Genomic DNA, 71,706 nt, shown 5'->3' on the forward strand with positions numbered 1-71,706 from the left:
AACGTGAACGTTATAGACATGTCGGCGGAAACCGTTAACCAATACTGAGTCACCACGGCGCACCGTCCGGCTTTAAATTAGCGTCGATCGTCCGGAGAAATTGCAGGCACAATTGTCCACAGATGTTCTGATCGTATCGCTGTTAAGACGTGCAATTGTACTCGATCTTCGTCACGCTCGGCCCAAAATATCGCACCAATTCTTTCGGTGGTCGAAGATTGCCGAAACTGTCGAAATATACGACTCGATCTTCCCTTTTCGCGTACGCTATCCAATGAGTACCGGGACCCGCTGCGTCGTCCAAATTCACGATACCGCTCTCGTTTCGACGTACACCGCCGATCGGTAACGAATCACGCATGAAGACACCTCTGAAGAACGGTACGCGCAAACGCCTTGCCAGTCGATTCAATTGTACGTTAGTCGTAATACCCGCGGGCATATTTAACGTCTTTTTGACGTTTTTTTTTTATTTTCGACGCTACTCCTCGCCCGCGTTTGTGCGGGCCGAGATACAGCCCTCGTCCGTATTTGTACGGAGCGAGATAAAGTCCGCGACCTTCCACGGCGCGATTGTGACGTTGCATCTCTTCCAGCTGACGCCGCGCGGCTTTGTTATCGTTCACGGCCTTTACGACTCCCGCCGCTCCGCCGGCCAGAGAACCGAAAACTCCCAACAACGGTAGAATCGGCAATACGCCGCCTCGTTTCGCTGTCGGAAGTATCCGTTTTTTTGTCAGATTTTCGCGAAGCCGGGCTTATTATAAATTAAACCATGCGACGGCGATCCGTTCATCAGCGTCGAAATGCCGATCAACAAATTTGGATTGTTCGAGCACAGCGGAGACGCGATGAACGCTATTTTGTACCATCGATGGAGCGGATTAATGAGAAATTTCGTGCGCAATAACGCTCTGTGTCGCGCCGCCACGGACTTTGACGCAAAGTCGCGCAAGATTCGTCGCGTAGCGCAACCTGAGACTGACGGTGACGCGGTTAACAAACTGTACGTTGATCAATTCTTTAAAATGTTGAACAATCAATGAAAAGAATCAGACGAGAAACTGACTGCGTTCGAGAAGGATCTGCAAGCGTTACGGACTGCGATAAACAAGCTTCGCCATTCGACTACCGTTGAATCGGACGCGACAACGAACAACAACAACAATGGACAAACGGTTCAGCAGAAACGACTATCGAAAGGCGTCGAGTGAAGAGAAGCAACGGTTCATTAACGACGGCGAGGAACGGCAACGAACGATTCGAGAACGGTTGTCGGACGGCTGTCAAGCGGTTCGAGAACGCTTGTCAGACGGTTGTCAAACGGTTCAAAAACAGCTTAAAAACGATTACGAGCGGTTTAGAAACAGCTGCGAACTACGCGGAGACAGGAAAGGCTACAAACGGCTAGAGAACGTCGACGACGACGACGACGATGAGTGGTAAAAAGCAGTTAACTGACGACGACGACAACGAGCGACAACGAACGATTCACGAATGGTTCAGAAGCGGTTACGAATGGTTCAGAAGCGGTTACGAACTGTTCAGAAGCGGTTGCGAACTGTTTGGAAACTGCTACGAACGATGCACTAGAAGTAGAAACGGTGACAACGAAACATGAGACCGTTAAAATCGACCGATGCGGATAAAAATATCGAAAAGCGACGACTCGTCGAGGAACTGCACGCTTCGGCGAGAAGAAATTTTCCCCGAAAACACGTCATAGTGCAAGGGTACGACGACCTGTGGCAGGCTGACATCGTCGAGATGCGTCCGTACTCGCGTTTCAACGGAGGCTACTACTACATACTCACCGTCATCGATGTGTTGAGCAAGTACGCGTGGTCTGTGCCGCTCAAGGGTAAAGGCGGCAGCGAGACAGCCGACGCTATCGCTGAGATAATTCGACGCAGCGGGAGGTGCCCTAGTAATCTGCAAACCGACATGGGGAAGGAATTTTACAACACCGACATGCAACGTCTCGTGAGAAAACACGACATCAATCATTATTCCACGTATTCGGTGTTGAAAGCGTCGGTCGTCGAGCGATTCAATCGTACGTTAAAGAACAACATGTGGAAGATGTTTACGCTCAACGGAAATTACAAGCGGGTCGACGCGACTCGTGTCGGATTACAACGCGCGCAAGCATCGAACCATCGGCATGCGACCCGTCGACGTTACCCCCGCGAAAGCCGAAAGACTCTTGGCTACGGTGTACAGCGCGTAATACAGAACAATTTTCGAGAAGGGCTACACACCGAATTGGACCACCGAGGTGTTTGAGATCGTTAAAGTGCAGCGTATAAAAAAATATGAAATACACATGTGTAATATCTTTATTACTATTCTTTCCAATACTGAAATATAATACTCACAATACGTTACGTTATACTACATTCATACATTCGTACATTCATACGTTATACGACATACATACGTTATAGGTACTACTACTACATTATATATTACGTTACATACATATACTATACATACGTTATACTATACATACGTTATACAATACATATGTTATACAATACATATGTTATACAATACACACGTTACAAAAGTATTCGATAATGTCTCCACGGTAACGTATCGGTCGAATTAAGTATAATGTATCGCTTGTCGTCGTACGGACTCAGAGCAATTTTTGTTTCGGATACGGTGTACATCTCATGTTTTTTGGGACCTTATGCAAGCCTGCTGTCGCTTCATTTCAATTTTGTCTCGCAGACATCTCGTGTAATCGTCGAACGTTATCGACCTGGCTACGACGTTGCTCTTGACACCTTTCGCTTTTTTACAGTCTTTCTTACCATCCACTCGCAAGGCATACATTTTCGCCCTGAGTCCGACGAATTCGGTCATGATCGCACCGTTATTCTCGTCCTTCATCAAGCCCGGCACTTTTTTGTTCTCGAGCGTTATACCGTACGCGTTGTCGATCGCGTAATCGCTCGTGTCGAATCTAGCGATATCGCGTTTCACGTTCTCGTACACATCCTCGCACTCGATGTAGTATATCAGACTGTCCGTATCGGTATACATAATTCTACACTTGTCGCGATACAGGGGAGACATGTACTCGTGATAAAATTTGTACAAACAGACTTTTGATATGTCGAGAATGCACATGCCGACGTAAATAGGTTTGTCAAATTTAACCTCGAGTTTTCGCAGTTTGACGGCTATCAGATTTTCTGAAAAAAACGCTGCTGCTGTGAAAATTTGGTTTCGAGATCAATGCCTCCGCGCCGTATCTACCGTTCCACTTTGTCACTAATTTTACATCGACGTGATTTTGAACGTTCTCCATCGTTTTCCCGAAAACCGCGTTGTTCATCAATTTATACAGATTTTTCTCGAAATCGTTTTTGGCCAGTGTTCTAAATTTTGTATTGAGTTTGATGTAATTGCAAAGCCATGGAGATTGAGCGAATTGCAATACGCGATGAATTTTTGTGACGCGAAGACCGTGAGGGCCAAAGCACATGACATGGCGTAGCGATCTACGACAATCGTAGTCGTGGACGTAAGTAACGCACAAGCTTTGGCGTAGTGCGTTATGTCGTATGGCGAGTGATGGCGAGTACGAGCAAGCTGCCAAAACCAAAGGTGAGTACTATCCTGATAATTTTTAAATAAATTAAAAGTAATCGTCAAATTTAGTTGTTAAAAGTAAAATTTTTACTAATTAGGCTGTAACAACCTAATTATGCTGTAATGATCTATTTTGTGCTTATATGTTAAATGACGAACAATGGTAATTTTAGGTTCAGCAATTTTTCTTTATATAAGAATGCTTTAAAGAACGCTTTTTTTCTTCGCTTGCTCCTTGCTAATTTATGAATTTTTTTTAAATTATTGTTTAAATAAAATTGTACATGGTAAATGGTAATTTTTAGGTTAGCGGCATTTACGGATCAACGCCCGATGTACTGACGATACTCGACGTCGCGCTGCTACCCTTACCAGAATCGTTATTGCCTATACGCGCGCTGGAAGAACGATACACCATTACCATTGCAGCACGCCGCATTGCTGCGGAAACGTGCGGATGCTCAAAAGAGAAAGAGAGGGAGGCGAAGAGGCGAAAAGGAAGAGAAAAAAGGAAAATTACGCTTGGCGAAGCGCTAAACGCTAAGAGTTCTTCGCCTTCGTTGCGGCTCCTCTCATCTCACGTGCCGCGGTTCGTCAGAGTGACTTTGATCGAATTCCGATTAGCTTGATCAACGGCAACTTGCAGGAATAACAGTGCGTTTAATCATTTTCTGCAGGAGGCTAAGGATTCGCAAAACGATATCAGCCATTCTACGTATCAGTTCCACATATTTTTATGGGCAGCCATTATTAGTTGGATTGGAATGGCTGTTGTAGTTAGTATAGCCGATGCTATCTGCTTTGATCTCCGTGGTTCGTATTGAGCACTGTTGCACAGATGACGTTATTATTAAACTACAGCTACTTCGATACGTTTACATATTTCAGGTCATGAAGGAAGGAACGATTACGGGAAACAGAAGATGTGGGGCAGCATCGGTTTCGGTATTTTTGGCATAAGCGCAGGCTACCTGATAGACCTTTCCAGCAAGGAGCAATACGACAAAGATTATACTTGTATATTTTATATTATGCTAGTGCCATGGTCGCTGACATAGTGGTGTCTGCAACATTGAAAAAGGTACAAAAGAAGCTCTCAAGTGTTATATAACTGAGACTAAGATAGCACACGGAAGTTTGATGCTTCTTGTTTATCGAGAGAATTCAAAATTGGCAGGTAATTGGGCAGTATCGTTACAGAAAAATCCAGAATGCTCTGTGGACGAGCTGTCGCTATTTCGAGAGCTATTAAGCGTTTTCAAAGAAGGAAGAGTGTTGGTATTTGCCTGGTGGTGCATAGGCGCCGGGATGTGTACAGAAGTCATTTGGAACTTTCTGTTCTGGTACAGCGAGGACCTGACAGTCAGCTCTCATGTCACGTGGAGTAAAACCCTGCAGGGTCTGATGACCGGTGTTCAATGTTTCCTTGGAGAATTGCCCTTCAACTTCGTATCGGGCAGCGTGCTGAAAAAACTCGGTCATGTTAACGTCATGAGTCTCGTGTTGCTGATTTATGCAATTAGGTGAGTAATTAGGTTTTTATACGTTCTATTTTCTACTCTCATTGTGTGTGAATGCATAGTTTATTTGTACGTTACTAAAAATAATGATTTAATCCGGCAGATTTATGGCATACAGCATTATATCGAATGCCTGGCTGTTTTTAATTCTCGAATTGCTTCACGAACCTTCGTTATTTTTAAACTTCTACTATGGGTGATTTTTACACGCCTGATTATTGCCAAAGATGGTGCACTTCATTGAGAGAGCAATATAATCGTGAAAAGAGAAGGCTAGAAAATCAGTGTAGAAGTGTAGAAGTATGTACTATGTCAGTGTAGCTATGTACTCACCGTAGCCCAGGTAGTCAGTCGTCTTGGGGATATCAATAATAAATATTCTTTTGTTTTGTATTGGATGAACTTCAGGACTACGGTGATAACAACTTCCGATAACATATTTATTATTGATATCCCCGGGACGACTGGCTATACCTGGGCTACGGTGAGTACATATATTCTGATAATTTCTATAAATAAATTAAGTGATATCTTTTTGTGCTTCTAGAAGTGAAAAACAAGATGAAAAATAAAAACTATTTCTTATTATTAGTACTTAATTGGATGTGTACATATAATTTGCTAATGCGTAAAAAAAAAAAAAAAAAAGATGACTTAATGCTTAAAGAACGCTTTTTTTCTTTGCTTGCTCCTTGCATGCTAATTTATAAATTTTTTTAGATTACTGTTTAAATAAAGTTGTATATGCATGGTAATGGTAATTTTTAGATTAGCGGCAATTTTTCTTTAATTTTATAAGGGTGGTTAAAGAATCATTTTTTATTGCTTTTTTCTTGTTAATTTATAAATTTTTTTTAGATTGCTATCATCATGTCAGATCACGATAATTATTGCAATAATTTTATTTATGATATCGGATGGTCTTCGGATGATCACACTGATCACACTCAAGATATCGGAAGTATTTCTGATGATTCTGAAAACGTTGTTATTGCAGAAAAAAGTGGCGATGAATTTCTTATAGAATTGTATAGAGAACGATCATTTTTGTACGATAAAAGAAATGCTAATTTTAAAAATACATTAATGAAACAAAATGCTTGGAACGAAATCTCTAAAACAATGATTGAAACAAATTGTGGTAATTTTTTTATTAAAATTAAATTTTAGTAAATTATTTTTAGTCATTACACATACTTTTATTAATTATTTTTAAACTTCTACTATAGGTGATTTTTACATGCCTGATTATTGCCAAAGAAGGTGCACTTCATTGAGAGAGCAATATAATCGTGAAAAGAAAAGACTAGAAAATCAGTGTAGAAGTGGAAGTGGTGCTCCAAATTTAACTTCTCGTCAATTTCCATTATATGCTCAATTAAAATTCTTGGACCAAGTCATCAAAAGACGAAAGTAATTTTATTCCTGTAAATATGTAATTAGTGTAATCCCTTTATGACATAACATTTTTTAAATATAATTGTTGTTTGTTTCAGAACTTATAGTAATGTAACCAAATGTCAACCAGATGCAACTTTTGTTAACAAAGGTCCATCAGGAAGCAAATCACATGTTCCAGACGACGTTAACGCTTTTTCTTCGTGTAATAAAGAAAGTCAAAACACAAAGCCCAAGGAAATTGTTGATGCTGAACATACTTATGGCAAAGGTGTAATATGTTCTCCAAGGCCAAGAAAAAGAAAACTGGATGAAACTAAGGAGTTAGAACATAATTTTTTTAATGTGGGCAACAGAATTGTGAATTCCATCAACAACCACAAAGTATCAGTAATATATCGAGCACCTTTCTGATCTACCGCTTGCTGCGTTATTAACCTCTGCATCATGCCCAGGCAAAACTGGAAAACAGTAAAAACTATGTAAAAATATGTGGAACTGATACATAGAATGGCTGATATCGTTTTGCGAATCCTTAGCCTCCTGCAGAAAATGATTAAACGCACTGTTATTCCTGCAGGTTGCCGTTGATCAAGCTAATCGGAATTCGATCAAAGTCACTCTGACGAACCGCGGCACGTGAGATGAGAGGAGCCGCAACGAAGGCGAAGAACTCTTAGCGTTTAGCGCTTCGCCAAGCGTAATTTTCCTTTTTTCTCTTCCTTTTTGCCTCTTCGCCTGCCTCTCTTTCTCTTTTGAGCATCCGCACGTTTCCGCAGCAATGCGGCGTGCTGCAATGGTAATGGTGTATCGTTCTTCCAGCGCGCGTATAGGCAATAACGATTCTGGTAAGGGTAGCAGCGCGACGTCGAGTATCGTCAGTACATCGGGCGTTGATCCGTAAATGCCGCTAACCTAAAAATTACCATTTACCATGTACAATTTTATTTAAACAATAATCTAAAAAAAATTCATAAATTAGCAAGGAGCAAGCGAAGAAAAAAAGCGTTCTTTAAAGCATTCTTATATAAAGAAAAATTGCTGTTAACCTAAAATTACCATTGTTCGTCATTTAACATATAAGCACAAAATAGATCATTACAGCATAATTAGGTTGTTACAGCCTAATTAGTAAAAATTTTACTTTTAACAACTAAATTTGACGATTACTTTTAATTTATTTAAAAATTATCAGGATAGTACTCACCTTTGGTTTTGGCAGCTTGCTCGTACTCGCCATCACTAGCGATACGACATAACGCACTACGCCAAAGCTTGTGCGTTACTTACGTCCACGACTACGATTGTCGTAGATCGCTACGCCATGTCATGTGCTTTGGCCCTGACGCGTGCATTGCTGTAGGTTGCGGTAGTGTGTGACATAACGCTTCTTATCGTACAGCGTGGCGAGAAGTTTGTCCTGCCGTATGCCGGGTGGTTTATCGCGTGTCGGACAGAACGGTAGGTCAGCGTGCGCGTCGTGTTTATTCTGCGGATACTCTAGATCGACTTCGAGAATGTAACCCGTGGGCGAATCCAAAACGATCGCGCTAAACTCGAAATTCGAGACGTCTTCGACCCATCGAAAGTCTGCATAAGGCAATGGTTGACACATTGCCCAGCCGTACAAGTTGTTTACGTCGAAATACATCAGGTATGACGATGGTTTCGATGTATCGTAAGATTGCATGTACCTGTTATTGGCCAGAGCGTATCTGCCGGAACATTGACTCAGACCACCGCGTATACCGTGTTCGATGAACATGACCATGTCAATGTCCGTGAGCAGTTCGAAATTGATACCCGTATGCTTCAACATAGCGTCCCACGTAAACCCCGGTAGAGTGTAATAATATGCCGAATCGAGTCCATAACTCGCGACGCAGCTATCGCGAAAATTTTCAAAGATATCGGCCAACAGCAAGACATCGATCTTTAGATACAGATCGCTGTAGTCACCGAGCGTTCGAATGGAGAACGGCTGCTAGACGTTGACGGCGTGCGCGTAATCGCTCTCGGATACGGTGTCACCCGTCAATGAACTGTAAAACGAGTCGCGCGATGGTAAACACGCATCCTCCAACTTTTTGACGCAGTCAATCAAGAGACACGGTAGTGTCTCGCGCCAAGTACACGCGGAGCGAGACCGACCGTGACTCTTTTACGCGACGCGACGAGTTGCGAGTACCCGAGATGTTGAGATCTCGATAACGAGTGAACGGATCAAGTTCTAAGTAGGCTTGATCGATAGCTTGGGGTCCAATTAGGGGGTTATAATTTTAATTCATCCAATTTTTATTATGTCTAAACATAATTTTTGTCCAATTTTTATTATGTCTAGACATAATTTTAATTCAGCGATGTACAAGGTGTTATTTCGAGGTATAATACTACCACTTTGTTTTTTTCGAGGTAACAACATAATACATATGTACTACTATGCGTGTACTTGGCGCATTTTTTTACCTTTTTTTTGAAAAAGGTAATTTTGTACGGATATCACGCCTTTTTGTAGTGTTACGCATCTTAATCTTAACAAAAAAAAATTACACCTTATAAAGAAATGTGTCTGAAGTTGTAAATATATATATATATACACATTGCCGGACATTGCTTTTATATATAATATGCATGTATATTACGTTGCTTGTATAAATTATTTCTTACCAACTTTTTCCAAAAATTATTTTTACGTCAGACAAAATTTTAATTCATCCAATTTTTATTATGTCTAAACATAATTTTTGTCCAATTTTTATTATGTCTAGACATAATTTTAATTCAGCGATTTTTATTATGTCATGACATAATTTTAATTCTGCCGCTAAGGAAATTTTAAGTCGATTTTTATGAATCAAGCTTGAATTCAATGTTTAGGTGTTCCAGGTTGCCGATGACGAGGTCCACATAGCGCGCTCTATAGTTTTCGGTGTCCAGGTGTATTAATACCTTGAATTTGATGGCCACGTGTTCCAAGTTGCCGATGACGAGGTCCACATAGTGCGCTTCGTAGTTTTCGGTGTCTACATGTATTAATACCTCGAATTCGATATCTACGTGTCCTACATTGGGTGCGTTCAGCCGATACTTTGCTAGCCTAGCAATCGTGAGCAGTCGCTCGTTTTCGCTCGTTTCTTCTTTTTTGACTTACTGGATTAAAAAAAGAAGAAACGAGCAAAAATGAGCAACTGCTCACGATTGCTAGGCTAGCGGAGTATCGGCTGAACGCACCCATTCAGATTTAAAGTTATTAATACACCTAGACACCAAAAACTATGAAGCGCATTATGTGGACCTCGTCATCAGCAACCTGGGACACCTAGACATCAATTTCAAGGTATTAATACACGTAGACACCGAAAACTACGGAGCGCAATATGTGGACCTCGTCATCGGCAACCTGGGACACGTAGACATCGCATTCAACATATTATTACACCTGGACACCGAAAACTACGAAGCGCACTATGTGGACCTCGTCATCGGCAACCTGGGACACGTAGACATCAAATTCAACGTACGATTACACCTGGACACCGGAAACTATGAAGCGCACTATCTGGATCCCGTCATCGGCAACCTGGGACTCGTGGACATCGAATTCAAGATATTAATACACGTAGACACCAAAAACTACGGAGCGCACTATGTGGACCTCGTCATCGGCAACCTGGGACACGTAGACATCGAATTCAACGTATTATTACACCTGGACACCGAAATCTATGAAGCGCATTATCTGGATCCCGTCATCGGCAACCTGAGACACGTGGACATCGAATTCAAGATATTAATACACGTAGACACCAAAAACTATGGAGCGCACTGTGTGGACCTCGTCATCGGCAACCTGGGACACGTAGACATCGCATTCAACGTATTATTACACCTGGACACCGAAAACTACGAAGCGCACTGTGTGGACCTCGTCATCGGCAACCTGGGACACGTGGACATCGAATTCAAGGTATTAATACACGTAGACACCGAAAACTACGGAGCGCACTATGTGGACCTCGTCATCGGCAACCTGGGACACGTAGACATCGCATTCAACATATTATTACACCTGGACACCGAAAACTACGAAGCGCACTGTGTGGACCTCGTCATCGGCAACCTGGGACACGTGGACATCGAATTCAACGTATTATTACACCTGGACACCGAAAACTATGAAGCGCACTGTGTGGACCTCGTCATCGGCAACCTGGGACACGTGGACATCGAATTCAAGGTATTAATACACGTAGACACCGAAAACTACGGAGCGCACTATGTGGACCTCGTCATCGGCAACCTGGGACACCTAGACATCGAATTCAACGTACGATTACACCTGGACACCGAAAACTACGAAGCGCACTGTGTGGACCTCGTCATCGGCAACCTGGGACACGTAGACATCGCATTCAACGTATTATTACACCTGGACACCGAAAACTACGAAGCGCACTGTGTGGACCTCGTCATCGGCAACCTGGGACACGTGGACATCGAATTCAAGGTATTAATACACGTAGACACCGAAAACTACGGAGCGCACTATGTGGACCTCGTCATCGGCAACCTGGGACACGTAGACATCGCATTCAACATATTATTACACCTGGACACCGAAAACTACGAAGCGCACTGTGTGGACCTCGTCATCGGCAACCTGGGACACGTGGACATCGAATTCAACGTATTATTACACCTGGACACCGAAATCTATGAAGCGCATTATCTGGATCCCGTCATCGGCAACCTGGGACACGTGGACATCGAATTCAAGATATTAATACACGTAGACACCAAAAACTACGGAGCGCACTATGTGGACCTCGTCATCGGCAACCTGGGACACGTAGACATCGAATTCAACGTATTATTACACCTGGACACCGAAAACTATAAAGCGCACTATCTGGAGACCTTGTCATCGGCAACCTGGGATACATAGACATCAAATTCAAGCTTGATTCATAAGAATCGACTTAAAAATTCCCTAGCGGCACTTTCTGCCAAGCATAGAGAACCTACTTTTCCGTTGACTCAATATTTATTATATATATACTTAATTTTTACTTAAATAGAAATCTTCCTCCTGACCGATAAGTTTATCGACCTAATTTTGAAATACGCGCGCGATATCGAAACTGGCGATACCTGCGCCGCCAGCGTCGAAAAAGTGAAAGTGACGTTTCTCTGATGACGTCATAATAGATCGCAGCGTTAGGAGGAGACGTATCTTAAAAATAAATTTTCACATTTGGACTTTGCGTCGCAATATCTCCGCTCGTAGGGCACGCGACGTGGCCAGTGTGGCTTACCGTTATCGCAAGTGGGATCTCAACAATGGTATAGTACTTGTCGCCCGATGCGAGCATGACGCCGTGATGCAAGGCCCGAACAACGAGAATCAATTCCTGACGATCAAGGCATTGAACGAGTGGGACTCGAAACTGGCTAATGGAGTCGAGTGGCGTCAAAAGCTGGACACGCAGCGCGGTGCGGTTTTGGCGAACGAATTGCGCAATAACGCCTGTAAACTTGCCAAATGGACGGTTCAGGCGCTACTAGCCGGTTCGGATCAGCTGAAATTCGGCTACGTGTCGCGAGCTATTGTGCGAGACTCGAGCAAGCACGTGATTCTTGGTACACAGCAGTACAAACCGAATGAGTTTGCGACGCAGATAAATCTGAACATGGATAATGCGTGGGGCATTCTAAGATGCATCATCGACATTTGCATGAAGCAGAAGGATGGCAAGTACTTGATAATGAAGGATCCAAACAAGCCTATGATTCGATTGTACGATATTCCTGACAATACCTTCGAGAGCGAGGGCGAGGAAGATGAGGACGACGATGAGCCAGTTAATGACGCGTTTCAAAGTTAATAGCCAGGACAGCTGAGTACATCCATCGTTAATCATTGGTTGACGCTTTTACAATTTTTGTGGAGGAGTATTATAAAGGAAATAAATGAGAAGATTTCAATATACGATACTTGATTTTATGGAACTTCATTACTCGGATACTCCTTGATGTAACTAATAGAAATTAAGATAATTAGGTTAATTAGGTATACACGTTACACAAGAATTTAATTGAGGGACCTATGTTTCAAGATATAACGATTTAGTATTTACTCAAGCTATTATACAACTTTATTATAATATACATAACAATACAACAAAAGAAAAATCTGAATTCTATCTCTTACAGCGGATTTTCATCGGTTTCATATGTATCTCGTAACTTTACATTTTTATCAAATTTTTAAAGAAGTATGTATTGCTATTATTAATGTCAGTTTAGTTATTAAAAATACTTTATTTAAATATATACATGTGTTTCAGCATATATACAGATAATATTTAATTAAGATAATATTTGATGCTACAATAATCTTAATCTTTTAATTTAGAATTTCAATCTTTACTTGGGGATCCAATTCCTTGATAACGTATCTTAATTTACGAATAGCGGCAGCTACCATCGAATCATCGATATCATAATGGAGAACCATTCTGACCAATCTTTCCGTGAGAGCCAGGCATCTGATTATGATCTTATCATCGTCATTGAAATCATTCACTTGATGGAGCCTCTTCATGAAAGTCTCGGCGGAAACTCCGCTGTCGGTATTCACGTTTATGAATATCATATTGGTGTGCGTGGTTTTCAGGTCTACGCTGAATATCTTGGTATCCAATTGATCGATCGCCTCCGCGATAATAAATGCTTTTCTGTGATCTTCTACCAGTCGTGGCACTGTCTGTTCCAGGGCGACGAGCCCGGCCGCAGCGATCACGCCGACCTGTCGCATAGCACCACCCAGCACCTTGCGCCTTCTCCTCGCGTTAGCGATAAAGCTCTCGCTTCCGCAGAGCACAGACCCCACGGGAGCGCCCAATCCTTTGCTCAAGCAAAAAGTGACCGAGTCGAACGGAGCGGCTAGATCCTTCGCCGAGATCTTCGACGCGGCCGAGGCATTCCACAGTCGTGCCCCGTCCAAATGCATCCTAAGATTGTGCTTCTTCGCCACCATCGCCAACTTCTCGACCCATGACTGAGGAACGGCTTTTCCGTTTATCGTATTCTCCACTATGACCAGCTTTGAGATCGGTTCGTGTAGTCGGTCCACGCGAATCGCACTCTCGAGGCTCTTCAGATCGAACGTACCGTCGTCGTAGTTAAACAGAGGACAAATGCTCGCACCGGCTATTTGCGCTGCACCACCCTGTTCATGAAGAAACACATGCGACTCGTTTCCACAGTAGATTTCGCTGCCACGCACATCACAATGATTCATAACTGAAAAGGAAGGAAAGAAAGCATAACATTTTCTTTAAATGCGTTTGAAAAAAATCGAGAAAATCGATCTTCACTTTTCTAACGTGACACAGACTCCATTCAGAATCCCGATAAATAGAGGTCAATTTTTTAATTAACGGTATTAAGAGATTCTTCCCCGTAACTTTCATAATTCGATCATTAAATGAATGAAAATAAATTTCGTCCTTTTTAATGAATTTTAAAGGTTAAGATGCGAGACGTATACCTACAGAGATCGTTTTTAGAATCTTACCAGCGATCAAGTTTCCCATTGTACCAGAGCTAACAAAAAGTGCATCTTCCTTTCCAAGCAAAGTCGCAGCCATTTTTTGTAATTCTAAAAAATTTAAATAAACAATCGTTTAGGCCTCAGCTAATAAATATAAGAGGGGATTGTTAAAATTGTAGGACACATTATCCAACAAGTCGTGATTTGGCAGAAAGATAATTTTTATAAGAAAATAAAATTGATTTTGAGAGAAAAACACGCCAAGTTTTTTGACAAGAAAAATTTATGTATTTTAATAAAATATTTTTATTTTTTGTACTGTTACCTCTGTAATTCTTTGCGATGCGATTAAATCTTTTAAAATACATATATAAACTTTGTATTTAAATACCTTGTATTCCCTTGTTGGGTTTAAATATTTTAATAAAATATTTGTATTTTGTACTGTTACCTCTGTGTAATTCTTCATGATTCAATTTTTTATTCTAATCGAAGAAAAGCAGTAGTAATATTATACCTCGAAAAAACCTAAGTAACAAGTGGCAGACGTAATCTTTGTATCTCGAAAAATATACTGAGAAAAAAAATTGTTAATCCCAAGAAATATTTAGTTCGATACGTTCAACTAAACATTTTAGTTAGTTAACTAAATATTAGTTGTTTCAACAATTTATTTCGTTTCTTTAATCAAGAATTAATTAATTCAACTAATGTTTAGTTAACTAACTAAAATGTTTAGTTGAACGTATCGGACTAAATATTTCTTGGGATTGACACATTTTTTTTCTCAGTGTATGTTCTCTGTAATTGGCGCTGTAATTTAAAAAGAGATATCATTTCTTTTTTGTAATTGTAATAATAGATCACTTGAAGCGCGACTCATTTTTTGATAAGGTAACGTAATTTTGTGATGAGATTTTTGGAGATACAAAGCTTACGTCCACCACTTGTTACTTAGGTTTTTTTGAGGTATAATACTACTACTTTGTTTTTTTTTTAGGTGAAGATACCACTGTTTAGGTTTTTTCGAGATTTTTCAAGATACAAAGATTTCGTCTACCACTTGTTACTTAGATTTTTTTAAGGTATAATACTACCACTGTTTTTTTTTTCGAGGTAACAACATATACACTACTATGCGTGTACTTGGCGCCTTTCTTTACCTTTTTTTTAAAAAAGTGTACTCGTACAGAAAGACACCTTTTCGCGTCAATAATTCGAAATCTTGGTCGGATAACGCGGAAAATTTTGAACGTATAATTTTTAACTTATCTTTATCGAGGAAGGATGCTAATTTTTCGAGACTTGTGCTAAGAAATTTGTACGAGTCGATGAATCTTAATTTGATGCAATTTTGGTAGTTTTTATCCTCAGTGCTTTTGACGTTTTTCGTAAATGGAATGTATTTTTCTTTCGTGATTGGAAGTAAGTCTACGCGTCCTTCGTAGGCTGTAGCTATTTCCTTGATAATAAAATGCGCGTCGTAACCCGATAAATTATGAAAAATTATTGGAATGTAATGCGAATCTGTGTAATTTAGATTACAGCTGAAATGCGCGGGACCTCTATAACGACCGGTCAAGTGACAGTGATCGCGTACGCGGACGTCGTCTGGCTCGAACGGTTTTTTGCACACGTGACAGTGCGTTGCGCTGTTAAATTTTTTCCACTCGTCTCGCGTAAAATCCGCCATGGGTATATTATCGGACAAGATGTTCTTTACGTCGTGTGCTAAACGTCTTAGTTCCTCGGCGAACCACGCGACGCAATTCGAAAATGTTGTTTACGACGAACATGTTCCAACAGGTTCGATGCGTTATCGGATCGATCATCGTCCCGATGACGTCATTTCTTCCTTTGTTTTTTACGTACTGCGTCGTAAAAAATAGCGCGAAATTGTTTAGTCTACGAGATGAGATAACACCCCCTTTTTCCTAGAAAAATGTTGTTTACGACGAACATGTCCCGACAGGTTCGATGCGTCATCAACAAAACACGCTCCCTACGCAGTGCGCTATCGACTTAGTCTTACCCATTGTACGCTGCCTAGCGGCGTCGTTGCGAACGAGGCCCCCGCGACCCGACGGACCCCGCGGCGCAACCGTGGACCTCCACGCGGCCCCCGCGGACCCCCGCGGACCCCCACGCAAACCCGCGGCGCGACCACAAATGCGAACGCGGACCCCCTCCCCCCGCGCGGACCAGCGGCGCGGACCAGCGGCGCGGGTGAGTCATCCCGGTGAGTCATCCAGGTGAGTCATCCCGGTGGTATGCCAAGGTCACCCCTTCCCTTCGTAATCCGATTCCCCTTGTGTAACCCGATACCCCCCCTCCCCTTCATCCCGCGAAATTCGATACTCCTGTGTAACCCGACATCCCCCCTCCCCCTCACCCCCCGCGAAATTTGATACCACTGTGTAACCCGACACCCCCCCTCCCTCTCACCCTTTATGTAACCCGACACACCCCCTCCCCCTCACCTCCGCGAAATCCGATACTTCTGTGTAACCCGACACCCCTCCCCCTCCCCCTCACCCCCGCGAAATCCGATACCCCCCTTCCTCACCCCCCGCGTAATCCGATACCCCCCTCCCTCACCCCCCTCTCGGAGCCACCGGATTGGAACCCGCCTAGTATAACTACTTATAAAATATAAAAAAGGCAACATTAACGGTTGATATATCGATTTATCACGATTATTCGCCATTTTGCTTTTAATTACCAAATAAGAAATTAATGTTCTTTTTACATGCTATTAAATAAGCGACATATAAACAAAAAAAGTGTATTACAAGCGAAGTTCGCATAATATACAATATTGACATTACCAGGTTATGTATAATATACATAGACCCATATTTTCAACTCTTTTTTTATCAATAAAAGCGCATATTCATTTCTGAAATGTTACGAGACACTACAGACGCGCGCTTTGCGCGCGCTATTTATCTTTAACATTATGCTATTACTATTACACTATTAACCCTTGATACACACAACTGTCAAAATATACAATGACAGCTGCAAATGAAGTAAGCGCAGCAAGAGAACCAATCGGCATCGCGGAAAAGTGACAACAATACCTACGACATGCCCTTTTTAGAAGAGGAGTCACTATAATTACTTATCTCCGATCCGCTGATATTTCGCGTGGCATTTTGATCTTTCCGTGACGCGACCGAAATTCAGAATTAAACGATTTTATATTTATAATAATGATGAGAGATCACATTAATAATAGTATTAACCTCGCGACACGACGCGGGACGATTAATCTCGCGACACGACGCGAGCTGTCACATCACGACACACACGACGCACTACACACACGAAACTCGCCACACTCCGCGATGACAGTCCCTCACGGGATGAAGCAAGCTACGGCGCGGCAATCAATCGAAATAACCAATCGGCATCGCGAAAAAGAGGCTTCAATTTTCCGATACAAACGAAATTCACTCAGTTAATACGCTTTTTTTAAAAGTGGAGACTAAAACAACACAGGCGCGCACTACGAGCGCGCTTTTATTTTATTTCACGAATAGAACACAGGCGCGCGCTACGCGCGCGCATTAATTTTATTTTGCGAATATACAACTATACATTTTTTATATTTTTATTAGAAGTGAAGAGGTAAGTTGCTAATATCGATAGGTCCTCTAAAGCAACACCTTTCTATTTCTCGAAAACTATACACCGTACATTATTAATGCTGATAAGGACATTATTTACTTATATAATTAAAAACGTAAAAACACATACTTCATACATTTATTGATTTTTATATATAAACTTTGCTAAAAACGAATCATTCAAAAACAATTATTAAAAATAAAATTTACCCAAATTTCTTTTACTAATTGTACAGTTCAAATAATAATAAATATTTTATTAATAATATCAGATCATTTTACATGTTTGTAACGTCTTGAAGCTATATTTATCTTTTTTTTATTTTTTTTATAATGCAGTTTTATATTTAAATATATAATTGAGATGCAACGTAAACTGGCATACTTACTGATAAAACGAATTATAAAGTAGTAAAAATCAAATAGAATAGAATAAAAAACACAGCACAAGAAGATCTTGCTGCGAAATTATGAGATAAATTTACTGGCATGCTGTCGGCATGCTGCCAACATTTTGCTATGTGGGATAAAACAATTGTGAAGCAACACACAGTAACAAACTACGAAGGTAGAAAACGAAAGGTATCGAATTTAAATCCTGATCGGGTCTGTTAATTTTTCCGTTTACCTCTCTCGCTGTCCAAAATTTCCTTCCGTATCTTTCCTCCACCCTCACTACACTCCTGGTTTTCTCGTATATTTCCATGATCCTCTTTCCCAACCTCTCACTCACCCCTGGTTTTTTCAGACATCTTCCTAAAACCCTCCTGTTCACTGAATCAAATACCGCCCTTGGATCTACAAAAGCAGCCACTACCTTCTTTTTCCTCTTTTATCGCTTCCCTATCGCATAATTTAGTGTGTAAATGTGTAAGTGTGTAAACCCTCTCTTTTCCATATATACTCTTCCATAACGCCTTTTTTAAACCACTTCCCCCATAACTTTACACTTCATTTCCTATCTCGTCTTCTCCCGCCGCTTTACCTTTTTTTAGCCCTTTCAGTATTCTCGCTACTTCTTCCTATCCTATCTCCTTCTCTAATGTTATCTTCTTATTAATTTCTACCCTTCTTCTCCTTTCCTTGTTTATTACTTCCCACACCTGCTTCTCTGTTCTCGCCTCTCTTGCGTCTTTCAGCAAATTTCTCTTTTTTTCTTCCTTTTTCCTCACACTTTTCCTTATACTCCTTTCTTCTCTTATGATCTTCTTTGTGTTTTCTTCCTCTTTTCCAGTCTCTTAATAATTTTTTTATCTCCTTCCTTTTCTTCCTACAGTCCCCATCCCACCCTTTCCTTCTGCCCCTCTTTTTACTTTTCTCACCCTTACTTCTATCTTAATTCTTTTTGTCAACTTTTCGACCTCTTTATCTATTGCCCCTCTACCTATTTCTACCTCCTCCGTCCTTTTTCAAAACTCCTCTCTTGCCTCTTCCGACCAGTCCGTCTTTTCCATCCACCTCTCTTCCTCCGCTATTGTCCCTCTCCTCTCACCACCACCCTCTTTGTCCAACCGTACTGCTATTGATTGGTAATCCGAATCTACCTCACACCTCACCTCTAATCTTGTCACTCTTTCTCAAGCTTTTCTATCTTCTATTGCGTAATTGATCACTGTTTCCCCCTTTTCTCCTGTAAAAGTCACCTCCCCCTCTTCATCTCCCTCCTTTGCTCCGTTCATAATTTCCCACCCTTTCTCTTCCATCCAAATGGAAGATTAATCAGCCCTTTCTTCTACCTATTTATCATTTTATCTTTCGATTTTCTTTCAGCTCCATCCTTCATCGCTCCATCTCTTCTCCATCCTTCATCGCTCCTTTTTCTCCTGTTCTTGCATTGAAATCGCCCCCACTATCCATCTCTCCTCTCTCCCTTCCTCCTCTTTTACCGATTTTATCTTACCCATCATCTTGTCCAAGTTGCCGCTTACGTAAACTATTGCCAATCTACATTTCTCCTTCTTCCATCTTACTTCTTTAATCATTAAACCTTCCTCCTCCACCCATTCTTTTTTTTCTTCTAACCCTTCTCTGACTTCCATCATTATTCCAATTATTGCTCTTCCTTTTCTTCCAACTCTTTCTTTCTTTGCACCCTGTATACTCCAGTTGAACTTCTTTGGCACCCTATACTTTATCTTCTCCCATTCCGCCTGTTTCAGCCACGTCTCCACCAACCCCACAACATCCCACTCTTGTATCCTTTCCCAAAACTCTTCCTGTTTTTCCTTCTTTTTCGCTACATTCCAAAAGCCTATCTTTAGGCTTCCTTCCTGTCCCTTCCTTTCTTCCTCCCTCCTTAATTCCTTTCTTCCCCCTTCTCTTTTTCACCCCTCTTTTTCCTCTTTTTCACTCCTTTTTACTTTTCCCATTTTACTCTATCTGACTCCTTTCCCCCCTTTCTTCAGCCTCACCACGCTCCCTTTTTTCCTACTCTCCCTCTTCTGTCCCATCGTTTTTCCTCCTTTCTCACTATCCTCCCTTTTCATTTTTCCGTCTCCCTTTTTTCCACTCTTTCTCTCTTTCTTTGTTCTTTTTTCTCCCCCCTCCTTCTTCTTGTTCCTCTTTCTCATTTCCTCTTCCATCTGTCATGACTTCTTTTTCCTCATCCCAACTCCACCACATCCCCTTTATCGAAATCTTTCCGTACTTTATCCAAGCTTTCCTCCTATTCTTTCTCTCCTTCTCAGCTATCCTCTCCAGGCTCCATTACATTTTTCTTTCCTTCAAAATCATGTCATCTTTTATTCTTTCCATCCTCTTTTTCCACACATTCTTTCTCTGTATTACCTCTCTTTTTCTTACTCTATCTTTTAAACTAACTAAAACTATCTTCTTCTTTTGCGCCGTCTTTCTTCCTATCTCTTTTACCTATTTTATTCCTTCCTCCTTTCCCATCTCTAGCCATAGCTTCTCTACCGCTTCCTTTACCCTTCACTCCTCCACCTCCACCTTTTTCATTACTACATTGTTCCTCCTTCTGTCTCTCTCTTCTAACTCTCTCCACATTTCTAGCTCTCTTACCTTCGCTTCCACTGCTTTATCTCTTTTTCCTATCTTCCACTTTCCTTCCTCCCATCTCTCTCCTTTTCTATACTATCCAGCCTTCCTTTCAACTCTCCTATCTCCTTCAATTTCTCCCTTTCCTTCTGCCATTTCACCTCTCTCTTCTCCACATGCGCCCTCATCTTCCTAATCTCATCTCTTATCATTTCTCTCTCTTTCTTGCTTTCTACTTTCTACCCCTTGCTCTTTCTGTTCTTTCTTTAATTCCCGTATTTTCTCCATCATTTTACTCATTATCCTTATTATCTGTTCTTTCCCCTCTGGCGATATCACCATTTTCCTACTCCATCTAAACGCCTTTTTCTCTCTCCTCTGTCTCCTTCCGCTCTTTTTTTTTAATAATCATCTATACTCGCCTCACAACATAAACTCGCACTTCTCTCTCTCTCCTTGTGCTACCTACCTTACCTCTTCTACTCGTCATCTTTTTGAGCTCCTTCTTCGCTTTATCCTTCCCCTCATTTTCCTTATTTATCTCCTCTACTCTCCTTTTTATCCCCTGCTTTCCTCTCACCTTATTTATTCTATCGTCTCCTTTTCTCCCTATCTCGCTTCAAATCTACCGCCACCCTACTCCTTCCCCTTTTCTCTCTGAGATGTCACCACCTCTCAGCCTTTCTTCATCCACAATGTCGCCACCTCTCAACCGCCTGCCACTTCAATTTCTCTCTAAGGTGTCCCTAACCTTTTTCTGACCACACACTGTTACTAACTAATATCTCCTCTCTTACTCTTCCTTGCTTCTCGCCTCCACTTCCACCGCCTTTGCCACTTCTCCCTTCCCTCCACCACTACTTTCCTCTCTGCTGCTACTCCTAATCTCACTCTACGCCTTACTTTTTCGCTCTCTATCGCGGTCGCCAACCACCCGCTTCCACTCCTATACCCATTTCCCTCTCTTATTAATTAAAAATCACATATTATTTTATTTTTTAGACTCCCTTGTAATTTTTCAATTTTTTCATTTTTACTTACTCGCTCCTTCTATTTCATTTTGTTTTATTTTGTTTGATTCACTCTCAGTTACGTTCTTTCACCACTATCTTTATGTAGTCTCCTTCTACTATCTTTATATAGTTTCTTTTATTCTCATCCATTCTGCATTATTTTTTTAATTTTACTGCATTTTACTGCTTTATCTTCTCTCATTCTTTCTTATTTTTACTTGTTCTCACTCCATAATGCTTCATTTTCGCTCATTGTCTTCTCTTTATTAGAAAAACATAAAACATCTGCGCGAGAAGTTTACAGAGACATACAGAAAATTAAAGGGGCAACGCCGCCTGCCGTGGAATAACATAGACGAATTGCTTAAACTAGCTTAGAATATAATACTTAGATCTAACGCGCGTCTCGCATTGACGCAAGAAGTATGATTAATTGCTCGTCGCCTCGTTGTTGACCGGTAAAACGCATAGTTTTACGATTGGCCTTTGGTATTCGGAAGTGGCCGTTTTCACGGTCACTACGCGCGTGAAACCGTCGGGCCCGGGATGGCATTGCATTATGCGGCCGAGCTCCCATTTGCACGGGGGCAACGTGGTATTGCGCAAGAGGACGAGTTGTCCGAGACCGATCGGCGGCTTGACCGTTCGCCATTTTGCTCGTTGTTGTAGAGTGTTCACGTAGTCGTTACTCCACATTTTCCAGAATTTTTCGGTAATGTGTCGGACTAGGTGCCATCGCGACAAACGATTCTCGTTTAGATCGAGCAAAGATGGTTCCGGGTTGACCGTGAGAGCGGATCCGACCAAAAAATGACCGGGGGTGAGACATTCGTAGTCATCGAGGGTGTCGGCGAGAGGAGCGATCGGTCGAGAATTCAGACACGCTTCGATTCTACACAATAAGGTCGAGAATTCTTCGAAGGTTAAAGTGTGAGTCCCTAAGACGCGACGCAAATGAGTTTTGATACTCCGCACGCCTGCCTCCCATAGCCCGCCAAAATGCGGGGCTGAAAGGGGGAGGAAATTCCACGTAATGTTATCTGACGCGGTTAAATTTAGAAAGTTTAGGTCTTGAACGGCGAATTTGTACGCTCGATGCATTTCTCGGTCTGCCCCGACGAAGGTAGTTCCGTTATCGGAATACATACATTGCGGAAGACCGCGACGAGCGCAGAACCGGGAATAAGCGTTTAGAAACGCGGGAGTGGAGTAATCTCCAACCAATTCTAAGTGGATGGCCTTCGTCGCGAGACAAACAAATAAGGCTATGTACGCCTTGCGGGAGGTAATACCGCGACCGGAGGAAGCGCGAATAAGAACTGGTCCCGCATAATCCACACCGCAGTGCAGAAAACTGCGAATTGTCGAAGTTATGCGTGGCTCGGGCAGATTGCCCATGATTTGAGTAGGAACTGCCGCTCGCTCGCGCGTGCATGTAACGCAATTATGTATAACCGCTTTGACTATGTTGCGCGCGCGAATGATCCAGAAGTCGCGACGGAGAATATTCAAAGTGAGCTGAGGTCCCGCGTGCAGGGCTCGTAAGTGAGCTTGATTTACGAGGAGCTTGACAAGGGGGTGCGAAGATAATAAGATAGGATGGCGTACGGGAAACGGTAAGGGACCGTTGCCGAGGCGCCCACCCACGCGTAGAACTCCGTCTTGATTTAAAAACGGTCGAAGAGAGAGAATCGAGCTTTTAGTCGATAGGTTTTGATTTCGTGACAACGTTTTGATTTCGCTCGAAAACAGATCGGCTTGAATTTGTTTAAACCAAAAGGTTTTAGCTTGATTACATTTGGGCGCGGAGAGCGAGATACCTTTCGAGGGAGGAGAGGCGGTTAGCGCGAGGTTGAGCGAGTCAAAACGGGTAAACTTAATTATATACGCGGTGACGCGAATCAACCGAGGCCATGAGGAGTATTTCGTGGCGAGATCCCATTGACCGGGGGCGTGACATTGCAAAACGATAGTTTTCTCCTCAAGGGGAGCGCTTTCGGGAAGACGCGTGTCGCCGATCGGCCATTCGTCGGAATTGAGAGTGAGCCAGGAAGGGCCGTGCCACCATAGTTCATGATTTAGAATTTCATCGCCGAAAATGCCGCGCAACGCGCAATCCGCGGGATTATCGTTAGTTGAGACGTGTCGCCATGAGGCACGCGGAACGAGAGCTTGAATTTGAGTAACGCGATTGGCGACGAACGTCTTCCATCGCGAAGGATGGAATCTTGAGCGATCCAAGCAAGCACGATGTTGAGATCCGTCCAACAATAATACGGAAGATTTTGATAACCATTTAACGCTCGAACAAAATCAATAAGTCGCGCTAGAAGCAAGGCCGCACATAATTCAAGTCGAGGTATGCTTATCGTTTTCAAAGGAGCGACCTTAGATAGAAGGAGCTACCAACAAGCAGCGATATCGTGACTTTGCCCGACGAAGAAACTACCTTTATATAAACGACGGCGGCGTAAGCATGATTCGAAGCGTCCGCGAAACCGTGTATTTCGGAACGTTCGGCATCAGGCCCGAGGCCGTTCCAACGAGGAATTTGCACGTGACCGAGAGCTGATAAACGTGAATATATATCGTTCCATCTCGCGAAAACCGATTCGGAAAGAAGCTCATCCCACTGGATATTAAGTTGCCAGAGCCTTTGCATGAAGATTTTCGCGGCGATCGTGACAGGCGTGGCCCAGCCCAACGGATCGTAAAAAGTTTCGCGACAGCAGACAATATGGTACGTTTGGTAACTTCGGGAACTTTATCCGAAAACACGACGCGATATTCGAAAACATCTTTAGAGGGGTTCCACCCGATACCGAGAATTTTGAGCTGTTCGTCTTGCGCGAAGGGCTTTTTACCGGCTAGCCCATGATCCGCGACGTCAATATCGTCTAGAAGAGAGGGGGAGTTACTTGCCCATTTCTTTAACTCGGACCCGCCGCGTTTTAATAAGGCAACTAACTGATTTCGAATTTGTCGAATATGAGGCTTGTCGTCAGCTCCGAATACGGCATCGTCGATGTAAATATGTTCTCTGAAAATCGGAATGGCGAGGGGAAAGTGTTTACCCTCGTCGATAGTTAATTGCTCGAGAACGGCAAGGGCAAGAAAGGGCGCGCAGGCTTGGCCATAAGTCACGGTTAGCAACAGGAAACTAATTATTGCGTCGTGAGGAGACCGTCTCCATAAAATTCTTTGGTAATTTATATCGCGAAATCGACGAGAATTTGGCGATACATTTTCGCGATATCCGCCGAATAAACGTATTTGTATCTGCGCCACCACGCAATTATTGCGGAAATATCGGTTTGCTTTTTCGGACCAATATGCAAGTGGTCGTTGAGAGAGGTACCGTTAGAGTTGACGCTTGACGCGTTGAACATGACGCGGAGACGTGTGGTAACGCTATCTTCCCGAATCACCCCGTGGTGTGGAAAATAGATGCTTTGTTCGTTGTCTTGCGCGGGAGATAACGGTCTCATGTGTCCGAGACGTTCGTACTCGTCGAGAAAGTTCTGATATTCTTTCATAACTTTCGGTTTGTCACGAAGTCGACGAGTTAGCAAATTTAACATTTTCTCGGCTTGAACCCGAGACTCCCCGATCTTGATAAAAGGGTCTTTCTTAAATGGGAGACGCACGACGTATCGTCCCTCCGAATTTCGAGAATGAGTCGAGCGGAAATGCTCTTCGCAATCCTTCTCTTTTTGTGTAAGAGCGGATCGCTGCGGAAGCTCCTCGATTTCCCAGAACCGGCGGAGTTCTTTCTCCAGCGAGAGAGAGCAAATATGATGCGTTGAGATTCGAGGAACTTTCGCTGAGGACTGTTCCGGAAACGCGGCTGAACTGACAGGTCCAGAGATGATCCGAATATAGAATTTTGCGCGATAGGTTGCCCGATCCCCCCTTTACGCACGCCGTCGTGAATAATCTCATTATAGAGATCCGCTCCAATAATGAGACTGATTGGATCGCGACTCGTCGGATCCGTGTCGGCTAGCGGTAAGTCGGAGAGATATGAGATGGACGAAATATCCGCGTTGCGTTTCGGAATGTAGGAGGTTACGGACGGGAGAATGAGCGCCGTGGTCGAGAGGGACGGGACGAGAGACGCGCGCGGCGAAATGAATATGCGTGTCGCGTTTTGAAATGTCCCGGCGTTAATTCCGCCGACGGCGGAAATCGAGATCGGCATGCGAATCCGTTTGACTCGCAAGGTTTGCGCCAAGTTCTCCGAGATAAACGTCATCTCGGAGCCCTGGTCGAGTAACGCTCTGACGACGGCGGTACGACCGGACGAACTGCGGACCGTGATCCACGCTGTCGCCAATAGAATCGGCGAGCGATTTTTCGCAGCCGCGAAAAGAGAGTTGACCTCCGATTTCGAGTCAGAGGCTTGAGGCGACGAGCCGTTAATCGCCGCATTGTCTTTTGAGGACGAACTGTCGCTAGAGACAGCGCCTGTGGCACTGAAGCAAGAGTCCGAGTCAGAATGCAGCAGAGAGTAATGCCTTTTATGACATACGCGACAAGAATATTTACTTTTGCAATCCTGCACGGAGTGTTTGGTACTTAAGCAATTAAAACACCTTTTGTGTTGTTTAATGATCTCTCGACGCTGACTCGCATTCTTGCTTATAAACGATGGACACAGATTTATGAAGTGTGACGCTTTACATAAAGGACACGGAGTCGAATCGTTGGCGGAGGCGTTCGCGGCGTGCACTCGCGACGAGTTCGCAGATTTCGACGCGGTTTTGCTTGAGGAACCGATCGCACAGTCTTCGAGCGCGCGGGTACGAGATTTGAGAAACCGACAAAGGTCTTCGTATGATTGCAGATCATCGGTATCGCTCGATTTTACACTCCACGCTTTACGCGTTATCGGATCTAATTTATGTACGATGAGGTGAACGAGAACATCGTTCCACAATTCATCAGGTCGGCGCTTTAGATTTTTAAGAGAAGCTACCGCGGTACTGACTTTATCGTACAATGTCTGTAAATCCGAAGCAGACTCGCGCGTGATTTTCTCAATTAGAGTAGAAAGATGCAAATTAAGCGACCTTCGTTTGTGCTCGTACCGCGCGATGAGAACTTGCCATGCAATGGCGAAATTATCTGCGGTAATCGAGATATTTGCGATGCACTCGGCCGCGCGACCCTTCAAACATAAAGCGAGAAAATGCATGCGCGCGAAATCATCGAGATCTTTGTTATTCTTAATTAACGCGGTGAATCTATCGCGAAACGTCTCTCAGTCGTCGTGGTCGCCATCGAACGGAGGCAATTTAATCGGAGGCAGATGTGATAGTGTTTGAAATCAACGTATAAAGAGAGAGAGATTGTGTTGGTGCAGCCATAAGGTGCCATTATATGGGAGCGTCCGAGCGTCGAGCGTCGAGCGTCAAACACGTGCGCATCACCTTTGCGCAGGATTCTAAACCGTACAGATTTCAGCGTCTTGACGCTATTCCTATTGCAATGGCGAGTGACGAGGTAAGTAGGTTATGTTCCTGTTTTGGCATATCTCTTGTTGAGATAAGTAATTAAAATATTGTATGTTAATAGGCATCATATAATACAACTCGTTAACTATTGCGAATTTTGCAAAATAGTACGAGACTTTTCTTTTCAGTTTGACCCAATCTACCCCCCCTATTCGGGTGGTTACTTTTATATCGAACACCCTGTATATATATATATATATATATATATATATATATATGTATGTATATATGTATATATACAATAGTTGTATATTATTGTATAATTTAATGAATTATAGGCCATACCATTTGTAGGATAAAATATTTGGGACTCAGACTCGATGGTAATACCGTGCCATTGTTGCACACATTGGTGACTCTTAATATTTTTTCTTACAATTGTTGCCGTGCACACGCCGCACGTTATATCTGATGCCTATTAACATACAATATTTTAATTACTTATCTCAACAAGAGATATGCCAAAACAGGAACATAACCTACTTACCTCGTCACTCGCCATTGCAATAGGAATAGCGTCAAGACGCTGAAATCTGTACGGTTTAGAATCCTGCGCAAAGGTGATGCGCACGTGTTTGACGCTCGACGCTCGACGTTCGGACGCTCCCATGTATTGGCACCTATGGCGTTCATCTTGCGGTAGGTCGGAGCGCTCGAATGTGTGTGTGCGCGCCAAAACAGGGCCCGACCGCGACCGTTCGAGAGCAGCCGAGCGCGGGCTTCCCGCGCGCTTGCGTGAGCATGTTAGGAGGGGCGCGCAGCCCGGGCGAGCGAGCAGCGAGTATTCGTCCCCCAAATATCGTGCGTGATACATCGTGCGTTATACATAAATTCGAGTCGCATAATTGCATCATCTTTTCGCAGTTAAGTCGTAAAGTATTTGAGATCGGCCCATTCGTGTGCGATAAATAAGATAATTGTGAAACATATACGGATCGGAAATGGACAACAACGATCGTCACTGAGAAGAAGCCAGCGAGATACATCCTGGCGAGCCATGCCGGCACGTGGAAGGTTCGAGGAAGGCAGCCATTTTCTGGAACGTTCGAGAGAACCTTTTCGGCATGAGATAAAACGCCCTTTCGAAGTCCTGGATAAACGAGGTTTTGGCTTGGTATTTTCGAGATATACTCGTGTATGAACTTCTTACGTGATGTTATCATAAAACTAAAGGTAACCTGTTTAAATACATTTTAGTGTTAACGTTAGATATCGTCTATCGTTACGTGAGTGGAAACGTTAGACTTCGTCTACCGTTACGAGAGTGGAAACGTTAGACTTCGTCTACCGTTACGAGAGTGGAAACGTTAGATTTCGTTTAACGTTGCGAGAGTGAGAATCTCTCCTCTCAAGGTTACCCTTTGAATTAACAATTCGCAGAAATCACGAGAGCAAGCGAAAGGAAGACTTTTTCGTCTTTTGAAAAGAGATTAAAGTTTATTTCGAGTCTAATTGTAACACTGAGCTCAGTCTAAAGTACATCAAATAATTAATCCTTCGGTTGCAACCATTTTAGTTACAAGGAAAACGTTTATTTCTTTCTTTCATACGATTGTTTCATTGTAATTGATTCTGTCATATTCTTTATCGTTTATTACTTTAATTTGCGGACATTCGTTACACTTACTTGTATTACGTACTAAATGAGAATGCGTTCTTTGCGAAATATATAGATCGTTCCTGGCATTGTAATAACACTATCGAATAACCGTTTCCGTGCGTTGCTATATAAGTTCTTATTCAATTACTTTATAATCTTCTAATAAATATCTTGCGAATTATTAGTTATCTAGTATTACGTTCATGCTGTGGTGAATTAATGTGTCAATCAAAGACTGCTTAGTACAAGATTTAGTCTAGTAAATTCAGTGAGAAACTTAGCGCTTACGTTTCTGTTGTTGCTCATGTCATGTATATAGCTTATGTGGTAGTAATCGCTCATGATATAGTATAATGCTTTGCCGAGATTTCGACACTTATTTAGTAATACTTAATCAGTATTAACATTACAAATAACATCACTGAATAGACTGATGATAGTAATTCGTTATTTGAAATAAAAGATTGATGCATTATTTCCCAGATTATATAAATTCTATCTGAAGTGATATTCTTGTATTAATTGAATTATGTTTATGTTTCAAACGATCCTTTCTTTAGAGAAGAACAACTAATTCCAAGCTTGACTACGTCAAAAGAAATTATACGAGAACCTACTATGACAATTCTTCTTACAATAAAGATTTTATATGATAAAGAAATACCTCAGTAAAACCTCCAAGTATATTATGATACATATTTAAAGAAAGGACTGTTCTATAATAACCATTTATTTGTTTCTTTTATGCATTTGAGACATTTATTGTACTTATATTGTATTTTTATATTACCGATGTATAATTTTATTCACGAATACTGGGAAGGTTTTAAGGCAGTTTCCCTTTTCCTATGCAACAAATGTTGGTATTCTTTGTATAGTTCTGCCCACTTTAAACTTTTGATTTGAATTACATATAAATCACGAAACGCAATCTTTCTTTCAGTAAACGGATTCTTTTCATTTGTTCCTTCCTCATCTGACTCTTGAGATCAGGCTTGTGCGCGAGCTTGTGCAAACAGAGAGAGAGAACGCCGGTACCGTTAAGTTCGATCGCGAACTCGAGAAAATAGGGTTCGGACTCACGACCGGCTCCAATTCCTCCAGGCAATCCGTCATGTAGTCGAGGGCGTGTTGATAGGCTGCGAGAGTCGTGTCGAAGGCGTTGTCCTGGAAGTAGCTCAGAGCTGCTCGGCTCGATTCAGGAATCCGATGCAGGAGATCTGCGTGGCCGTCGAAGAACGGAGCCCAGAGTTTCTTTAAAGATTGAATGCGGGAACGCACCTTCGCCGGGGTTAAATTCCCCTTTCCGATTTTCTTGAAATTATCGAGATAACGCTCGATCGAACGTTGAAGCTGCAACTGTTTCTCGAGATGCTCGGACATGGTGACGAATATGCACACTTGTCACACACTCGACCCTCCACACGCTTCTATCCGGCTCGAAGGACCAAAATGTTCGGGCGTCGCTTTCCGACGGTCGCCCTGAATCTGGATTCCGCTCAGAGTTGAGCGAGAAGCGTGGATAACGCGAGTCGTAAATTCGCGGGAGGAATGAAGATTAAAGCACTCGGAACACAGATTGCACAAAGAAATATATAGTCTTTATTTCAAGAACGGAAAAGACGCGAAGGGGAACAACGGATCGTGCGCCGCGGATTCGGAAATCTTCTGAGTCGTTCGTACTTTTCTGCCAGGTATCGCGAACGGAAATCTTGTCTCAGCTTCTCGCATCGAAGCCTCTCGCGGAGCGGAGATCTTGTACGCGTCGAACGGAAATCTTGAGGGCGCGGCAGAAGAACGATCGCGAGCGGAGCACGACCGGAAGTTTTCGGACCCCTCGCTAAGTAGCACACTTAATGAAAAAATATAAGTAACTATGATCCGCACTTTAAGACGAAACGAGCGAGTAGCGATTCAAGCAGCGATTTAAGAGGGAGAGAGCCGTGCTGTCTTTAGACGAGGATTGATACGCGACGACTTTCGGCTATGAGTTCTGGCCCAGACTTGATATCGCCGTGGTAACCTCGGGTCCGCTCTTGGTCTTGAGCGGTACGGCCCATGCGTGCTTGCTCAGCACGTCGATAACGGTGAGTATGTAGTGGTAGCCTCTGTTAAATCGCGTGTATGGTCGCATCTCGACCACATCCGCCTACCACAGGTCATCGTATCCGCGTACTATGACGCGTCTTCGAGAAAAATTTCTTCTCGCAGGAGCGTGTAATTCTTCCACCAGCCACCGTTTCTCAGCTGATTGCTTCTTACCAGCCATGACGATGACGCGCAACTGACGCAGATATCAGATGTACGTTCTTATCTATTCGCGATGATTCGCAATTACATCTTGAATCATCTTTTGAAGTTTGTTTAGGGTAATTTGCATATTATTCTGGAATACAGCCATCTTTCTCTCCATTTCATCCTGTCGATCTTCCAAAATTTGCACGCTCTGCTGCACATAGCGTTTGTTGGCTGCATCGCCATCATCTACAGGCGGCGCTATCCGTCAAATCTTGCGCGATTTCGCGTCAAAGTCGGTGGCGACCCTGCAAAGAGCGTTATCTCGCACGTAATTTCTGATTAATCCTCTCCATTGATAGTACGGTTCCGCACCGCCTTTTCCGAGCGATATACCAAACTTGTTGATCGGCATTTCGATGTTGATTGAATGACTCGCTGTCGCGCCACTTAATTTATAATAAGTCCAGCCTCGCGAAGTTTCTCGATAATCGACAGGATTTCGTTATCGTGACCGGTGTGACCCGCTAGGCGCGAAGCTTCGAGCAATCGGAGACGATCCACAAGCTCGTTGGGATCGTCCCAATGAACATAGTCGATCTTGTTGTCGTTTAATGTCATGGCACGCGGTATACTTTTTCCGGCTTTTTTACCCGAAATCGACTGTGCAATTATATGGTCGATCTTGTTGCCTGTCATGGCACGCGGTATACCTTTTCCAGCTTTTTTACCTGAAATCCGCGGCCCGATTATATGTGTGTACTTGTATCCCCCATTGCCCTTTATGTGAGTGTGAGCATCATAATTGCGTTTATAAACACTCGTCATTAACAGAATGCTCTTGTACGTTTGCATATCGTCCTCCGTGTAGATATCGTCATCGGGATATTTCTTAAAGATTAATTCGAAAAGACCGCGTATGCCATTGTATCGTATGCTGTCGATAATTATGTTGTCCGCATGGTTCACGTCAAAACGTTTATTACCGAGCATCATTCCATTGTTGGTGAATTTAACACCGTACGCGATGTCCATACCGCTTTCTTCATCGCCGCTCAGAACTGCCCCGATGTACTTTTGGCTCAATGGACCCAATTGATCTTGCAACGTTTCTTGACCTTCAGATGTTTGCAACTGCTGTCGAACGGACATCACGAGTGAGTCATTCGTGGTTTCGAAAACATCTTCGTTTGCGAGCATTGTGTGTTGTACGGAAGGCGCAGAGGTTATCGGTGGTTCAGTCAATGAACCTTTCGATCGTTTCGGTTTACGCGGTTGTAAAGTTTTTGTTATTTCGCTCAAATTAGATGGCACATTTATCGATCGTTTCAACGTAACCGGAGTTGAAGCCATTACAGAGTCGTTAAATGAGGCGTTTGGTCGTTGTCATTTGAGCTTCGGCTCTTCGTCTTCCCACGCCGTTTCATTCTCAATCTTTGACACGTCAGATTTTTTGCCAGCAACGGTGTTTTCGGCAATCTGCCTTAGAGGTTCGATGAGGGGCTTAAAGTGTCTCTCCAACGCAATATCTTCCTCCATTTTACCAGTTTTCAAGGCGTGATATTTTTGCGAATCGAATTGCTCGTTTTCGCAATATCTTTCACGATCTTCTCGCGCTCTATAATCTCCTCGCTGCTGTCCATGTTGCGCTAACGTTGTTCAATCGACGCGTCGACAACAACTAACCACGTTTTAATATCGCAAAGTCGTTAAACCCTTTTCTGTATCGACCATTTGAAATCGCGCTGTCCTTGTCTATCACCACGAATCCGTACTTTTGTTGCTAACACGTATGACACAATTTACTGAAATCATCGTAAGACATATCTGTGTTTACGTGATCGCTGTATATGTGTTTCAGATTGGTACCATCCTGTTTAAACAAAATCAATAAATTCGCGTTGTCGCGTATAAGATGGTTTGGTATCTTCGCATACGTCTGACAAAGATAGAAAGAGTCAATGTCCGCGTGCCGGCCCATTGCAAAGTATTCTCTTATCGTATCCTGCTTGTCGCATGCCACGTCATCAAAGATAAAAATAGAATTCGGGAGCGCCTCGCTCGGCGGAATGACGTCACTGTTATTCGAGAACGTAAAGTAGCCAATCTCTTCTTTCAGTGTTAGTATATTCTCCAAATATCGATATTTCGGTTGTTGCAACGATTTCGAGTACACATACACGTTCTCGAAACGTACACCGTGCGGACTTTCCAGCAAGCTTATCAAGACGTTTGTCTTGCCGCAATTCGACGGACCGCAGATGATACCGCGTATAGAAATCGGTAGCATGCCTCCATGTTTGTGTACCTCTTTTGTTAACGGCATCCTATCGTCAAAGTTTGTCACTTTGATCGTCCGCGATTGTCGTACGAACCGCATTTTTCCTCCCCTCCACAACGAATGATTAATAATATCGAGGAAGCTGGCCTATTTATAGAGACGCGTAGAGCTGAGATGCTCAGTCGTTAAAATGTTTTTGCTCGTGTCGGATAACAGCGATATTTACGATTTAACCGCCGAGCAGTTAAAGTATATACCAAAGGTCATTCTACTGCGACAGTTTTATAATCACATAGATTATTTGTGGGATAAGCTTCCCGAACATATCAAGACAGATTCGGAGGTTCAGCAATATCGGCGCTGTTTAATACATTATAATTTGCCGTGTCAGCAAACGCACATCGACGGTCCGCCGCCGTTGATAAAAAACTGCGGCGAATGCCGCCGAAGATAGGTCGAGGTCTGCTGAATCGCGCGATAAACGCGCTTCCGATCGAATTACATATCCCCGGCTATCAATTTTGCGGACCGGGAACTCGCTTAGAAACACGATTGGCAAGAGGTGATCGGGGTATTAATCCATTGGACGCGGCGTGTCGCGAGCACGACATAGCCTACTCGCGTAGCAGCGATTTCGCAGAACGACACGTGGCAGACAATATACTCGCCGCGGAAGCGCGAAAACGTGTCATCGCGAACGATTCGACTCTTGGAGAGAGAACTGCGGCTACAGCCGTCTGGGCGGCCATGAAGGCTAAAACGAAACTCGGTATGGGTTTGAAAACGAAGAAAAAGAAGAAGACCAAGCGAATACTTCCGGTAGCAAAACGCGGTGGTATCCTACCGATCCTGCCGTTATTAGGGGTTTTCGGCTCGTTGGTCGGCGGAGCGGCAGGAGTCGCAAAGGCCGTGAATGACAACAAAGCCGCGCGACGTCAGCTGGAAGAGATGCAACGTCACAATCGCGCCATGGAAGGTCACGGACTTTATCTCGCTCCGTACAAACTCGGACGGGAAGTCTCAAAAAAAAAAAAAAACGTCGAAGGGACGCTAAAAATTCCCAAGGGTGTAACTACCAATGTGCAACTGCAACAATTGGCAAAACGTATGCGCATTCCATATTTTAGAGGTGTTTTCTTGCGCGACTCGTTACCGATCGGCGGTATACGTCGAAACGAGAGCGGTATCGTGAATTTGGATAATACTGAGGGACCGGGTACTCACTGGGTGGCATATGCGAAGAAGGGAGATCGTGCCATATATTTCGACAGTTTTGGCAATTTTCGACCACCGAGAGAATTGGCGCAGTATCTAGAGAACAATGTAATAGAGTACAATCGCACGCCTTATCAGCGATACGATCAAAGCAATTGCGGACAACTGTGTCTGCGTTTTCTACAGTCGGTTGACAATCAATTTAAAGACCGGCGTTACGCTGTTTAATCTCAGTATTCATTCAAACATGTCACAGACATTTACGCTCACCGGCAAGAGCAGCATCCTCGCGGTAAGCTACTTTCCCGCCGTGGATTTGAGCGATGGCGATTACGAGCTCAGTCTAACAGATTTTGAAACCTATCACACGATACCGAATGTAAATTCGTCGAACAATAAATTCTACTATGACGACAACGACAAGGAGATTACCATTCCCGAAGGATCGTACGAACTGCGTGATATAGACATGTATCTGAAACGCGCTCTTTTATGGGACCCATCCAATAATGTCTCGACAAACGAAATTGAACCGCACCCATTGATTATTATTCATGCTAATAGCAATACGATGAAGAGCGAGATCAAGTGCGCTTATCGGATAAATTTCACAAAACCGAACAACATTGGATCGCTGCTGGGATTTTCAGCGAATCGCGTGCTGGAGTCGCGACAATGGCACGAATCGGATGTTCCGCTAAATATCATCAACGTAAACATTATTCGCATAGAGTGTAACGTGACAGCGAGTGCGTACAGCAACGACAAGTACGTGCACACGATACACGAGTTTTCACCGAGCGTGCCACCAGGATATAAGATATCGGAAACGCCGGCACAGATCATTTACCTTCCGATCGTCGTACGGAGCATTTTGGACTTGACGCTTCGCGTCGTGGATCAGGACGGTCGATTGATTGATTTTCGCGAAGAAGAGATCACCGTTAGACTGCATGTACGAAGACGACAGCGATAACGTGAGATGCTCGTACTGAACGAAGCGAAATGGCTAATATCTTAAACATTGGAGATGAACCGATCTTTGACGACAGCGTCGTCAAGATTGAGACACACACGTACAATCCGTACGCTAACACAACGTTTGGACATAACGATGAGATAAGAATACCCATACAACAGCAGAATTTATACACGTTGCCATGTGAAAGCTTTCTCTACGTTGAAGGACAATTGGTAATAAAGAGAAGGAATGACGAGTCTGTGACAACGCTTGCGAATAATTGTGTGGCGTTCATGTTCGATGAGATTCGATACGAGCTCAACGGTGTGGAGATTGATCGCAACAAAAACGTTGGCATAACCAGTACCATCAAGAACTACGTATCGCTATCGTATAATGATTCTCAACTCATGCGGAATGCTGGCTGGGACGTTACATTGAGCATACCGGAAGGATACTTTAACTTTTGCGTACCGCTCAAGTTGTTGCTGGGCTTTTGCGAGGATTACAAACGCGTCGTTGTTAATGTTCGTCACGAATTAATTTTGATACGTGCGCGTAGCGATGACAATTGCATTGAAGGAAATCCTGCGACGGAGCCGGAAATCGAATTGTTTAAAATACAGTGGCGAATGCCTCACGTTACGTTAAACGAGGTCAATAAGCTATCTATGCTACGGGCCTTGGAAAGCGGGCAATATCTTAGTGTCAGTTTCCGTTCGTGGGATCTGTACGAGTATCCCATGTTGCAGAGCACGACCAAGCATTCGTGGGCCGTCAAAACGGCGACTCAGCTGGAGAAGCCGCGGTACGTTATCTTTGCGCTGCAGACCGGCCGCAAGAATATCATGTCTCAAAATGTTAGCGTATTCGATGCCTGTAATTTGACCAACGTGAAACTTTATCTAAACTCGGAATTTTATCCGTACAACGACATGAATCTGGATTTTATTAAAAATTGATATGCCGTTCTTTTCAATACGTATGCGCGTTTTCGTAAAACTTATTACGGATACGATTTCTTCGATACGCATTGCAGCTTGTATACATTCCTGATGGAAGGACCTTTTGTTGTCATCAATTACTCGCGACAAAACGAATCTGTCAAACGCGCCACCGTGGATGTGCGAATAGAATTTGATTGTAAAGAAAATGTACCTGCAAATACTACCGCCTATTGTCTCATCTTGCATGATCGTGTAATCGAATACTGTCCGTTGTCAAACGTAGTGCGCAAACTATGTAAATTGTAATATCAGCAGATATTGCAATATACGCAGATATTACAATATAAAAGACACTGATGTACCGCGATAAGATACAGATTGCTCCGCCGTTTCGTTATGATCGTACCGACGTTGTCGATCTGCAGGGATTCACCGTTGGGATGAAATTTGTCGTAAAGGAGGTGGCGGTTCTGAGAAACGGGGCCGTTTTGGCACATTACATTTTTACATGTCCCATGCCATGGAGTCTCCTCGCGAAATCCGACAGATCATGCGCTTCCTGGTTGATTGTGAATTACCATGGACTACGATGGGAGGACGGAAACGTGTCCTACAGCATGGCGAAACATCTAATTACATCGGCTGTACTTGGAGAGGGTGACGAGACGTCGACTCTTGTGTACGTCAAGGGATGCCAGAAACGAGAATGGCTGGTGGATCTGCTTGAGAATAAAGCGAGAAGACATCTAAAAATTGAGACTTTGGATGCAGATTACGAAGATATCGAATCTTTAAATAATCTAGATGTTACTAATACTGTAAGATGCGGAAAACATGTTAAGAATTGCGCATTACAAAATGTATTAGAAATATTTAACTGGTGGTCGCGACACCAGAAAAAATTATGATTTTTTTGAAATAAACTATATATGTATATATAAACGTTTTATTTCCTTTTCCCACATACTTTGTAGTATAATATAGACGTTTTAGCTGTTCAAGAGCTGTTTTTAGTTGTTTAAAATAAGTTTGATAGCGGTTCAATAGCAGTTATACAGATCGCAGTTATACAGATCGCTGTTATACAGATAGCTATTTTAGTTGTTTGATAGCTGTTTAAAAGCTGTTTTTAGTTGTTTAAAATAAGTTTGATAGCGGTTCAATAGCAGTTATACTGATCGCAGTTATACAGATCGCTGTTATACAGATAACTGTTTTAGTTGTTTGATAGCTGTTTAAAAGCTGTTTTTAGTTGTTTAAAAGAAGTTTGATAGCGGTTCAATAGCAGTTATACAGATCGCAGTTATACAGATCGCTGTTATACAGATAGCTGTTATACAGATAGCTGTTTTAGTTGTTTGATAGCTGTATTTAGCTGTTCAAGAGCTGCTTTTAACTGTTTTTTCAGTTGTTTTTAGTTGTTTGATAGCTGTTCAAGAGCTGTTTAATAGTTGTTTTTAGCTGTTCAAGAGCTATTTTTAGCTGTTTTTTAGTTGTTTTTTGTTGTTTGATGGCTGTTTTTAGCTGTTTTCAGCTGTTTTATAGCGGTTCAAGAGCTGTTTTAGTTGTTTGATAGCTGTTTCATAGCGGTTCAATACCTGTTTGATAGCTGTTTGATCGCGGTTCAATAGCTGTTTTACAGATCAAATCACTGAAAGTCAATGGCGCGATATCATTTTCGAGAATATGTCTCGCGGTGACTTCATCGCACGTGTGCAAAACTGCACATCGCAGATTTTTCGGAGGTGCAATTGTACGGATGCGGAGATGAAATTAGATATGATAAACAAACGATGGGACAATAGTGTGATGTAGAAGGATGAATTTGAAGGTACGCTCAGTAGTCGAGGACTAGAAGTGAGAGTCGGTTGGTGTGCTTGATCGTGCGGTTTATACAACAATTGGTTCGCCATCTTAAGAGCTGTATATCAAAGCCCACCGATATGAGCGAGTACGCAAAACTTTGCAAACCAATACGTAATTCTAAATTCAAGACTGTGAAAATTAGCGAACCGCAGATGAGAAACTGTAGCAGATTGTATAAGAAGAGAGTCGACGTAGTGCGATATCTATTCCATCGCGAGTTCGGAATCGCCGATCTCCGATCGCATCCAGATTTTCTCGATCTCCAAATAAATTGGTTCATCCTCATAAGAGAAACGTTCTCTTTTTATCAAGATGGAAATATATGTGCTTGAAGAAATGTAAGTGTCTGGAGAAATATTTTAAGTGTATATTATCTAAAATTAAGAAACATATACTGCTAAGAGATTAACAATAAGTGTAACAATAAGTGTAACAATAAAAAGACAATCAATGTTGTGTCACACACACACAGTGCGGAAGGTAACTCAAGAGCCGGGGGTTTCAGGTTGAAATCAAGAGGTGGTAAGCAATTTTTCTATTTGTAGTTTATGCATAATTTCTGAACGAGAACGCGAACGAGGGAGAGAGAAACCGCGCAAACGAGAAGACGCGCGCGACCGGGGGACGGAGGAAACATCTACGATGGAGAAATAACGCGAGCTCGAGCGTGCCGTGTGACGTCACGCGGACTCCGCGGCGCGGCGAAACGCGGACCCCCTCGCCCCGCTCCGCGGCGAAAACGCAAACGCTCCGCGGCGCCGGAAAACGCGGACCCCTCGCCCCGCGGCGCCGGAAAACGCGGACCCCCTCGCCCCGCGGCGCCGGAAAACACGGCGCCCGAAAAACGCGGTTTCCCCCTCCCCCTTCTCCCGCGGCGCGCGAAAAACGCGGTTCCCCCTCCCCTCCCCGCGGCGCCCAAGAACGCGGTTCCCCCTCCCCCACCCCGCGGTTCCCCCCCGCCCGCGGTTCCCCCGCCCACGATTCCCCCCCCGCCCCCTCACCACCCCTCGCCCTCGGTATGTGGTCTAGAACAAACGTAGCCTATCTACTTATATATATATATATATATATATATATATATATAAAATATACGATTACAAAGATAAATCTGTATCAAAAATCTATAGTTACTGTAACGTATACCAGATTAGATTTATACGCACGCGCGCGAGCAAGCAATAAATATTGAAACATTACAGATGACGTGTTAAAAGACATTAATATGTAAAATATAATTTATATATATTTATTTATTTACTATGCCTTTAAAAAAGCTGATCAGAATCGAGAAAAACAATGTATCAATTTTTTATTCAAAATATAAATGTTATATAAATAATCCCACTAACCTCGCGCAACCGATGCCAGCTGTCACATCACACGACACATACACATATGTACATACATACATACACGCACGCGACGCCACGCGAAACTCGCAGCGCGATCTCGATCGCCGCATCGTATCGACCGCACGCACGCAGCATTGGCCAATCACGCACGCGGAAAAGCGACAACACTACGTGCGAAATATTCGACTCCAAACAACAACTTCTCGCGTCTCCATAGATTTTTTTATTATAGACTAGCACGCACGCGCGCTACGCGCGCGCTCCAAACTTTTTCCGTTTCATTTTACCTTAAAACTCATCCCACATCACCATTTCTCTCCGTTAAAATGTATTCCCTTTCTCATCCACTGTACCAATGTCCATTCGCCACCTCTCGTTTCTTTTTTTCTCTCCGCTCACTTTACATATCTGTCTCTCCCATATTTTGTTTTCTTCTTTCTTTTTACTTCTCGCATAAGACTTATCACACTTCGCTTTCTCGGCTCTCATTTTTTTTCCTTACACTTAACTACTCCTTACACTGCACTAACGGGCGCGCCATCCATGTCCATATATATATATTTTCCGTTATATTTATTCTAAAATATTTATCCCATTCCACTATTTCTCTCCGTTAATTTATTCATTTTTCTCCTCTACTGTGTACTAATATCTAATCGTCACCACCTCTCATTCCTCTTTCCTCTCTGCTTACTTTACGTACTTATCTCTCATATTTTATTTTTTTCTTTCTTCTTATTTTTCATATAAGACTTATTACACTCTAATTTTTTCATTCGGTACCTTTCTTTGTCCGTCAACAGCAACGTAAACAAAATCGGACTTAACGGGCACCCCTGTCTAACTCCCCTTTCTGTTCAAAACTTCTCTCCCAGCTTCTCTCCCACCCTTACCCTGCATCTTTCAACAGTTCCTTACATCTCATCACCAAGCCCTCCCTCACTCCTCTTTTCCTCATCGCTTCCACCAGAATCATTCTGTCCACCGAGTCAAAAAAGCTGCCTTCAAGTCCACGAACAACACCACTATTTTCCCCTTCTTTAATTTACCTGCCTATTTATTAAGTAATTTAATACATACATGTTGTCCGTGGTCCCTACCCCTCTTCTAAACCCTGTCTGACTCTGCGGAAGCAATCCCTTTTCTTCTACCTCCTTCCTCAAACTTTCCGCCAAAACAGCAGCGTACACCGTGTATTCCGTTTGTGCTAACATCACCCCTCTGTAGTCCCACACTTTCTTCCCCTTCCCCTTCTTTTTTATGGGCACTATAATTCCCTCCCTCCAACCTTCCGGCCAACCCTCTTCTTTCCACACTCTATTACATACCTCCCACAACCATTCCTTTACCACCTCCCCACTAAACTTTCATACCTCATTTGGTATTCCATAACTTCCCATCGCTTTTCCCTTTCTAAGCTTTCCCACCATTTCGCACATCTCTTCTCTCCTTATCTTTTCCTCTTCCTCCTACAACTCCTCCCAACAAATCTGTGAAATACCTATCCCATTCCTGCATACTAATTCCCTCGTTCAATCTTCTTCTCCTCTGTCTCCCTGTTTACCACCTTCCATATCTGTCCCTCTATCCTAATCTTCTTTACCTCCCCTTCCCATTTCTCCACTTCTCTTCTTTTCTTCTCCTTATACATCTTCTTGTATCGCTGTTTTTCCTCCCTATAACTGCCACTCTTCCTTCCTTTCCTTCTCTATTTCCTTAACATGAGCTCTTTCTCTTCCCTTTCTTACATTCTTCACCCCAACAGCCCTTTTCTCCTTTTTGCCCTTCCCATTCACTTCCCTTAATACCTCCCCTATCTTCCTTTTCAGCCCCTGCCACTCCTCTTCCACTCTCCTTCCTGAATTTGCTTGTCCCCCACTAACTCTTTAAATTTTTTCCTGCCCTCCTCCGACTAATCTCCTCTCTTACTTCCGCCCTTCCCCCTTTCCTTTTACCCAAACCGTCCTCCACCCTTTCTACCCACGCCGTCACTGGCTGGTGGTCTGAGTCGACCTTTGCTTTCACCACTACCCGTTCTATCCTCTCCTTTGTCCTCCTGTTCCCCAACACGCAGTCAATCACCGACTCCCCTCTCCTCCCTGTATACGTCTATTCTCCCTCCTCATCTTCTCTAATTCCTCCTTTAAAAATCGCCCACCCATGCCCTTCCAAAAACCTACATAACTTTCTTTCCTCCTCGTTTACCGTGCCATCTTTCGTTCTTCTTTCCCCTTCTCCTCTCTCTTTTCCTCCCTCTTCTACGAATCCCCCCTCCTTTCCCGTCCTTGCGTTAAAATCCGCCCTATCAGCACCTTCACTCCCGTCTCTATCTTCTTCCACCCATTACTTTAGGTTTTCCCATTTCCTGTCCATATCTTATTTATATACACTCCTACTATGTTCCACCACTTCTTCCCTAACCTCACCTTTATCGATAGCATTCCTTTTTTATCTTTTTTCGTCCTTCTTTTTTCCATTTTGACCCCTACCCTCACTCCTACTATCATTCCTCCTACCGCCCTACCCTTCCGATTCTTCCTCCCTGCTTTATGCACTTTCCACACGTAACCTCTTGGCAGCCTTTTCTTTATCTTTTCTCATCCCTTACCATCCACCCATTTCTCACATAACACCATTACATCCCATTCCTCCAGCCCCTTCCAAAACTCTTATCTTTATTTGTTAATCCCGCCACATTCCAAAAAGCCACCTTATTATATATTCTCCTTCTCTCCTCTCTCTCTCTTTCTCTCTCTCTCTCTCTCTCTCTTTTCTCCCTCCTTTCTCTCTTTCTCTCCAAATCTTCTCTCTAATTCCTCCCTCTTAGCCATCTCAATCTCTACTCTTCTTTCATCAACCCGTTCCCTCTTTCTTTTCTACTCAACCTACTTTTGCATTTCCTCTCTTTTGCTTTCCTACCCTTTCTCTTGCCCTGCTTCCCGACACCTCCCTCTACTATCCTTAAGCACATCTCTTACCTTATCCCACACCCACCACTCCCCCTCTATCCATACCTCTCCCTGCCCTATCCGTACCCTCTCCTCTTGCCTTCCATGCAACTTGATTTACCCTCCATTTTCTTCCCATGTCGAATCTTCCTCTATCCAAGTACTTTTGTCTCTCAATTTCCACTTATTTCTCATTATTCTTGATTTCTCTTTCTCACTTCCTACTCTTACTACTGCCATACCTCCCTTCTTTCTCCTTCCCGCATCTATTTTTCTAATCTCCCCTATCTTAACCTCTAAGCCTATCTTTTTTATCACCTCCTCTATTTCCCCCTTTATTCCTCCCGTATCTAATTTCATCCTTTTATCAAGATATTTCTCTTCCTTTCTCCCCTCTCCTTCACTTTACACCTCCTATCCAGCTTTTCCACCCTCTCCTTCCAATCAGACTTTTCCCTACCCCCTCCCTTTTCCCTCCACCGCTTCCTTCTGCACTTTTTCCTTCATCACGAAATCCTCTCTTTAACTCCATTTGCATCCCCTCCAATTTTTCTACCAAATCTTCTATTCTATTCTTAAACTCTTCTCTCTTCCTTTTTTCTTCATTTCTTCTCTCTCTCCTTTAGTTCGTTCCTTATCTTCTCAACTTCTTCCACCATTGTCTCCCTTTGCTCCTTCGTCACCTCTCTTAATTCTTTTCTCACTCCCCTTAACCCCTCCCTCAGCTCTTATCCTAATTCTCTCAACAACCCTTTCATATCTATATCTTCCCCCCCTGGTGGCGTTCTCACTATCTTCCTGCTTTTCTTGAAAGGTCCTTGCTCCCTTTCTCAACCGCCCCTTCTTCCTTCTCCATTGTATCTTTCTTCCTCTTGAAAAGCTCGTCTATGTTCCCCGTACTACCGCGTCTCTCTTTCCCCAATTCTATAGCCGTACTGCTTCCCTGCGTTATTCCCGAACTCCCCAGAATTCCCTAGCTCTTTACCCTAGCGCTCTATACTCTTCCCCTTCTACGTCTGTCTCTCTAACCTCAATTTTCCTGTTTCTCTTCAGCCTCCACGGTCTCTCTATCTGAACCCTCCGCACTTCCTCCACTCTCACACCTTCTCTCTCTCACACTGTGCTCGCCCTTCGCTTACCACACACTCTCCCTTGCTCTACCTCTCACACTTGCATTCCGTTATTCGCTTATCCCATTTTTCCTGTTCCAGCCACGTCTCCATCAACTCCCCAACATCCCACTTTCTTATCCTTTCCCAAACTCTTCCTGTTTTCCCTTCACTCCCGCTACATCTCAAAAGCCTATCTTTGGACTTCCTTCCTGTTCCTTCCCCTCCTGCTTCCTGCTGCATTTCTTTCTTCCCACTCCCCCCTCTTTTTTCTCTTTTTCACTCCTTTTTACTTTCCACACTCTACTCTCTCTGACTTCTTTCCCCCTTCCCTTCAACCTCAGCACACTCTCTTCCTCCCTACTCTCTCTCTCCTCCCTCTTCTCTCCGCACTCCCCTCCCAACGTTTCTCCACCCTCCTCACTACCTTTCCATTTCATTTTTTCGTCCCTCTCTTTCTACCCTTTCCCTTCTCTTCTGTTCCTCTTTCTCCTCCCTCCTTTTTTTGCTCCTCTCTCATTTTCCCTTCCATCTATCAGGACGTCTTTTTCCTCATCCCAACTCCACCACTTCCCCTCTATCCAAATCTTTCCGTACTTTACCCAATCTCTCCTCCTATTCCTTCTCTCCTTCTCAGCTATCCTCTCAAGGCTCCATTGCATTTTTCTTTGATTCTTTCCTTCAAGGTCATGTCATTCTCTATTCTTTCCATGCTCCCTTTCAACACATTCTTCTTCTGCATTACCTCTCCCCTTTTTTTTCCCCGTATTTTTTAAACCCAACTAAAACCTTTTTTCTCTTTTTTCCCCATCTTTCTTCCTATCTCTTTTACCCCCCTTTTTTTTTTTTCCCCCTTTTTCCGCCATTTTCTAGCCATAGCCAAAACTTCCCCAAAACCTTCAAAAACCCCTCCCCCTTTCTTTCGGGCCTTTTCCCCCCTCTTTCCTCCACCCCTTTTTTTCTTTTTATTTCCCCTCTCCTTCTTTCTCTCTGCCCTCTATAATTTTCCCTTCCACACTATAAGGACGTCTTTTTCATCATCCCAACCCACCACTTCCCATCTATCCAAATTATTTCCGTACTTTACCCAATAATATCCTCCATTCATTCTCTCCTCTCCAGCTAATCTCTCAAGCGCCATTGAAATTTTCTTTATTCTTTCCTTCAAGGTTCATGTCAATTCTCTATTCTACAACACATTCTTCTTCTGCATTACCTCTCCGTTTTTTACTGTATCTTTTAACCTAACTAAAACCATCTTCTCTTTCCCCATCTTTCTTCCTATCTCTTTTACCTCTTTTATTTTTCCCTCTTCCGCCATCTCTAGCCATAGCTTCTCTACCGCTCTCTTTCGCCTTCCCTCCTCTACCTCCACTCTTTTTACTATTACTTCTCCTTCTGTCTCTCTCTTCTAACTCTCTCTACCTTTCTAGCTCTCTTACCTTCGCTTCTATTGCTCTATCTCTTTTTCCTATATCCCACTTTCCTTCCTCTTTCACTTCTCCCTGCCCTTCCTTCTTCCCATATCTCTCCATCTCTTAACTAATATATTTAAATTTATATATTAGTTAACTTTTTTATATACACTACCGCTCATTAATTTCAATATACCCTTATATTTGTTAATTTCTCTGTAAGGATGAACATGATACATGTGTTTTGTACAGAAAAGAATACATTTGCTGTTATAAACATTTTCAACACTTGCATGTATTGCATTTTTATATATTGTTTATATAAAAATCCGATGCATGCGAATGAAATGTTTATAACAGCAAGTGCATTTATTTCTGTGCAAAACACGTATCATGATGTTCATCCTTTACAGAGAAATCAACGAATCTGTTGTATATTGAAATTAATGTGTGTGTGTGTGTGTGCGCGTGTGCGCGTGTGCGCGTGTGCGCGTGTGCGCGTGTGCGCGTGTGCGCGTGTGCGCGTGTGCGCGTGTGCGCGTGTGCGCGTGTGCGCGTGTGCGCGTGTGCGCGTGTGCGCGTGTGCGCGTGTGCGCGTGTGCGCGTGTGCGCGTGTGCGCGTGTGCGCGTGTGCGCGTGTGCGCGTGTGCGCGTGTGCGCGTGTGCGCGTGTGCGCGTGTGCGCGTGTGCGCGTGTGCGCGTGTGCGCGTGTGCGCGTGTGCGCGTGTGCGCGTGTGCGCGTGTGCGCGTGTGCGCGTGTGCGCGTGTGCGCGTGTGCGCGTGTGCGCGTGTGCGCGTGTGCGCGTGTGCGCGTGTGCGCGTGTGCGCGTGTGCGCGTGTGCGCGTGTGCGCGTGTGCGCGTGTGCGCGTGTGCGCGTGTGCGCGTGTGCGCGTGTGCGCGTGTGCGCGTGTGCGCGTGTGCGCGTGTGCGCGTGTGCGCGTGTGCGCGTGTGCGCGTGTGCGCGTGTGCGCGTGTGCGCGTGTGCGCGTGTGCGCGTGTGCGCGTGTGCGCGTGTGCGCGTGTGCGCGTGTGCGCGTGTGCGCGTGTGCGCGTGTGCGCGTGTGCGCGTGTGCGCGTGTGCGCGTGTGCGCGTGTGCGCGTGTGCGCGTGTGCGCGTGTGCGCGTGTGCGCGTGTGCGCGTGTGCGCGTGTGCGCGTGTGCGCGTGTGCGCGTGTGCGCGTGTGCGCGTGTGCGCGTGTGCGCGTGTGCGCGTGTGCGCGTGTGCGCGTGTGCGCGTGTGCGCGTGTGCGCGTGTGCGCGTGTGCGCGTGTGCGCGTGTGCGCGTGTGCGCGTGTGCGCGTGTGCGCGTGTGCGCGTGTGCGCGTGTGCGCGTGTGCGCGTGTGCGCGTGTGCGCGTGTGCGCGTGTGCGCGTGTGCGCGTGTGCGCGTGTGCGCGTGTGCGCGTGTGCGCGTGTGCGCGTGTGCGCGTGTGCGCGTGTGCGCGTGTGCGCGTGTGCGCGTGTGCGCGTGTGCGCGTGTGCGCGTGTGCGCGTGTGCGCGTGTGCGCGTGTGCGCGTGTGCGCGTGTGCGCGTGTGCGCGTGTGCGCGTGTGCGCGTGTGCGCGTGTGCGCGTGTGCGCGTGTGCGCGTGTGCGCGTGTGCGCGTGTGCGCGTGTGCGCGTGTGCGCGTGTGCGCGTGTGCGCGTGTGCGCGTGTGCGCGTGTGCGCGTGTGCGCGTGTGCGCGTGTGCGCGTGTGCGCGTGTGCGCGTGTGCGCGTGTGCGCGTGTGCGCGTGTGCGCGTGTGCGCGTGTGCGCGTGTGCGCGTGTGCGCGTGTGCGCGTGTGCGCGTGTGCGCGTGTGCGCGTGTGCGCGTGTGCGCGTGTGCGCGTGTGCGCGTGTGCGCGTGTGCGCGTGTGCGCGTGTGCGCGTGTGCGCGTGTGCGCGTGTGCGCGTGTGCGCGTGTGCGCGTGTGCGCGTGTGCGCGTGTGCGCGTGTGCGCGTGTGCGCGTGTGCGCGTGTGCGCGTGTGCGCGTGTGCGCGTGTGCGCGTGTGCGCGTGTGCGCGTGTGCGCGTGTGCGCGTGTGCGCGTGTGCGCGTGTGCGCGTGTGCGCGTGTGCGCGTGTGCGCGTGTGCGCGTGTGCGCGTGTGCGCGTGTGCGCGTGTGCGCGTGTGCGCGTGTGCGCGTGTGCGCGTGTGCGCGTGTGCGCGTGTGCGCGTGTGCGCGTGTGCGCGTGTGCGCGTGTGCGCGTGTGCGCGTGTGCGCGTGTGCGCGTGTGCGCGTGTGCGCGTGTGCGCGTGTGCGCGTGTGCGCGTGTGCGCGTGTGCGCGTGTGCGCGTGTGCGCGTGTGCGCGTGTGCGCGTGTGCGCGTGTGCGCGTGTGCGCGTGTGCGCGTGTGCGCGTGTGCGCGTGTGCGCGTGTGCGCGTGTGCGCGTGTGCGCGTGTGCGCGTGTGCGCGTGTGCGCGTGTGCGCGTGTGCGCGTGTGCGCGTGTGCGCGTGTGCGCGTGTGCGGGTGCGCGTGTGCGCGTGTGCGCGTGTGCGCGTGTGCGCGTGTGCGCGTGTGCGCGTGTGCGCGTGTGCGCGTGTGCGCGTGTGCGCGTGTGCGCGTGTGCGCGTGTGCGCGTGTGCGCGTGTGCGCGTGTGCGCGTGTGCGCGTGTGCGCGTGTGCGCGTGTGCGCGTGTGCGCGTGTGCGCGTGTGCGCGTGTGCGCGTGTGCGCGTGTGCGCGTGTGCGCGTGTGCGCGTGTGCGCGTGTGCGCGTGTTGCGCGTGTGCGCGTGTGCGCGTGTGCGCGTGTGCGCGTGTGCGCGTGTGCGCGTGTGCGCGTGTGCGCGTGTGCGCGTGTGCGCGTGTGCGCGTGTGCGCGTGTGCGCGTGTGCGCGTGTGCGCGTGTGCGCGTGTGCGCGTGTGCGCGTGTGCGCGTGTGCGCGTGTGCGCGTGTGCGCGTGTGCGCGTGTGCGCGTGTGCGCGTGTGCGCGTGTGCGCGTGTGCGCGTGTGCGCGTGTGCGCGTGTGCGCGTGTGCGCGTGTGCGCGTGTGCGCGTGTGCGCGTGTGCGCGTGTGCGCGTGTGCGCGTGTGCGCGTGTGCGCGTGTGCGCGTGTGCGCGGTGTGCCGTGTCGTGTGCGTGTGTGCGTGTGTGCGCGTGTGCGCGTGTGCGTGTGTGCGTGTGTGTGTTGTTGCGTGTGTGCGCGTGTGCGTGTGTGCGCGTGTGCGCGTGTGCGTGTGTGCGCGTGTGTGCGTGTGCGCGTGTGCGCGTGTGCGCGTGTGCGTGTGTGTGTGCGTGTGTGTGTGTGTGTGTGTGTGTGTGTGTGTGTGTGTGTGTGTGTGTGTGTGTGTGTGTGTGTGTGTGTGTGTGTGTGTGTGTGTGTGTGTGTGTGTGTGAGCGGTAGTATATATAAAGAAATTAACTAATATATAAATTTAATATATTTGCAATATAATAAATATTTTTATAATATATTATACTTTTCTCTATATTGTTTCTTCTCCTTCTCCTTCTTTCTTCGTTTTCTATCTCTATAGCTTTCTCTCGTCTTAAAATACTTTTTACTTTTTTATAAACAGCTTAAGGTATCGATACAATAAATAATACTATAAAAGCTACATTTGGATGGAACGGTAATAATTTGCACATCCTATTATACCTCTATAATAATGTTAAAATCATAATAGCGTAATGAAAACGATTCATAGAAAAATAAATGTAATAATATTTATGAAATAAAATTAAGTATAAAATATACATTTAAGAAATATTACTTTAGATTATATTATCTTACGCGTTATTAACATTCCATACAGGGAAAGCAAATAGATCCTATGATATACAGGATATCTTTAAACAATTGTTTTATTTTCTAACATTTTTCAGATATACTGTAATATAATCGTATAATCGTCATATTTTTTTTACACAGGAATACTAACGCAAAATTATTTGGCCACTGTCACTACTAAAATTAAAAAATCAGATGAAGTGTTAGGTAACGTACATATTTTTAATTCACATATCTCTCATTTACTACCGATCATCATTTCATAATGATAAATTTGCAACGAAATAGATACGCCAGTACCCAAAACGTATATCTGTAATCTAAACACAAGTTTTTATATTTTGGAAACGATACAAGTGTCTTAAAATACTTTTTACTTGTTTCTAAGCAGCATAAAATATCGATACTATCCAAATAGTATAAAAGGTACGTTAACAAAATACATCTTTATTTTCTGAGCATTTGAATGGAACAGTAACAATTTAGACACGCTACCTTTATAATTATGTTAAAATCGTCAGATATACTGTAATATAATGGCCATATTTTTTTTCACAGAAATACTAACGCAAATTATTTGGACACAGTCACTAAAAAATTAGATGAAGATAGTTTGTAATCATACTAAGATACTGTTTAGGTAATGTACACATCTCTTTTTAATTCACATATCTCTCATTTACTACCGATCATCATTTCATAATGATGCATTTGCAATGAAATAGATACGTCAGCAACATTCGAAACCATCGACTGGAAAAAGCATTCCTCTTGGTCTATTCCATAAAATCACATGTACAATTTATTATTTCTTCTCTCCGAAGTTGTTCTACTTTTACCAGTTCGCCGTTAATCATCATCATCACCCCTTCGCTCTCTGTAATAAGTCATCACATTTATATAAAACAATAAATAACATATAAACAAATTATTATGATTATATTATTACTATATCAAATCCCAAAGTTTGATATAGTATGCTTAGACTGTAAAAGTAAAAAAAAATATATATATGTGTCGAAAACCAGAGCAGTTAGCCCTATAAGACCTAATAATTTTTTGTTCAGCATTAAAAGTACTACCAGAAACCATCATCAAATTAAGGCGCCAGGGTTATCGGAATGTAATCGATATGCGACGACACTAAGTGCGTACGATTACGATCTCGTGTATAGGCCGGGGAAGAAGAATGGAAACGTTGACATTTTATTACGTTTGCCTCTCGGTGACGTTATCGAAGAAAACGAAAAAATTTTCGGCGAAATGATAATCGAAAACGCACATAAAAAACTAATTACTGTACAAGAGATACCTGAACAGACAAAAACTGATCCGACGCTATGCCAAGTAAAACAATGGTTAAGAAAAGCAGGCTGGCCTGCAAAAGTGACATCGGAATTTAAGCAGTTTTGGACTAAAGGACAAGAGCTGTCACTATACAAGAAATGTATATTATGGGGCAGTCGAATAGTCGTACCGGGAGATTTAAGGAGGCTCTTACCCGGCTGCTCTAATCAATGTAGCAACCGAAAAATTATCATTAATAATTGGTTATAAAATTATCGGAAAATTAAATAAAAAAATAAATAATGATTTTTACATAGTGTAAGTGTAAGTTATATGTTCTATTAGTGTAAATATTAAAATTTATACAATAAGTCAGTTGACTACGTCAGTGCTAAAGAGCAGAACATGCGCGTGTCACAACACAACGTCGTCTGTAGCAGTCTGCAGCTAAGTGAGGTGTAGCCGTGTAGCGTTGTAGCGAATGATGCGATGAAGAGATGGAGCCAAAAGAAAGATATAACGTGAGAATGCTGAGAGAGAAAATGAAAGGAAAATTCGCGAAAATAAAGGTTGTCAATGCGCGAGAGAATAATTATGCCGCTACCATACAGCGCAGAGAAAAGACATGTGCAAGTGAGGTTAGAAACTTCGCGCTATTTTGACACTCGGAAGATCATTCGCCTAACCTGTCGTACGTCATATTAAAACTACAATATCTTTTATAACTCATCGTCAACACCAAGTTTTCTTCTTATCATTAGAAAGATTATTATTTTAACTACAATTCCTTAGTTTTTTGTTTACCTGGCTCGCAAACTTGCCAAGAAAATACATCACTTCCGGTAAAAATTTTAGTGTTTACCATATGCCCTGTGTTAAAAATGCGAATTTCAATACTGATATTTTTACAGTTTTTATCGTCAACCTATGCTCAAGTTTTGGGCATCGGTCCGTTGTGGTTCACTTTACAACATATATTAATTTCATAAAGATCTGTCATATTATGATCGAGGTAAGAGCCTCCTTAAGACAGATCGTCCTCGAATATCTGCATGGAACACCCCGGAATCTGTGGCACTAAAAGCTGCTGCACGGTCGTACGCATGGTGGCCTCGAATAAGGAATTTGCGTGATTTTTTTAAAAAATTGCATTAAATAATTTGTATGTTCTTTTAATTGTCTTTTTTTTCGTAATTTTTTAACGCAAAATAACCGAAAAAATAAATAATAAAATATTGCATTATTTGAAATGCCGAAAACGGTCCGGAAACGACCGAGTCTTCCCGAACGCCGTGTGACGTCACACCGCAGTAAAGTAATACTTTTAACTATTGAAACAATCATTTATTTTAAAAAATGAGTAAAGCAAAGACACATAAAACGTGTTTTGTACTTTTATGTAAAAGTACTGTTATTAAAACACCAGGTAAACTGTTTTTTTATGTACCTCAAGATAAAAACGTGAGAATACAAATAGAATCTTCCCGTTTGACGCTGACATAACCTATAACTCGCTGAGATAGAAAGAGAAGGGAGTATACTCGTGTGCACTCGGGTGACGTTTCCAAACGCAGCCTAGCAGACGGAGAGTTGAGACTATTGCAATGTGACGTCATGCACTTGTCAGCCAATCAAAATCGTTTTCTCACAGCACAGAAAATTTCAAATATTATTAAAATTTAATTTAATTTTTGAATACCTATTTATTGATTAAAATTTAAAATTTTGTTGTAAATAAATTTATAATAATGTATATTTAAATTACAAACAAAAAAATGTAATATTTTTTTTATGCAAATTCCCTATATTGAATTATTAGTATAGAACTGTAAAGCATGTATGGAAGTACAATCCGCACCTGCAAAAACTCCTACGGAACAGTGGAAGTCACCGAAGAAACCATGGAGTCGCCTGCATGTTGATTTTGCAGGTCCAATTGAAGAACAAACGTTCTTTATTACGGTGGATACAGCAACGAAATGGTTAGAGGTAAAAAGAGTTTCATCTCCGAGCTCAGCTGTAGTAATCCGAGAATTACGACAACTCTTCGCTACATTCGGAGTACCAGATACTATCATGAGCGACAACGGCACAGCTTTTGCCTCTACGGAGATAAGAGATTTTTACTCAAAAAACGGCATTAAATGGTTGCACACCGCAGCATATAACTCGCAGACAAACGGACAGGCGGAGAGAATGGTACAAACTACAAAAAGATCGCTAAAAAAATTAACCAACGGAGATTGGGAAGTAAAAATAGCCCGATTTCTTCTAAAACAGCATACTATGCCATCGTCCTCAACAGGAAAAAGTCCGGCGGAAAATTTTTAGTCGCAGACTAAGAACGGCGTTGGACAAAATGAGGCCAACGAAGGATGAAGAAATAGAAGATGAAGCAAGAGTCTTATTTGCGAATCCGAACTATTCCATTGGACACAAAGATCCGGATGAGAAATTACAGAGCTACGAGTCCTAAGTGGGACAACTGCTACAATTGAGAAATGTTTAGGAAAACGTACGTACATCGTAAAAAAATAGACACCGGTCTAATGCACAAAAGGGACGTGGATCAACTGGTCGAATTATCTGCTGCAAAGATTTGTGTGCCTTTCTTCGACTCCGAGACAACACATTACCCAGGAGAAGAAGACGGCCAAACTTTAGATGGAGAAGCGGCAGACAAGACGGAAGAGGAACGGTTACGCCGTGCAAGACGAAAGAGAAAATGTGTTTTGAAGGGAGCCGAAATCGCTACCGAAAAAGTCTACTCGAAACAAGCGTTCACGAGGTGCTGCCATATGATGATTGATCGGTATTTTCTTTAACGAAAATATATCTATTTAAGTTCTAGGCTGGAAAAAATAACGCGAATCCTAGAACTATTCCAAGGGGGAAGAGATGATATATATCCAAGTACGGTTCGCTGCCACTAAGGCAGCACGCTCCGGTCGAGCTGTAAGAGCGCGTCTGACGCAGGACTTCGCGCATCCAGACAGCTGCAGACATCTTGTCTTCCTCCTGACGTGGTACTCTTCTTGTAACGTGCACATCCATACGATTGTACTCGAACAGAAATATATATATTGTTGCTTACTCCGTCTTTAATCATTAAAGGATCCAACAATAACATTAAATAATATTATTTCATATAATATTATCAGGAGCTGAGATATAACCACCTATTAATATCTATTATTATAAGTACCTGACGTACCTGTCTATCTGTCTGTCTATCTGTCTGACCGCGAACTACTCATTCGTTAATGGAAAGTTAAAGTATTGTATATGAAGTAGGGGTAGAATTTCCCGGCGATTACTATAAAGTATATAAATTTTTCGTTACCAATTTTTTGGTAGCCGGTTACGAAAGTTTTCCAATTTTCCAAGAAATAATTGACCGAATCTCAAAGAATTGTATATAAAGTAGGAGTAGAATTTCCCGAGGATTGCCATAAAGTGTATAATTTTTCGTTACCAATTTTTTGGAAGCCAAAATGTTTCCAATTTTTCGGGAATTAATTGACCGAATCTTAAAGAATTATATATGAAATAAGGGTAGAAAGAACTAAAGAATGTAATTAGAAAAACTGTTAATAATAAAGGGGTTTCCGATTTTTATTTTAAAAAATGTACGTGATTGCTCTAATTTCCGCAAATTGTCTGTCTGTCTGTCTGACTGCGAACTACTCATTCGTTAATGGGCTGAATTTTAAAGAATTATACATAAAACAGGGGTAGAATTTTCAGGGAATTGCTATAAAGTGTATAATTTTTTGTTACCGATTTTTTGGAAGCTGGTACCAAAAATTTTTCAATTTTTCAGGAATTAATTGACCGAATCTTAAAGAATTATATATGAAATATAGAGGTAGAAAGAACTAAAAAATGTAATAAAATTAAAAAAATTGTTAATAATAAGGGGTTTCCGATTTCTGTTTAAAAAATGTACGTGATTGCTCTGATTTTTCCAATTTTCCAAGAAATAATTGACCGAATCTCAAAGAATTGTATATGAAGTAGGAGTAGAATTTCCCGGGAATTGCCCTGATATGTATAATTTTTCGTTACCGATCTTTTTGGAAACCGGTTCAGAAATTTTTCTAATTTCTCGGGAAATAATACGTAAGTTTTCGAGAAATTAGTATCTAATATCCGACAGCGAGCTACTTATTCATTAATAGACCGATTTTCTTGAAACCAGTGCAAACATTTTTCTAATTTTTTGGGGACGGACCGAATCTTAAAGAATTATATAGAAAGTAGGGGTAGAATTTTTCAGGAATTGCCATGATGTGTATAATTTTTCGTTTCCGCTTTTTTTGGAAACTGGTATCGAAATTTGTCTAATTTTTTGGGAAATAATACGTAATTTTTCGGAAAATAAGAAGCATTTAATGTCCGACCGTGAACTACTTATTCATTAATGGACCAATTTTCTTCAAACCGGTACCAAAATTTTTCTAATTTTCCAGAGATGGCAATGATGTGTATAATTTTTCATATGGGTTTTATTTTTTATTAATGTACCGATTTTCTTAAAACTGATGCCAGAACGTTTCGAATTTTTTCAGGGATGAGTTTAATTTTTCAGTAATGGATCGATTTTCTTGAAATTGATGCCAAAATTTTTCAAATTTTTTGGCGATAATGGCGATGAGTTTAATTTTTCATTAATGTATTGATTTTCTTGAAACTGGTACGGAAAATTTAATTTTTCATTAATGTATTGATATTGTGTCCTAAATACACGTATTTATCCACTTTTCCGAGGGTGTGATTGTCGATGACAACCTGTATGTTTGGGCTCATAATTTTTGTTTTTTGTAGGTTCCTTTTCAGACCTACTGCTTGGGAGGCTTCTTTTAATTCTTGCAGCATTATTTCGAGTTCGCCCGCGTCACCGCTGATGATGCGCATGAGGACGATATCATCAGCAAAGCGGAAGTGGTTGAGGCGATTCCCGTTAATACTGATACCTTTTCGCTCCCAGGACATGCTTTTGAATACGTCCTCCAGTGCTAAGATAAAGAGTTTGGGCGAGATGGTGTCGCCCTGTCAGACACCTGTCTTGATTTTGACATTTCCTGTCAACCAGTCTTCCTCCATCTTGACTCGTAACGTAGCGTTTTTGTAGATGTATTTGTTTAGGCTTGAATACCTGGAGTCGATGCAAGCCTTATCCATCGCTTCAAGCACCGCCCAAGTTTTGATCGAGTCAAAGGCTTTTTGATAGTCCACAAATGCCAGGTGTAGCGGAATGTTGTACTCATTACACTTCTCGATCAATTTGAGCAACGCTTGTATGTGGTCAGTCATGCTGAATCCATTTCTAAATCCAGCTTGTTCGATAGGCTGGTAAAAATCGAATTTCTGGGTAAGCCGGTTAGTTATAATTGTGGTCAACAGCTTGTAGAATATGGAGAGCAGACTGATGGGTCTGCAGTTCTCCATGTTCGCACGGTCGCCTTTCTTGAAAAGCAGGATGACCTCGGCGTTCTGCCATGCGTCCGGAATTTTGCCTTTCTCGAGACACTTGTTCAAGAGTGCCAGAATTGTGTTTTCTAGTGTCTCTCTACCAATTTTAAGCATTTTGCTTGTGATCTGATCCTCCCCTGGCGCTTTGCAGTTTCTCAGTTGGTTCAGCGCTGCTCTCAGTTCTGACCCGTCAATTGCTTTTAGCTCTTCGGATCCTACATTTTGGACTATCTGTTTTTCTGTTTTGTTTTTCTTTCCGCTAATCTGGGGGTAGAGTTGACTGATTGTATAGTCTTTGGGAGAAGTTCTGGATGATCTCCGTGATCTCGTTCTTCTCTACAGTAATCTCTCCTTGGTCATTCTTCATCTTGTAAATTACCATCTTCCCTTTTAATAGACCGGAGCGCAAAACTCTCATATTGCAATTGTTTTCAATGTCTTCCTTCATCCTTGATCATTTGGGTGTTATAAGATCTTTTGTCTCTTCTAATGACTTTCTTCACTTTTTTATTTAGGTCCTTATACTTCGGCGAGTCTCTGTCTGTTTTTCTTCTCTCTTTGATCAGCCTGTCGGTTTCTGAACTAACTTTTCCCTGGTTTCTCAATTTCTACATCGAGTATACTTTTTTTACGGCGGTCCGGATGCTGTTCGTGATTTTTGTCGATAACGCATTTAACTCTAGGCCCCATAGCTCCTCAGTTGGTCGTAGCTTTTTATCGATCTAGTTGTTGAATTCTTCTTTTTTTCCCTTTATCTCGTGCATTGTGGGTCGGATCTTTTTAGCTATCAGGCGCCTCCTCTCCAGCCGAATGTCTATTTGAAGCTTCGCCCTCACCAACCTGTGGTCACTGCCAGTGTCAAATCGATTCAGAACCGAGACGTCCGTACACATGCGTTTGTCTGTTGCCAAAACGTAACCTATTTCGTTCTTCACTGTATTTTCTCGGCTCCTCCAGGTCCACTTTCTCTTGTGATGTTTTTCGAAGAAGGTGTTTAGGCAGTATATTTTCTCCTTACTGAGAAAGTCAACCATCGCTTGCCCTCTCCGGTATCGCTCACCTAGGCCAAAAGCGCCGACATACGACAGATCTGTTGCAGCTCTTGCTCCAACCCTGGCATTGAAGTCGCCAATTATGATGATGAACTTGGCCTTCTCTGTATTTTTTGCGGCCGTCAGGTCTTCATAGAGCGTCTCATTTTCCTCGTCTGTCAAGGCAGAATTGGGTGTATATGCTTGTATTATCTGCATGTTGATCTTGAGCGTTATATAAATGACTCTGTCCGAGATCGCTTTTGTCTTGGTAATGAGGTGTTTCATCATCCTCTTGTGGACCATGAAAGCCACGCCACCGATGTGTGAATTTTCGTTGGAGTTCCTCTGGAACAACAGATGTCCTGGTTTTAGGATAATGACTGCTTCACCGCTGAGCCTCGTCTCGCTGATCCCTAGTACGTCTCACTTGATGTTCTGTAGTTCTTTCTCAAGGTTCATCAGGTGTTCTTTGGACCTCATTGTGCGGATATTATATGGTGCTATGTGGACTGTTTTCTTGTTCCTTCTGTGTCTTGTTTTGGACAATTCTTGTCCTTTAGTCGAGCTTTGCCTCCCCCAGAATCCGTGAGGCAGACTGTTAGTGCAAGATTTTGAGCGTCAATCTCTACTCGCCTGAGGTAATATTGTTTTTAAATTTAACATTTCATTTTGAAAGGTTTTTGGCAATTAAAACGCCACGCTTTCCAGACGTGTTGGCGAGTACATGTTGGTCCACGGGAGCTATTTTATTTCGCTACTACCCATCAAGCAAGCTTGATGAGCACTCCCCCATCCGCCACCCGGGGGACGCGGCCTTAGGGGGTTACAGCCCCCCCTCCCCCAAGGAATATTATATAAACGTTAATTTGTTGACTAAAATAATATTCTAAGAATTTTTTTATAGTATATTCCACTAATATTAAAATAATATACTAAAAGATATTATGTGAAATAGACATATAACATCAACAGAATAATCTTATAATACTAAAAAATATTATATAATATTCTCGGAATATTATAATAATATTATTACAATATTTTAGAAATATTGTGTGCTTATAGAGATAGTTCTATTATTATTTTCTGACGTTAGACCATGCGACACTTGTGCTGCATTTAAGCTGTTACTGTCTGAGATGGCAGGGCATGCCCGATTTTTGCTCCATTTCTGCCATCATAGTAACCCTAACAGCACGATATATTGCAGCAACATTGTAGCAATATTGAAATACAAGATTGTGGCAATCGTGCAGTAATATTGCTGCAAGGTGGCATTGCAACATATTAAAAGACATATATATATATATATATATATATACATATACGTACGTATATTATATATTATATGTACCAATTTAGTAGAATGCATTTACGTACTGCTTCTATGTACTGTGACGTGACATTTGTCGCGTCCTCCGCCCAAACGGTAGCTCGACCGAGGGGAAGGTCAGGGATGGCGCCTCGACTCGAGTCGAAGAAGGGCCACTCGCGTTAACTAACCCTTTTAAGCTAAATTCCGTAGGAATGACAGGTGGTGCCGGAGCGTGGGATCACGACCTAATGTACCGACGTTAGTCGCGACGAGGGAAGAACGGGCGGTCGGAGGACGTACGGCGGAGGGGTCGGACCGACGGGCGAGCTACCGGGGCCTGCCGCTGGGGAAGCGCCAGGAATGTCTCGCACAGCGTAACACGGCCCCGCCGCAGTATAAACACGGGTGCACCATTGCGAGTGCAGCGCGAGTGGGCGACCCGCACACTTCCCCCGACGGCGCCCCGAGGGCCGAGCGTCGCCGCCACGGCCTGGCCAGCCGGGCGGGAACCCGCGAGGGGCCTGCGCGCAACCAGCAGCCAAATCAAACGTGCCGCGGGAGAATGGCGGAAAATCGTCTGCAACGTCGCGAACAGAGCAACGCACACGACCAATCGGCGGGGCGGAAGAACCGCAAGCTTGAGGGCGCAAGTGCGGGGGCCCGCCGAACCGACCACTCCTCATTGTCGATCGAGCCGTTGACAAGAAGCCACCCCGAGACGAGCGCCCCGACGCCGCCGAGCAGCAACAAGCAGCGAGACCTGTAAGATCTCCACTCCGGTGCTACCAAGTAATTGTGGGCTCGATCTCGGTCGCAACCCGGCGCTAGTAGAAGCGTATATCGAATAATCCGGGTAAATCGGCCTGATTACGTGTCATATTTGGCTACCGGCTCCCGCCGTCGTGGGTGCCGGGAAGATTATCGCGGCGGTTTGTCGGGACCGCGGGCGCGTGGCCGGCCGAGATCGTAGCCAGAAACCTTTTTGAAAGCCCTACTCGAAAGCTCGCGTACGATCGGCAGTCAATTCGCGGCTATCGCCGTGCGTTTTTTGTGAATCGTGGACGGGAGCGTGCCGCGGGCGGTGCGCTCCGATGCGTATTGTGTTTAGAGTTGCGTACTCGGGTATATTGTTGCGTGTCGTGTACGGAGGTCCCGTGTGCGTGTCGGGAGGGGCCGCGCCAGGCACCTTGTGGTGCATCGCGAGCCTCGCGGATATTCTGCGTCGCGTGCGCGGGCAAATATCGTCGCGCCTGCTCGAGGAAGAATCTCGCGAGCGCGCCATTGCATGGCGTTGCATATATTGTGTCGTGCGTGTGCGAATCGTTGATGTCGAGTCTGTGAGAATTGTCATGTCGGGTGGATAAGAATCGTTCATGTCGTGCGTATGAGAATCGCCGTGCGTTTGGAATCGGGGGATTAAGACGGGGGCGGATTGGCGTTACCGCGTGGTCGCGCGTATCCAAATCGAGATTGCGGGGCTCGCTTGAGAGCTTCGTTCGCGAAGGGAGTCTCGCGGGCGTGAACGTCACGCACTCCGCGCGTGCTAACGGCCGATCCGATTGCCGCGTTGGTACCAGCCATTCGAGCGATATCCGGCCCTGGTTTCCCGATACGATTTGTTCGCTCATTATGTGAAATATATCTAATTACTGTTGTTTATCGCCGAGCTTTATTTTGTGTGTCGGTTGTGTCACGCTCCTTCTCCACCTCCACCTCTTTCGCGCGGACTTACGCCCTGAGCTCGCGACGAGGCCATTGAGGCTACGGTGAGCACTGCCGAGACGTGGTGCGCGTCTATAATCGCACCTGGCGCCCAATCGCAAGGTATCGTCCAAGACCTTAGATACAGGAATTACGGTAAGGAATCTGACCTCGGTATCCCCTTTTGAGCTATTGTCAATCCAATTGCAGACGCGCTCCTTCGGCTAGCGAGACCGAGGGAAATCGGGTTGCAGTACATATAATATAGTATATAATGTCAATATTAAAAATTTGTGCAGCTATATACTCTTTTTAAACTGAATTTCTTTCTTAAGATGATTTTTGAAAAATTATATATTTGCGCTGGTTGTGACATATGTAGTCTATATATAACACTTACATCAAATTAAGAAGTAGTCTACGACGTAAGGCAGTTGGCTCACGATCCAGAGGTCCCGAGGCCCCGAGTTCGAATCCCACCAAGTGTGTGTTTTTCAAATACGAGAAAATATTTATAATCATAGACTGCATCTTAAGAAACAAATTTAGTTATAAAATAGTAATAAAATTTCGAAAAAAAAATAATTTTTTTATGCCGGGTGAATATTGGAAATGTAGTGCCACAACATTGCTGCAATATTGCAGCAAAATTGTGCAGGGTAGGACATAGATAGATTGCTGCAGCACTGCAGCAATATTGCATGCAATATTGCAAGCTTGCAGTGCAATATTGCTGCAATATATCGTGCTGTTAGGGAAGCTCTCTAATATGCTCAACTTCTGACAATTGTCTGCCTGTACGACCTGATGTTATTCTATATACTTAATTTTAGTCTGCTTCTTGACGACATATTATATCAACACGAAATACTTAAATTTTACTGTTCCTATGCTGACATATTCTGTTTCATTTTTGCATTATTTCTGGCATCATATTATTATGACGTCAGATTTTGCTAGAGTTCTATTTCATTTCTACGCACATTATCTGATACGACAGATCATGCTTTGTTACTGCTAAAATTATGCCAGTATAGCTTGTAGCACACAGTTTGCAAAGCCTGCTAAAAGCAGGCTCGGCTATCTGGGAGCTTTAGACCGTAGTCTGGGCAATTGCGTGGGGAGAACGTAACCTAAATGAACGCAAAAATCAACATGGCGTCGACATAAGGGAACTTTTTGCGCATGCACCATGCACACATATTGCACACATATGTGCAAAACGTCTTCTCATTGGTTCTCATCCAGACGCCATATTGGTTTTCTTGGCTTCACTTGGGTCACGTTTTCGTATATGCTTTCTAATAGAAGTGCTAAGAGAGCCTCTAAAAAGGCTCTCTAGGCCGGTAACATAGAAAACAAATTAGAACAAAATTAAAAAAAAATGTTGACATTATCGACATTAAGGAAGTTCGGCCTTCACTCTTCACTATATAGTATCCCCTTAATTATTTATATTTTTGGGACTTTTACGTCTCGTTTAGTTCGTTAAAAAAGCACTATATAACATATGCTTCAAAAGAAAATTGATGTATGCTTATTTGTTTGTCCACAAACAACATTTGAATTTTATCCAATTTCCGGCCGTTTAAACCTTGTGATGCTGGAGCCGTCTGTACCTAGCGAGAAACCCATCAAATCAACATCAAATTGACGTCGAAATCATCGATATTACATCATATCAAAATAATGCTCGAAAATTGAAGCTTATTTCGATGTTTGTGCTTTATGACAATTTTTAAAAGAAGAGATTATTTGTGACATACATTCATCACGCAGGACTGTAAACAAGCAATTATGTATTTTCTGTTAAGACATCAATATTTCATTATTTCGATATTGATTTGAAGCTATTTTGATTTGCCTGTCAAATATATAATAACATTGCCATTATATAGATTGCAATATGAATAAAAAATTATATTGTATTGGCAGACATGGATAATGTAAATATTTTATGATTTGAGCATTATAATAATTGCGTTACAATATTAATTTTTTATGCTTCTATTTTCATTAAATAGTTACTTTACAACTGTAAAAGTCACAACAAAATTCCTGTTTGTAATTTGACAATTTTGAAAATTAAAATATTATATAATAGGTACATTTTCAGTACTGCATCTGCTCATTTATTAAACAAGAAGTTAAATTAAGCAACTAAAATTAAATTATTAATATTAAATATTAATACAATAAGATATTTGTATTTACATTTATCAAAATAAAAAATAAGCTCAATTATGAAAATAATATTAATAATTGGACTTATTAAAAATTAAATAATTTGTTCAGATATTGCGCTCGAATTTTTTTCGCGTTTTACAACGCCCGATTGTTTCACATTAGATGGCGCGACGCGCGAGTCGTCGCCACTTTCAAAGAGCCCCCACCTCCTTCCTCACTCGCATGCTCACTCGTTAGGTGTCATGGCCGCACTTGCTTGGGTTTCTTCGAATGTGTCGAGTCCGTTATCTCTTTCTTGACGGATTGATCGTTGCGGCGCGTGTTCTGGAGACCAACCGAGCGAGAGTCAGATCACCAGGGAGAGCTCACCGCCAGGAAAGGGAAAGCTGCGGCAGTTAGCGTCCGAGAGGGAGAATCGAGGCGAAGAGTCCGGTCCAGCGAGCGAGGCCCTTTTAAGAGATTCTCATTGGAACGCCATATTTGAAGACAGACATTAGTAAAAAAAAGTACAAGGGCCTCTGCTAGAGTTTATATTCGTCTTGAGATCTAAGAATTATATGTATGCTTTACTTTATGACCACGCTACGACAGACGTCTCGTTCTTTGTCATCAGGCGAACACTGCCCTTGCAGCAACCCAATGCAAAATATTAACTATGTATAATATTTAATTGCGGATTGTACTGTAGTAAAGTCTCCTATTTAGTCGAAAACATTGAGAAAACCTACGCTCAATCTCAAAGAGATATTCTCCCATTTTTAAATAATCCCCCTCATCAATTTATCCGTCTTCTTTTCTCCTTGCAACTTGCAAGTCTATAGATCTATGGATCTCCCCCCCCCTTAGAAAGAGCCGAAGAGTTTAATCGGAGCATCATATTAATCGGAGACGGTGAACCGGACCATATTTGCAGTGAGGAAATAATAATCAATATCGAGTCGAAATCGATTTATTCTGAATTGAAATGTCATCAAAAGTGGTACCACATTTCAATCGAGATCAATGAATATTTTAATTACTTTTTGACATACGTTTTCGACGTCAATTAGACGTCGATACGTTTTCGATGGGTCATTTCTCGCTGGGTATATAACCGACAAAATTACCATTTTCTATGTTATCGACCTATATATATCTGTCCTTGTATAGACGCAAGGATATAAACAAGGATCAACAAGGATAGTACCACAGTATATACAGTAGCGCAACTCTCCTGATTTCTTGTTGTCTAAAATGGAGTGCGCATGCGCGAAATAAGTAAGCGCCCACTAACACCATCTGAATGTCGTTCTCTGAACTTCTTTCTCAATTGCTTTTCCTTTCTCCGTTCTGCTCTGCTCCCTCTCAGAATTTAAATGGTCAGTTCAGTAAATGCCTATCAGATTGGAACAGAAATTTGGAAAGAATTAGCTCAATTACCCACTGAATGCTATTGAGAGCTGTTAGAAGTGTTTGAAAAACTCTGAATAACTACGTTTGTGATGAAAGTGAAAAGAGTTTAGGAGTATAAAGTGGTTACAAACCTCAGAAGGTAGGATAATTATTCATAATCATTATTGTACTTAAAATCAGTCATGCCCGCGAAAAACGATCTAATATGAATATAACTAAAATCATATTAAATCATATTAAATTTGGGTAAAATTCAAATTAATTCCAGATTTTATATTAAAATTATATTTGTTTAAATACAGTTTTAATTTGCACTTATTAAAATCAGTTATGTAGATTAAATATGATCCACAATAAAATAGGGCTTTAATTAAAATTTAATTAGATCACTTATGTGGATCATATAACACTTCGAATCAAATATGGTTTTAATTTGTATTTAATAAGATAACTTATGTGGATTATATATGATCCAGAACCATACATGATGCAGAATATTTATATATAAGACTTTAATAAAAAGTTAATGTGTTCTGTATGCGACTTTTACTCGATTCAATTGCGACTTTAACCCGAAGGGCCTAGCGGAGTAAGCATGTGAAATCGGCCCTTGATTATACAAAGCTGACATTAATGTCACAAGTTAGTACCAATATGATAAAACTTTCCACCAAATATTATTTAAAAAAATTCATTTTTTTAGAAGTTATGCAAGGAGAAAGTAAAATAAAGAAATATATTTTTCTCGAAAACCACTTGACCAATCTTGATAAAAAAAATATATGTTATGTAGACTAATAAAACTAATTAACAAAAAAAAATGTCTAAAATGTTTGCCAAAAAAAGACCAAAAAAAAATATTTGAATTTTTAAATATTTTTTTTTAGAGTGATATTTTCGAGGTACCCCTTTGAAATTATTTTTACAAAAATTTTTCTTAAAATGTCCACTATAACATATATTTTTTTCAATTTTTTTTAAATGGTGGAACATAGTTAAAAATACGAAAATCGTAAGCGTCGCGTCACTCCGGCGCACAGTGCAGTGCCATTCCGCGTTGCGGGTGTTCGATGTAACTTTACTAGCACATATGTACGTCTGCAATTAGCCTATAATATGTATACTTTTTAATTTTTATAGTTTTTAGAGTTTACCACGTGGAGGTTGCACACGGTTTTAAACTCCTTATTGGGGTGCTTTTTTAACGGAGTCCCCTCGCCTTTCACTACGTTTCCGTAAAATCAGGGTGCTTTTTTAACGTGAGTCCCTTCGCTTCTCACTACGTTTCCGTAAAATCGGGGTGTTTTTTTAACGTGAGTCCCCTCGCTTTTCACTACGTTTCCGTAAAATCAGGGTGCTTTTTTAACGTGAATCTCTTTGCCTCTCACTACGTTTCCGTAAAATCGGGGTGCTTTTTGAATGTAAGACCCCTCGTCTCTCATTACACCCTACACCTACGATTTATTTAATCTTCTTCACTATCACACACTGTCTATTACTGGAATGTTATTTGTTTTCTTAAACAGATCGCTAATGGGCTACGAACAATTGGATGCTGCTGTCATATTGCTGCAATTATATATTATCTATTTCATGCAAGATATTTAGCGAAAATTTTGAAACCAGCAGAAATACTGAGCGATCTGTTTAAAAAAACAAATAACATTCCAGTAATAGACAGTGATAGTGAAGAAGATTAAATAAAATCGTAGGTGTAAGGCGTAATGAGAAGCGAGAAGTCTTACATTCAAAAAGCACCCCGATTTTACGGAAACGTAGTGAGAGGCGAAGGGACTCACGTTAAAAAAGCACCCTGATTTTACGAAAACGTAGTGAGAGGCGAAGGGACTCACCTTAAAAAAGCACCCTGATTTTACGGAAACGTAGTGAAAGGCGAGAGGACTCACGTTAAAAAAGCACCCCGATTTTGCGGAAATATATAGTGAGAGGCGAAGGGACTCACGTTAAAAAAGCCCCCAATAAGGAGTTTAAAACCGTACTGCAACCTCCACGTAGTAAACTCTGGAAACTATAAAAATTAAAAAGTATACATATTATAAGCTAATTGCAGACGTACATATGTGCTAGTAAATAAGTTACATCGAACACCCGCAACGCGGAATGGCACTGCACTGGTGCGCCGGAGTGACGCAACGCTTACAATTTTCGTATTTTTAACTATGTTCCACCATTTAAAAAAAATTGAAAAAAATATATGTTATAGTGGACACTTTAAGAGAAATTTCCGTAAAAATTTCAAAGAAGTACCTCAAAAATATCACCCTAAAAAAATATTAAAAAGTTCAAATATTTTTTTTGATCTTTTTTTTGACAAACATTTTGGACATTTTTTTGTTAATTAGTTTTATTAGTCTACATAACATATATTTTTTTCATCAAGATCGGTCAAGTGGTTTTCGAGAAAAATACATTTCTTTATTTTACTTTCTCCCTGCATAACTTATAAAAAAGTGGATTTTTTAAAATAATGTTTGGTGGAAAGTTTTATCATATTGGTACTAACTTGTGACATTAATGTCAGCTCTGTATGATCAAGGGCCAATTTCACATGCTTATTCCGCTAGGCCCTTTGGTTTTAATTTGATTCTTATTAAAACGTAATTTTGTTTAAATAATGTTTAAATAATATTTGCGGTAAAATTTGTTTCTTTATTTGTCGAACTTAACATGTAAAATATTTGATTCAAATTAAAAAAAAATAATATAGTCATATAAGATTATATATGATCAGATCAGAATATTGCATCTCAAAGTATCCGATAGATGGCATTCGATGTGATCTGTTTCTCGTAATTAAAATTTGACAAAGAGTGTTATAAGATTACGGTATCAAGAAGACACGACACTGTCTCGGAACGACACAATTTTTGTATCAGTTATATCGTGAAGTCTACTCTTATAATAAAGTAGCACGCTTAAAAAATAAAATTTTATATAATCTTGTTTAAGTTTAAATTGGTATAACTTTAAATTTAAAACAAAATTATATAAAATTCTAATAAGATCAAATAACATTTATATATGACAAATTTGACTTATATGACTTATATGATTATATTTGACTTATATGATTATATTTGACTTATATGATTATATTTGACTTATATTTAATATATATGATTATATATGATTATATTTAACAAATTAATTTTGAATTTATTACCATATTTAATCCACATTTGGCAAATTAAAACCATATTAACTCTGCATTTTTTTTGGTCTGTGCGGCTGATTTTGCATATTTTAACAAAGCAAGGTCCAGTTTAATCCATATATAGATTAAATAAGATGGGGTACTTTAATTTGATTTAAATATGACATATTTAAATTATAATTGATTTGCATATTCGATTCTAATAAGATTCTTAATAAATTCATATAAGCTTTTAATACGGTTTTAATACAATCGTTTTTCGCGGGTGCTTAAATTAAGAATATCGTTTATCTATTTATCTTGTGAAACTAACTCTGTGATACTCTAATATCTAGAAAAAATTGCTGCTTGATTCTACGTTGTCTACGAACGGTTACATTTCTGAAATACTTATTAAAATGCAAATTTCTGGCTGAAACAGACGTCAGATAATTCAGATATCGACTTCACAAAAGATAGTGGTGTCGATTTTGAAATGTCCAGCATGCATTCCACAATACAATACAATTTGTAAGTTATCATATAACAGCGTTTCATGATTTATAATTCAGAATTTATATTAAAAATAATGATTTTTTTTCTTGGAAGACTCATGGTTAAAACTATAATACTTCCACCGTTTAAATTTTTAGTAAATTGCGGAAAGATAACATATTCTCTCAGCAACATATTTATCTAAAAAGATACAAATACGTATTATACCATCTTACTTACAAAAAATTAATACGTCATTTAATATTTTAATGTGGCATATTATTAAATATTTTATTTTAATTAATATTGTTGCGGAATTTATAGATATCTCGTTTCGATATAACAATAACAGCTAGTGCTCGGCGATGCACAAAATCTAAACGCAATACCGAGCGTGAAGGATTTCAAAATTTATATGATAGAAACAAAGCATGGAGATCCACATCCAGACACGGGTATTTCACCTTCTTTTGCGACAATAAAATCTGAAATGATTCTAGGCAAAAACCGCCAGTTTTTCATTGAAATGGGACGACCGACGAAAGTACATTTCTCTTTATCCCGGCTCAATCAACTTTATAACATACGGAATAAGGTAACTCAACAAAGATTGTATAACATATTCGTATATATTTTCAACAGTTCTAAATTATATCAATGTTCTAGGTATTATCGTACTTTATTGATGACGACGTGCAAGTGCCTACAGAGAAGAATAAACTACGGATATGGATTCGCAAAATATAGCAGTGCCGACGAAATCGAGGAAATTCAGTGTACCTGATTTACATTTAAATACAAGACAGGTTGTATTATCCTTGAAGACTGACACCGGAGCAGAAATTATTACCAGTTTAGCATCGTTAAACGGAAACCTATCGACACTCTATAGCTTCTAAGACTAGACAGAATATATTCAAATCTATCCATAGATTCTTTCATTGTATCTGCTATCTTAAATAAGAATATCAAAGTGCTATTAAATCCATGGTGTTGCAATTTCGTATGTGGATTTTTGTATGTGGACTTTTGCTTACTCGGATCAGAACGGCTCTTAGGAGAAATTTTATAAATTTATAAACGCAATGCTCAATCCGGCGTATGGGAATCATCGAGATAATATAATACATATGTCCAATATTCTATCCAGACACATTTTATATAAGCCATTTACTGCCAATTGATTGATGCATATCTATCGAAGTACATATAGACTCTCATTCGATGAAGCATTAACGGAACGCGCGGAAGCGCGTCCGAATTCCGAAATACAACGATCGTCGCTGCTTCTGCAAAGTAACAATATGGTTGTAGAATTTCGAATCGTTACTCGACCACTCTTTCGGGACACTTTTATATTTTTATAATATATCATATTAGGTATACATTGATTATTTTGCATATAAAATTTTATTTTGCATTTTTGTATTTACGATAAATATGTCGCTTTATATTATACGAATTGTTTGTTATAACAATTAATGATACAATATTTTAAATCTGTATACCAATTTAGTAATATAATCATTAATCGATATAGGAGTCATCGGATACTTCTATTTTATATTTTCCTATATTTATATTCCTAATATTTCAGTGTTTATAATCCTAATATTCTGTCTGTAACATCGGATAAGAAAGAATCCTTCATAATCTATCCGAAAACAGTTTCTGCATCAGAAAGAACATAAAATGGATTAGTATATACATTTCTTATCCTTCAGATACAAAGGAATTATTTTTCTATTCTATAAGAAATCGCAATGCATTCGAAATAGCGCTTAGATAGAGCTTTATTAGAATACTACCTAAACATAATTTCGAATATATTACAAATTTTTATGGAGTAGAAAAGTGATTTTTTTTGTATCTGAAGAAAAACTCAGAATTGGTGACATAGAATAGAAATTCTTTTAAACTCTTAAGAGTTGTTTTGGGACAGAAATGATATACGGAAAAAGTACTTTAAAAATTTTTTTAATCAAGAATTTAAAAAGAATTCTTTTTCAATTCTCCGTGCTATCCGGAAACATATCGTCGTATTAAAATTAAAATTTCATTTATTGCATTTTAAATTAAGTATTAATATAGCGTATCTTATTTTTATTTTGAATGCATAATTAAAAATTATTCGTTTATTTTATTTAATCTAATAAAATTATTTTAAATTAAATATTTTATAATTATAATTGTTTTTTTATAAGTATAATGTATAAAATATTATATTTTGCTTTTTGTGGTTGTTCAATATATGTTATATAACATTATATTTTCTAATAATTCACCTCAATACATTTATATTATTCAATCTGCAATCACATTTATATAATTTTATTTTTTCTCATTTTTGAATTTTTTTCCTTATTTTTAATAGATACATAATAAATATTTATCTTCATTATTTTTATTAAATTCAGATTAATTTCATGTAAAAGTGGAGTGAGAGCGGAGAAAGGAAAGAGCAATTGAGAAAGAAGTTCAGAGAAAGACGTTGGGCGCGTAAAACCGCTCAATAGCACGTGATTGGCTCTTATACTTTTAGATCCAACGAATCAGCGTAGCGTGTCGATAAGACGACACTTAACAGTTGTGTCTGCCTGAACGTGGCCGTTCAGTTGGTGCTAGTGGGCGCTTACTTATTTCGCGCATGCGCACTCCATTTTGGACAACACTAACATTAAAGGCGCCGACAGAGAGTTGCGCTACTGTATATACTGTGATAGTACCTAACATTGCACGCATACATACGCACGATACACATCGACATCATACTTTTATATTACGCTTCCAAATCTTTAATATTTGGGGGGTTTATCGATGTTTTTATTGTTGTGCAATTCAGGAGAACTTGTTTTCGCGTTCGTACCAATGGTATATCTCTTATATGAAATACATCTTGTTACGAGCTGACAGCTTGCCGCAACTCGAGACGCCATATTGGGATAAAAGTAGATAAGGAAATCTGTACTTTTGTAATTTTTTCTCGTTTTCTATATAAAATCAGAGTTCCTCTGAATCATTAATGTATGTACTGCAAAATTCTGGAAAAAGATTTTTGATTCTGTCAAATTAATACGACGCTACGTGACGACAAAGAAATGCCGTAGTAATCGGTAAAACAGACGGCTCCAGCATCACCTTAAAGGACAGTTACCAAAAAATAAATATTTACGAGATATTTTATATTTTATATCAAACAAAATATGAAATATCTCGTAAACTATTAATTTTTTTATAACTCTACCTTAATATTTTTATATGTAAAATAATTAGAAAGATTATATGAAAAAAGTGTGCAAATTAAAAACTTGCACATTATTGCTTCTTCATCATTACAGATCGCTACCATTGCTCCTATTTTATTTCGCTCACAAAGCTCCTCTTATGAGGAATCTTGTATTTTATTTGATGCATAATTATTAGTATGTATTAGTTTGACTTCCTCATAGAAGAAGCTTTATAAGCGAAATAAAATAGAACAATGGTAGCGATCTGTAATAATAAAGAAGCAATGTGCAAGTTTCTAATTTGCACACTTTTTTCATTTTTTTAAATCTTTTTATTGAAAAAGGGTTACCTTAGTAGCACAAGTGGGGTTTTACAATTGACGCAATGTCAAATCAATATTGACTTTGGGAGTTCAGGCTATGTGGCTCATATATGGACTTTCGCATATGGACCTTTGATTGCGTATAAAGCTAGATCTAATCAACCAAATTTTAAAGAATTATATATGAAATAAGAGTAAAAAAGACTGAAGAATATAATAAAATTAAAAACAGCCCGATATCTCAAAATCTGCGGAAGTTATAGCAACCACAGACATTGCTACAAAAATTCTAAATTTTATTAAAAAAGAACCGCTTTACCAATCATCGCCAAATTCAATCCCAACCTTCCTTACATGATACTCTATCGATAAAAAAAATGCATCCCGATATCTAAAAAATTACGGAAGTTCGAGCATAAACGGACATTTCTACAAAAATTTTAAATTTTATTTAAAAAAGTACCGCTTTACCGATTATCGCCAAATTCAATCCCAACCTTCCTTATATGATACTCTTGATTTAAAAAAATGCATTCCAATATCTCAAAAATTACGAAAGTTAGAGCACAAACGGACAACAAAAACGTTAAATACACGCGCACGCACGCACGCACGCACGCACGCACGCACGCACGCACGCACGCACGCACGCACGCACGGACATTTTGTACAGAATTGATTTTTCGACGTTTTAGAACATTCTAAACACCTTGTCAAAGATACCTGGAAAAAAAATTTTTCACGAAAACAAAGCTTCCTCTATGAGAAAGCAAAAATCATACAATTCCATTTAAAAAAATAGCGATGACCTTTATGTGATCTTAAAAAAATTGATTTTTTTCGAAAATTGGTTTTATCATTATTCATCCTTCTTGATATCCTACAACTTTTGTCTAAAACGTTTTTCCATATCTTCCATATTTTTAGAGATATTTGCTTGGACATTTATGGACGGACACCCTGTATGTATACATATAATAAAGTAAAAAAAAAGTCAGAAGCCACAGTTATATCGAGAATGTATTTAGAGGTTTTTTAAAAAAATTTTTCAAATAAAAGTTGGAATTTTTAGAATAAAACATAATGTACAAAACAAATTTTTTATAGCATATATTTTTATAATATATCATAATGCTATCATTTTTTAAATAAAATAATATCTTTTATACGTAGTATTTCGATTTTGTTGATCATTCCATACATAAAAATATTAAAGTAAGATGAAAGAAAAGTGAAACT

General features: G+C 41.9%; 4 protein-coding genes, 1 long non-coding RNA gene and 2 pseudogenes across 9 annotated transcripts; 3 read left to right on the top strand and 4 right to left on the bottom strand.

Annotated features, from left to right (window-relative positions):
- Positions 1-2,676: 2,676 nt before the first annotated feature.
- LOC143903165 (uncharacterized) lies at positions 2,677-3,496 on the bottom strand. The gene is made up of 2 exons (XM_077416632.1): positions 3,268-3,496; positions 2,677-3,203 (listed from the first exon to the last, which is right to left on the bottom strand). Exons 1-2 carry the CDS (start codon positions 3,494-3,496, stop codon positions 2,677-2,679), a joined length of 756 nt encoding a protein of 251 aa, XP_077272758.1.
- A 79-nt stretch (positions 3,497-3,575) lies between these two features.
- On the top strand, positions 3,576-5,423 carry LOC143903172 (major facilitator superfamily domain-containing protein 6-B-like; annotated as a pseudogene). Its single transcript, XR_013258637.1, has 6 exons — positions 3,576-3,618; positions 4,149-4,192; positions 4,281-4,416; positions 4,492-4,684; positions 4,804-5,126; positions 5,227-5,423. The product of XR_013258637.1 is annotated as a major facilitator superfamily domain-containing protein 6-B-like (transcript).
- Positions 5,424-5,520: 97 nt separating this feature from the next.
- On the top strand, positions 5,521-6,935 carry LOC143903181 (uncharacterized). The gene is made up of 4 exons (XM_077416644.1): positions 5,521-5,607; positions 5,982-6,264; positions 6,353-6,536; positions 6,620-6,935. Exons 1-4 carry the CDS (start codon positions 5,521-5,523, stop codon positions 6,933-6,935), a joined length of 870 nt encoding a protein of 289 aa, XP_077272770.1.
- On the bottom strand, positions 6,886-9,426 carry LOC143903084 (uncharacterized). Of its 4 annotated transcripts, none has more exons than XM_077416483.1 (3): positions 7,729-8,681; positions 7,153-7,436; positions 6,886-6,982 (listed from the first exon to the last, which is right to left on the bottom strand). In XM_077416483.1, the coding sequence occupies exons 1-3, from the start codon at positions 7,759-7,761 to the stop codon at positions 6,967-6,969; spliced, it is 333 nt and encodes a 110-aa protein (XP_077272609.1). In that variant the 5' UTR covers positions 7,762-8,681; the 3' UTR covers positions 6,886-6,966. The 4 variants fall into 4 exon arrangements, 3 of the variants coding, with proteins under 3 accessions (XP_077272609.1, XP_077272604.1, XP_077272595.1); XM_077416478.1 differs by having other exon boundaries at positions 6,886-6,999; positions 7,088-7,436; positions 7,729-8,668; XM_077416469.1 differs by having other exon boundaries at positions 7,088-7,436; positions 7,729-8,659.
- Positions 9,427-11,796: 2,370 nt separating this feature from the next.
- Positions 11,797-12,515, top strand: LOC143903106 (eukaryotic translation initiation factor 3 subunit D pseudogene; annotated as a pseudogene).
- LOC143903100 (uncharacterized) lies at positions 12,341-14,302 on the bottom strand. Its single transcript, XM_077416496.1, has 2 exons — positions 14,101-14,302; positions 12,341-13,826 (listed from the first exon to the last, which is right to left on the bottom strand). The coding sequence occupies exons 1-2, from the start codon at positions 14,171-14,173 to the stop codon at positions 12,928-12,930; spliced, it is 972 nt and encodes a 323-aa protein (XP_077272622.1). The 5' UTR covers positions 14,174-14,302; the 3' UTR covers positions 12,341-12,927.
- A 25,267-nt stretch (positions 14,303-39,569) lies between these two features.
- Positions 39,570-45,593, bottom strand: LOC143903156 (uncharacterized). Its single transcript, XR_013258625.1, has 2 exons — positions 44,965-45,593; positions 39,570-44,493 (listed from the first exon to the last, which is right to left on the bottom strand). It is a non-coding gene; the product is annotated as an uncharacterized LOC143903156 (long non-coding RNA).
- Between the last annotated feature and the right edge of the window lie 26,113 nt (positions 45,594-71,706).

The sequence above is a fragment of the Temnothorax americanus genome, unplaced genomic scaffold (genome assembly GCF_048541705.1).
Source record: "Temnothorax americanus isolate GAGA-0224 unplaced genomic scaffold, ASM4854170v1 Scaffold103, whole genome shotgun sequence".
Classification (NCBI taxonomy): domain Eukaryota; kingdom Metazoa; phylum Arthropoda; class Insecta; order Hymenoptera; family Formicidae; genus Temnothorax; species Temnothorax americanus.

What these genes read in the sequence shown, in the direction of transcription:
- LOC143903181 (XM_077416644.1), top strand. Translation starts at nt 5,521, where the DNA reads ATGAACTTCAGGACTACGGTGATAACAACTTCCGATAACATATTTATT. An exon ending in AATGATTGAAACAAATTGTG is followed by an intron (nt 6,265 to 6,352) that starts GTAATTTTTTTA and finishes CTTCTACTATAG; the next exon opens with GTGATTTTTACATGCCTGAT. An exon ending in CAAGTCATCAAAAGACGAAA is followed by an intron (nt 6,537 to 6,619) that starts GTAATTTTATTC and finishes TGTTTGTTTCAG; the next exon opens with AACTTATAGTAATGTAACCA.
- LOC143903165 (XM_077416632.1), bottom strand. Translation starts at nt 3,496, where the DNA reads ATGTGCTTTGGCCCTCACGGTCTTCGCGTCACAAAAATTCATCGCGTA. An exon ending in ATTAGTGACAAAGTGGAACG is followed by an intron (nt 3,204 to 3,267) that starts GTAGATACGGCG and finishes CGTTTTTTTCAG; the next exon opens with AAAATCTGATAGCCGTCAAA.
- LOC143903100 (XM_077416496.1), bottom strand. Translation starts at nt 14,173, where the DNA reads ATGGCTGCGACTTTGCTTGGAAAGGAAGATGCACTTTTTGTTAGCTCT. An exon ending in AATGGGAAACTTGATCGCTG is followed by an intron (nt 13,827 to 14,100) that starts GTAAGATTCTAA and finishes CTTCCTTTTCAG; the next exon opens with TTATGAATCATTGTGATGTG.
- LOC143903084 (XM_077416478.1), bottom strand. Translation starts at nt 7,761, where the DNA reads ATGGCGAGTACGAGCAAGCTGCCAAAACCAAAG. An exon ending in GCAAGCTGCCAAAACCAAAG is followed by an intron (nt 7,437 to 7,728) that starts GTGAGTACTATC and finishes GGTAATTTTTAG; the next exon opens with GTTAGCGGCATTTACGGATC.